The sequence below is a fragment of the Nuphar pumila genome, chromosome 5 (assembly GCF_984573655.1).
Source record: "Nuphar pumila chromosome 5, dmNupPumi1.hap1.1, whole genome shotgun sequence".
Taxonomy (NCBI): Eukaryota; Viridiplantae; Streptophyta; class Magnoliopsida; order Nymphaeales; family Nymphaeaceae; genus Nuphar; species Nuphar pumila.
Window position 1 is genome coordinate 135846904 of NC_143253.1, and position 72089 is coordinate 135918992.

General features: G+C 38.7%; 2 protein-coding genes across 2 annotated transcripts; both read left to right on the forward strand.

Annotated features, from left to right (window-relative positions):
* The first annotated feature begins 2684 nt into the window (after positions 1–2684).
* Positions 2685–31614, forward strand: LOC149838916 (protein SYM1-like). Its single transcript, XM_090008344.1, has 4 exons — positions 2685–3056; positions 16549–16777; positions 30941–31065; positions 31169–31614. Exons 1-4 carry the CDS (start codon positions 2685–2687, stop codon positions 31265–31267), a joined length of 825 nt encoding a protein of 274 aa, XP_089864470.1. The 3' UTR covers positions 31268–31614.
* Positions 31615–52527: 20913 nt separating this feature from the next.
* On the forward strand, positions 52528–56140 carry LOC149838917 (BTB/POZ domain-containing protein SR1IP1-like). Its single transcript, XM_090006874.1, has 5 exons — positions 52528–52948; positions 53107–53176; positions 53497–54108; positions 54195–54725; positions 55376–56140. The coding sequence occupies exons 1-5, from the start codon at positions 52893–52895 to the stop codon at positions 55934–55936; spliced, it is 1830 nt and encodes a 609-aa protein (XP_089863000.1). The 5' UTR covers positions 52528–52892; the 3' UTR covers positions 55937–56140.
* Positions 56141–72089: the final 15949 nt, after the last annotated feature.

The window sequence follows — 72089 nt, forward strand, 5'->3', positions numbered from 1 at the left end:
TTGATAATGCCTAGATCCAACCTGAATCTGACCCATTACAGTAAATGGTTTGCATTTGGATTGGATGTGTCCAATACCATATTCGATTAATTGGATGTTGACTAAACGGATTCAATTTTGGATTCGGATTTGGATGGCGAAAAGCTCATACCATATCAGCTTTTTACATATAAACAGATTTTCCCTCAATTTTGGATATTTGTTGAATTCGTCCGCATAAAAACAAAACCATATCCGCATCCGATTATAATCAGTTATGGTTTTGGCTTGCCAAATGCAACTAAACATAATCAAATTCATTCAGATACTGGATAAAAATCCGATTTATTGACATCCCTAATATAGGGTGAAAACAGATCAAATATTAGTTTTGGATCATGGTTTATCCGGATCTGAATTCAATTTTAAGGAATGGATGATAATCCGATCTTGAATCTGGATCTAAGCAGTGTCCGATGATGCATAGTTAAAAAGGGAGAGAGTTTTAGCTGCCAAATACCAGACCCGGTAGAAAAATGGTTGTCTTGCATTTGACATTTTGTAAAATTATAAACTGGTCAGATATTATCCAGATCCGAATATATATCCGGCTAGACATTGGTTCAGAGGTAATGTGGATCTTTTCTTATGATCCATATCCAGTGAAATATGTAGCATCGTGGTAGGATGCACGACAGGATCCGATCCAATTGCACCACTCTACACATTCAGCAATCTTGGGTTCCACTCACAGACCCTTTCGTGTCGTTTTGCGAGTCTGTGATATATCCTTTTTTCTTTTCCAATCGTTTTTTTTTTTCAATTTGGGCAACTATTTCCATATTTTACAATGAAGAAAGAAGGTTCGGATCTAATCTGGATACCGCCAGGTCCAATTACTAGGTCTCTATTTCGAATCTGGCTGGACTCTGGACAAGAATGGCTAGCAGAGTCGGATTTCGACTGTCATGACATGGACCATACTTATTAGAGGGTGAGGTCAATAACGGATCTGATATGGATCGGGTTATGGTTGACTTAGCGCCATATATTTTTCGAAGGGGTGGGGGGCAAAGTGGTTCCGTAGATGACTTGGATCTTGCGGTGGAGTTTCAGACCTAGTGACCAAATATAACCCGGTTGTACTGGACCCATTGAAAATGGGTAAATATGTATTGATTTTTGTGTGGAAAACATAAACGAGTCAGACTTAGACCCGTTATGATCCAGATTCAAACATAGTGATTTACTCAATGACAACCCGGATCTAATTACAGTTGATCATCAGATGTTTTCAACCTTCTTTTACCATATATAGTACTACCAAACAAAGTTTGGATCTGGATTCAACTACACTTCATCGTGTCCAGACTCAACTACACTTCAAATTTACATGATTGCATTGACGTGTCATAATGTGCCTGACTCTTATCACCCGTATCACGGGTTGTAAATATGCAAACTTTTTATTACTAAACCTGTTGATACTTCACAAATATTTCACTAAAATTCACACATATAGTATGAAGTTTACGTAGAGCTATGCAAATATCTTTTAATTAATTGATTCTCAAGGAGATTCGCAAATATAGAGCAATCTGCGCAAATTTTTTGCATGTTTTTTTTTTTTACATTCGCATGCTTGTTGAATCATATATAGGCATTTTTTGTTTATTTTGTTTCTTATTTTTTTGTTTTTTAAAAGAACATGAACCTTTTTTTTTTACAACCTTCAATATTTTTTATTTTTATTTTTTTACGATAATTATTATGAAATTTAGTAAAATATTTACAAAGTTACAATAAGTTTCAGTTACAGGAAGTTCACAGATTTGTTTACGTGAACTTCATACTATATATGCAAATTTTAGTAGAATATTTGCAAAGTTACAATAAGTTTTAATTATATAAAATTTGTATATATATAATTATACGAACTTCGTACTATATATGCAAGTTTAATAAAATATTTATAATATTTCTACAAACTATATTTTAGTGAGAGTTTACGATACTTGAAGAGGGAAGCAGGTCAGGTTTTTACTTATGCTGACATCGTGGCCATCCAATTTGCATTTTAAAAAGCTCAAAAGTCAATAAAACCACATGGCATTCATCCAAAATGCAAACTGACGGCCACGATGTTCGCACGAGAAAAAACGCTCATGTTAAGCATGACCTGATTTGCGCCCCCCTTGAAGAGAGCATCGATGTATCGTGCCAACTTCATTAGTTTCTTTAGTTGGTGGAAAAGTAAAATAGGTCTAAAAAGTATATTAGTGAAATTGAAATTGAAAAAATGCTTTGGGTATATTTGTGAAATTGAAAATGAGGCAGATTTCAAATTTTATACGGCATTTCTAAAAATGCCATTTTGCCGTACAATATGATTGGTAAAAAAATACCATTTTCAGGTGAAAGTTAGTCATATTCCCACCGAACAAACGCAACCTTTGCAAGCTTTTGGACCGCCGGATGCAAGGCCCTGTAATAAACCCAAAGCATTAAAAGAGAAAAAGCGCAAAGCACTTTTAGAGCGCCACCCGCCTAACCGTTCAAGAAACGGACACGACCCACCACACGCGAGCGACACTCCCTAAAATATAGCGCGCCGTCCCTCGCCCCCATTCGAAAACTCCCTCCAGCATCAGCCCCTCCTTCTTCTCCTGCTGCAACAGAGAGGAAGGATAAGAGGACTCAGAAAGATGAGCGTGCTCCTCTCCCTCCGGCGCACCGGTCGATGTCTTCTCCTTCGCCGACATTCCCTCCGTCTCCTCTTCGATGACTCTTCCGCCTCCTCCTCCTCCTCCTCGACGACAACGACGACGATCTCTTCTGTCTACGGCCGCAACGCCTCCTCTCCGTTCATCGCCAGGCAGTGGTGGTGTAGGGGTTACGGCGGGCATTCGCGCCGCCTGCATCACAAGTCCGACCACTCCTCCGGCTCCGCTTCGGACGCCTCCTCGTCTTCCGTCGGGTGGGTGAGGTGGTACCTCGGGATGATCGAGAGGCACCCTGTTCTCACCAAGAGCGTCACCGCTTCCTTCATCTTCACCGCCGCGGACGTCACCTCGCAGGCGAGAAACAATTCCTTTCTTCTTGAATATTTTTTTCTTTGGTTCCTTTTTTCCTTTTCTCGTTTTGGGCTTTGTGTTCGATTATTGTTGTCTTTCTTTCTTGGGTGTTTCATGCTCTTTTACCGCTTCCCTGTTGAAAGAAGACGATGGTTTTAGCGATGCATCGGTGCCGACCCCGAATTCGTATTGCACTTAATGGTTGTAAACGAGACATCGTTTATTATTGTGCTTCGTGGATTAGTTTTGGTAGTAATTGGTGTTTGTGCTTTCCGTTTGGGTGGATTGATCTCGGTGGCCTGTATTACCACGGACTACGCTGCAAGAATCATTGAGTGGTGCGTTGATCTTGACTGTCGGAACTACCACGGATTGTATTCCAAGAATCATGAAGTGCGTGGCAAGAATGTATAACTGCAATCTTTTGTGTTGTGGGAACCCTTAGTCGACACCGCCAATTGATGTACTGGAAAAACTTCCAAGTGAAAATGCCAACGAATGCATTAAAGGAACATCTAAATATCATATTAGAATTTCAAGATTTCAGTGTTATACCGTATACGTGCTTAGTGTGGATATATCTATACCAGTTCTTGGTGGGTTGCCTTGCCAGAGTGGAAATCTTGTCTTTTGTCAAACATCAGCTGTTTCAAACTTTTAGTGTTATGCGTTTATTCTGAAACAGCCATACAATATCACCTGATTGAATGGCCACCCACCACTTTTTGAATCAAAACTTTCACGTTCAGTAGCCTTCTACTATCTCACAATTGCCACTGTTCTGAAGCATTCTCCTACACTTTGGTCCCTTCTTGATGCATGCGGGGCTATCTTGAAGAGCGTAGTTTTCTTTGTCAACTCCATAAACCTGCTATATCAAAACACTTTCTCCTAACCTATGTACAATTGGCTTACTCTTCATGTCAAATGCTCATCTGTTAAGTATGGTCCAACCAGATTAGAGGTGGGAAGAATGTTGTTTGAAACGATGGTTTTATATGCAAATTTTGCACAATTAATGCATTGATGAATGCTATTTTCCGTCCTATACTCCTATTTGATGCCAATGTGCACAAAAGAGATGTATTATGTGTTGTATACTACCTCTTGATTCATTTTTAAACAAACTGAACCTTGCTTTTGTATTCGGAAGGAAGACGTTTAGAATTATTCAATAGGAGCTAGTGTATTGTTCTTCTTGTGAAACTGTGAGCAAAGCCAAATATTGACATGTCCTCCCAGAAGATTTATACTTCAGAGATGAGTTTTGAATATTGTATATATTGAAGATGAAATCGTTTATTAATCTACGTCAACCTATACTTCTCAAGCCAATGGAAATAAATAGCATACTCATAAAGATGGTGAAAAGCTTTACAGGCAAACAAATTTTAATTATTGCCAGATTTGCTGATTTCAGCCGTTTGACTGAATTTTGCCTATATTTGCATGATATAGTCTTTTGGCACCTGTATTCACTTTTCCACAGCCGCACATGTTTTATATTGGATCTGAATTCAACTATCCATATGGTGGAAAACTTTTTTTCCCCTCATCATATCTGAAAGTATGCATGAATTCCTCTCTCGTGCTGTTATTGCTACTGTTGTTATTTTTGCTGCTGTTTCTATCATTATTATCTTTGTTACTGCTTTATTTGGGTTAGCTAATGTGCATACCCCCCTTTAAGCTTGGAGATTTTTCCTTGTGTAACTTTCAAACAAGGCCTTTCTTGCCATAATGTTTTCAACTTTTTGAGATTTTCTGTATTTCCTAAAATGTACAAAGGTAGAAGTGAGGGCAGTTATGTCAAAAATTTATTCATCAAACAAAATGATATTTGTAGGATTTTAAAATCCGCTAGTTCTTGCTATTGTTTAATGTTTAGCAAAAATTTCTATTCACATTCATAAATGTTGCATAACCAAATGGTATTTAAACAACCATTCATTATCTCCTTTTCTTATTTAAAGGTAACAATTTAATGGTTAACTCATTTTTGAGTTTGGAAATCATTGTTCCCATGTTCCCACAACATCCCTTTCTCCAATAAGAAAAGCTGCAAAATCATACCCTTCATCATTTTCCTTATGTAGTTTCCCTTCCTCTCTACTGGAAAAGAGTCAAAAGATAGGTTCTGACACCAACCCACCATTTTAGACGACTCTTCATGGAAAGACACAGTTGTTCTAAAAAGTTATATTCTACATTTGATTCCCACCCGCTATTCTGTGCATGATGGTATCAAGAGCAAGAAAATCTCGAAGAGAGAAGATGACAATTGAGAGAAATATGGTGAACTTCATTACCAAGAAAGTAAGAGTTACAACAATAAAATGGGTCAACCCTTTACCCTAAAATCGTAACAATAAACTTCCTAAAACGCCCTCACAATTTTGATAAAATACATTAACATGAAAAAGTACATGAATACCCTTACAAAATAAAGATATGTACAATAAGAGATACACATGATAAATGTTCAACACTCCCCCTCAAACTTGAGATGATGCAAGAGGAATCATCCCAAGTTTGGAGAGGAAGGGTTGAAAGTGTAATGGGGCTAAGCTCTTAGTAAAAACATGTGATTTTCTCTTTTGAACCAACATGCTCCAGATCTATGACTCCATCTTCATAGGCTCTTCTGGTGAAGCGACAAACAATCTCAATATGTTTTGTTCTCTCATAAAATTCACGATTCTTGACAATATGAATAGCACTCATATTGTCACAATATAGAGGTGTCTTTTAAAACACCGTCACTCCCAGCTCCTCCAAGAACCATACGATCCATATGACTTCAGCAGTAGCCTGAGCCATAGCCTTATATTCTGCCTCTGCAGTAGACAAGGCAACTCACTGTTCCTTTTCTCTTCCATGAGATTAAAGAGCTCCCAATAAACATGCAAAGGCCAGTAGTAGAGAGGCAATCTTTAGTCGATCCTCCAAAGTCCGAATCACATAAGGCGCTAACATTTGTAGAGGATGAGGAAGAGAAAAATATCCCAAAATGCATAGTGCCCTTCACATATCGGATAATCCTAAGCACAACAACCATATGCACTGACGTGGGTAAACTCATAAACTGATTGACAACATGCACTTCCTAGGTAATGTCTGGTCTAGTGATAGTCAAATATATCAAGATGCACACCAATTGCATGTATACGACAAGATCCTTAAGCTTCTAACCTTTCGATATTTGTTTCCATAGGGTGGAAACCTTTTTGGAATCATCTATCAACCACATTTTAGACATAAGATTTGCTGCATACTTGTGTTGAGATAAAAATAGCCCTTTTATAGAGTAAGCAACCTCAAGATCTAGAAAATACTTCAAACATTATAGGTCTTTATATAAAAGATATTAGCTAGTCTACTCTTGGTATCAATTATTTTCTACACATAATCTCCTGTAATAATCATGTCATCTACATATAGGAGCAATCTACATTTTCCTTAAGCACAAGAAGCAACAAACAAAGCAGGATCATGATGGCTCTGATCAAACCCAAGAGATTTCACAGTAGTGCTAAACTTCTTGTTGCTTGAGCCCATACATAGCTCGCCTCAACCTGCACATCATGCACATCCTGCCTTGAGAATCTGAGTAACCGGTTGATAGTTTTATATACATTTCTTCTTCCGGATCTCTATTCAAGAATGCATTATTGACATCCAGCTGCCAGAGACTCCATTGCCTTATTGCAACCACAATAAGTAATGTTCTTATGGTGGTCATGTGGGCAACTGGAGCAAATGTTTTAGCAAAATCAATCCCGAATTGCTGGCTATATCCCTTGGCTACCAATCCAGCCATTATACCTTTTAATGGACCCATCTGCATTAGGATTGATATTATAAACCCATTTGCGCCCAACAACATTTTTCTCTCATGGAAGTTAGACAAGATCCCAAGCATGCATCCTCTCTAGAGCACTCAACTCCTCAACTATAGCATCTTGCCGCTGCTCTTTAGAAGAAGCCTTTGCATAAGAGTTAGGCTCGACATAATATAAGATTAGAGATAAATATGGATGATGCTGAGGAGAAAAGGAATCATAGGATACAAAACGAGTAGGCATGACAAATACTCTGGAGCTTCTACGTGCTTGAGGAGACAAGGAAGGTGAAGCTGTTAATCGAAACTCGGGTCGGGCTCGGGTTTGGTATAAAATTTCATGAACTATACTCGGATCCATGTATTAATCGGACCTTCGTGTCCAGACCTGGGTCTTAATCGAGTCTTCTTATTTATCACCATACCCGAACCCTATAGGGTTTGGTCCAGGTTAGGTCTGGGTAAACCCAACCCGTTGACACCCCTAGTGCTCATGTCCAACGAATCCAAGTAATATAAATCACATCTTCTATACTCAATCCCAATCCTCTTCTCGAATAGTTGATCTTGCACAACATAGTCAATAAGAAAAAATGTGACATTGCAATTATACTTAGTGATTTGGCCAACAAAAATAAGATTCATGGCTAAAGATGATACATGGTAAACTTGAAAAATGTTCAATTTGCAAACATGATAGAAGTTAGAAGAAATGCAACCTGATTTGAATTTTGACATAGATCAGCTGTCAGTAGTGTGAAAAACACTACTATAAGGTTAACAATTGGTCAAAATAGACCCATTGAGACACCTGAGTTTATTAACCATCTGAAAGTAAAATTTGAGATACCTGCAAAAGCAGTACCAAAGGAAGAGGAAGGAGTGGTAGTAGCTGACTGAGCAAGGAGTTGCATCTGAAGAATCTACTATTGCATCTTCTCTAATAGCTGAAGTTGACCACCATATGACTATTTTGAAGATCTCTCAATTGATGAACCAACAGGCTCAACACCAATATCAATGTGGTCATTTTGGGCTTAGTGCCCTCACCATCAGAAGATACTGCATAAGCTCCACTTTTCTTTTTTCTTGAGAGCTGAACAAGAGTTTTTCATGTGACCGAAGCCCTTACAATAGTGACACTAAATAAAGCTCAAGTCACCTCGTCCTCCATATCTTCCACTACCTTTACCACCAAATCTGCCACTAGACTGCCGAGGGGGCTGCCATAACACTGTCATTGGATGAATAAGTTCCAAGCGACATGATCTTAGTCTCTTATGCAATCAATTCAGTTAGGACATTGATGACCGACGACAAAAGTGAACGATGAAATATGACACTCCTCACCTCGTCAAACTCTAGTTGAAGTGTCATAAGAAACTCAATAACCCTAGTTGTTTTCTTGTGCTGATCACGAAACCCCAGACAAGTTTCACATGAGGTGCACTTCTTACACTTTACAAGCTTCTCACATTTGGTTTGGTCCTCCATGAGTGCAATTGCATCCCAAACTCTTTGCATGTCTGAATAGAATTCCTCACCTGGCTTGTTTGCTTTACGCATACCCTTCAATTTTTAAGTGAGCTGATATTGCTTAGCCCAGTTCTCTTGCTTGTAAATTTGTTTGAGATATGCCCATGGTTCTTTGGCCTCCAGAAATTTTTAGAGGTTCATAGATGTTCTACTGAACCTAATATTTAGGCCTTCACTAGTGCATTATTTACTATCTATTCTTCCAATAGTTTCTCATAATCGGCATATGCAACCCCTTTCCAACAATTACGACCGTCATGAAATCAACCCAATAAGCATAGTTTGTCCCATCCAACTTTATCAAAATCAGCTGAATGCTATTTCCCTTTTCCATTTCAACTCCAAAACCCCCAAACTACAATTTAGGATTCTTGGACACAAAGACAAGAAATCACTTCCAACCCAAGAAGCCAAACAATGTGCAGCTTCTACAACTCCAAATAAACTGCACACACAAACCTCAACAAACCAAGCGAAGAAAACAATCTAACAAGTTATGCAAGATCCAATGCTCTAAACACACTACTTCAAAGCCCCAAACACAAGATTGCCAGCCAAAGCAGATTAGAGGTCTAATCCTCTTGCAAGAGTCATAGTCACGACGAGCTTGTTAAAGTATATATATATAGTTTTGTGTATGTACATATATATACATATATTAATATGTGTATATATATATATATATCTTGATGTAAAAAGTAAAACCCATTAGGGGTATTTTTGTTATTTCACCTTGTATAATTTGTAGTGTTCATTAGGGGCATTTTAGAGTTTTTGTTCTGTATTTAATTCATTCTATCAAGGGCATTATAGACCTTATAATGCCTTTGAAATAGAGTTGTTGGGAGTGCTCCCAACGACTATATTTCTAGTCGTTGGGGGCACTCCCAATGGCTCTTGGTACTCCTTTTTGTGTATAAATAGGGGATGGATCCCCTCTTGTATGTTATGCTTGTTCTCAAGCTCTCTCAATAAATCCTATATATATTTTTATGTTTTCTCTTGCCCATAAGTGACATTGTGTGTGATTGTATCTTGTCTCAAAAGTGGTCTCTATTTGGGTGTGTTGTACTTGTTCATAAGAGGCATTTGTTTTTGTTCTTTGTATCTCATTACATGGTATCAGAGCGAGAGATACATTTGAAGTGAAGGAGAATCCATTTAAGAATACGTGAAGGGGGAATGAGAAGATCATGGACTTCATTGCCTCAGGAAGCATGCCTTCATCTTCGTTGCCCCCCCCCTCTCTCATCTTCTATCCTTTCTTGGTGCGATGGCCGAAAATGAAGTGGTTACGATTGTTCCCGTCAAACTTGATGAGAAAAACTATAACATGTGGGCCACCACTATTAAGCGGATCTTGATTGACAAAGATTTGTGGGAATATGGTGATAATTTCTTATTACAACCTCAACCTATTCTCACTAAATCTATTTGTAGAGAAGATGGTGTTACCAAAGAAGATCTCCTTAAGGGAAATGAGAGTGCGAAAGCTCTCTTGGATTACAAAAAACAAAAAGCCATTAAGGCATGGGAAATGGGACATGCAAAAGTTTTATCCTTATTTATGGGAAGTATGTGTGAAGAACCGTGCAAAAATATATTAGAATATGAGAGTGCCGATGGGACCAAATGGCCAAAATGGAGTCTATTTGGGATACTCTTGAAGATGCTCATCGTAGAAAAAATCAAATCCTTACTGAGTAAAATTTTCAGTTTATGAGAGGGTTTAGACCTAAATTTAAACATGTTTAGGTTTCAATCATCCACCGAAAGCAAGAGGAACTTCCTTCTTTGCGTGAGATTTTAGCCCAAGTATGCATGGAAGAAACAAAGCTAAAATACATGACTAAATCTAAGGAGACCAAGGACAATGTATTGGTGATATCTAGGCCCGATGCCAATACTTATTCTAATAAACCTCCTCCCTTCTACGAGAATAATTCTTGGAGGCCAAAGAGAAATGATAAGAGATATGATGGGGAAAATTATGAAAAAGAAAAATTACTTGTCATAACTGTAGAGAACAAAAACACATCAAACCTTAATGCCCTAAATTAAAAAAGGATGAGAAAAGAGTAGCTACCTTAGAAGCTCCTCAGGAAAGCAAGCCTCCAACTTCGATTATAAAGGCATGTCCTTGTCCCAACTTACGAAAGCTCTATAACCGCTTCTCAAAGGCTCATACTCCTTAAGTGGTGTCGTGGTCTCTTCTTTCTCACCTCCCAGTAAGATTTCTTGGATCCTAGATTTTGGCGCTTCTTTTCATATGGCCCCTAATAACTCTATGCTATCCAATTGTAGTATTAATTCAAGTAGATATAAGGTTTTTATCGCTGGTGGTTCCTCTCTTGATATTAAAGGGATTGAGGATTTTAAAAATTCTTTGAATTTTCTCATTCCAAAAGTCATAATTGTTCCATAACTTAATTTAAATCTTCTTTCACTTTCCCAAATAACCGATCATGGGTGTAGTATCTCCTTCACACCTAACCGTTGTTCCATACAAGATCTCCAATCCGAGTGGTAGATTGGGTAAGGACATAGAGAATGCGATATTACTACATGGATCAGTTGATCATTCTCAAAGATGATTTTTGTCTCAATGTACAAAAATTGAATATTGTTTTGTGACATCAAAGACTAGGACATCCTAGCATTTCTAAGTTACCCAATGTATCTCATTTGAGAAAATTTTGTAATGAAAAATTAGATTGTACTAATTGTATTTTTGGGAAAATGAAAGCCATTCTTTGTCAAGAGAGAACCTTTTTTGCTTCCAAACCACTTTAATTAATACACTCAGATGTTTGGGGTCCTGCTCCTATGTAATCGTCCACAAAAATCACATAATTTCGTAGGTACAAATATGAAGTTTTTGAAACTTTCAAAACCTTTCATAATCTTGTCAGAAATCTCCTTAAAATCAATATTTCTATATTTTTTTTTTATTCAAGAGAAGAATATATGTCAAATGATTTCAAAAGTTATGCATCAAAGATCTTGTGCAAATAAGCTTCAAAAAAATGGTTTGGCTGAAAGGAAACAAAGACATATAGTAGAAACCATTAGAACCTTGCTTATTTCCTATGTCACATGGGTGCGGGTGCGATACGGGTGCAGCGCGATTTTAAAATTTTTAGACACGGGGACTCAACTCTCTCTCTCTCTATATATATATATATTTTAAAAAAAGTGCAAAGACACAGCACAATCCACTGTGCCCCCCCCCCCCCCCCCCAAAGATTTTTTTTTTAATTCTGTAGCCCAGAAAACTTAAAAAAAATCTAAAAAATGGACCAAAATGACCCTCGGTGCGTTGACTGCACCCAGGGTCGGGTTGACCGAGTCCGAGCCGCACCCGTGTCAGTGTGTGTCGACGTGGGTGCATCGACCTTGGAGCCGAATTCGTGTGACATAGCTTATTTCTAAACATGTTCTAAAACATTTTTGGGCTGAAAGTGCACTTACTTCAGTATACCTTATAAACAATCTTCCTTAAACTAAACTTCAAAATATTTCTCCTTATGAGAAACTTTATAAAACTACCCGTGATTATTTCATACTGAAGGACTTTTGGATGTAAATGTTTTGTTCTTACAAATAAAAATGACAAACTTTCACCAATAACCATTCATTTTGTTTTTCTTGATTATGCAGAAAGCGAAAAATGATTTAGATGTTATGATTTTAAACATGTTAAACTCTATATATCAAGAAATGTTACCTTTATAGAGCAAGAAAGTTTCTTTGAGTCAAATGTGTCTATTAAAGAAAATGATGATTACTCTTTTTTTGAATTATTTCTTAAATGCAATGATGATATGTTAAACAACAATGATGTTAATGATGAACCTCAATCCCAACATCCATTGTGGTGAGTCTAATGATATTGATGGTGAACCTCTAGTTATCCAATATAGAAGAAGAACTGGTGATAGACATCCAAATGCCTTAGAACAATATTCTACCATAGAAAATTAAGAATTAAGCACTCTTAGGAAATTTAAAAGAACACATAGGCCTCTAGATAGATTTGTATCATATAAAAATTTTACTCCTCAATATAGAGCTTGTGTAGCCAAGATATTTTCTTATTTTGAACCCTCATCATACAACCATGCCAAGAATTATCCTGAATGGATAAATGTTATGAATGATGAAATACAAGCCTTAGAAAAAGTCTAAAACCTGGGATATAAATAGTTTCTCATGGAAAGAAGACAATAGGTTGTAGATGAGTATTTAAAACTAAAACCAAGAGTGATGGAACTTTAGAGAGGCATAAGGCTAAATTAGTGGCTAAGGGTTATTCTCAAGAGTATTAAATAGATTATGATGAAACTTTTGCTCCAGTTGCTAGGATGACTTCCGTTAGAACTCTTATAGCTATAGTTGCCATTAGATGTTGGCCTATTTATCAAATAGATGCCAAAAATTCCTTCCTCAATGGTGAATTGAAGAAAAAAGTTTATATAGACCCACCACCTTAATATGAGGTTCATGTTGGAAAGGTGCTTCACTTAAGGAAAGCCCTTTATGATTTGAAACAAGTGCCTAAAGCCTGGTATGAGCGTTTTAGTTCTGTTATGGTTAAACTAGGTTTTACTTCCTGTTATACTGACATTACTATGTTTATTAAGAGATCTGATGCATGTATTGTTATCCTTCTTCTCTATGTTGATGACATGTCACTGGATGAGACAAACATAAAGTTAGTTTTATTAAGAATGTTTAAAAAAAAAAGCTTTGAAACAATTGATTTAGGCTTTCTTAGATACTTTTTAACGATTGAGGTTGCATACTCTGCTCGTGGCTATTTTCTAACTCAATTAAAGTTTTATTCTGACCTCATAGACATAACTGAGAAATGAAAAAATGAAGATAAATGATTAGGGATGGCGATGGATCGGGGGAAATAGGGTTCTGCTCCGCCTCACCCTGTTTGGATCGGGGATGGAGGACATGAAACAAGAATAGATGCGAGGACAAAGGTTAAAATCAAAACCCATGCGGGGATGGACTTTCGCTTTTCCCCCGCCCTGTCCCGTCCCATCAGCATTCTGATCCCCGCCTTGCCCCGCCCCACCACACCACACCCCACTCCACCCCATCCCACCCCGTCCTCAATCCTTCTTTAAGGATGACAGCGGATCGAGGGAAAATGGGGGCCCGCCCGCCTCGCCCCGTTTGGACCTGGGATGGAGGTTAAAATCAAAACCCGTACGGGGATAAAGGACAAGATTTTGAGACGGGGTGGGGGTGGAGACCTTGTCCTCGACCCCGCACCAGTCTACTGCCATCCTTATAGATGATGACATACTTCTGAATGATCCTACTCCTTACCGCCAAATGATTGGGTCTCTCACATACTTGACCATTACTAGATCTGATATCTCACATGCAGTCCATACAACAAGTCAATTCCAGCATTTCTCTACCACTGTGCACATGCCTTTATGCGTATCATTAGATATTTATAAAATTTTGTTTCTATGGAGATTGTTTTGTCTTCTTCCTCCTCACTTGAATTAATTGCTTATACTTACTTTGACTGGGAATGAGATCCTAATGATAGACGTTTAAGTACATGTTTCTGTGTATTTGTAGGTGACTCATTAGTGTCTTGGAAATGAGGTGTCGTTGCCGTCAACCGAAGCTCTGTATCGTGCCATGACCATCACAACATATTTGAAATTATGTGGTTAAGATTATTGGAGGACATGAGGGTGCATATGCAATCACCTATGTTACCGCAACACGACACTTAGGGTGCCGTACTCGTGTCGACACAGGTGCTGGTACCTGGACACGACATTTGCCGTGTCCTATAATATATCATATTTTTAATATATAATATATATTTTCAGTATATATTTAGCCGTGTCCCCATGGCCACATTTTTTGGAATTGCCGTATCGTACCCTCCATACCCATACCCGCACCCGTACCCAAGTGACATAGGCAATCACCTTTAAGGTGATGATAAAAGCGCCATCTACATAGCCGACAATCACATGTTTTATGAGCGTTTGTATCTCATTACATAGCTCACACTCCAAAGTATCAAATGACTATGGTCCAACACTGAACCACAACACCCATAGCAAAAGAAGGCCAAATTAGAAGGCCTGATACACAATAAACCAAGGAAACAGGTTACCTCCACTTAGTAGCTACCCCAAAACTTCTCGCAACTTAACAAAAATGCAATAAATCCTACCTAAATCAGTTTTAGCCTATGTCACATGGGTGCGGGTGTGGGTGCGGGGATGCGGCACTTTAAAAAACCTTGGGTGCGGGGGGGGGGGGGGCAAAAATATAAAAAATTATATATATTTGAAGTTTCCCACATGAATCACCAACCATAGAAAAAATCACAAGTTCACAAAAAAAATGAAGAAAAATCTACTTTGCAAAGTCTCTCTCACTCTCACTCGCTCTCCGTCTCTTCTTTCTGTCTCTCTCACTGCCTCAACTACAGATCATCTTCAGATCCGAAAAAAGAAACAACACCAATAAGGTCATGGCAACCAGCATTACTATAATGTAAGAAGAGTCAAACCTATCAACGATCCGAAAAACTCAATCCATATGAAAAAAATCGATAACTCTCAACTACAATCCATCTCAAGAACAAGAAAAAGGAAAACAAAATAGACAAGTCAAGTGAGAGACAGAGGTCAAGTGAGAGAGACAAAGAGAAGAGGCAGTGAGAGAGACATAAAGAAGAGACAGAGAGCGAGTGAGAGTGAGAGACAGAGGTCGAGTGAGAGAGACAAAGAGAAGAGACAGTGAGAGTGAGAGACGGAGAGCGAGTGAAAGTGAGTGAGAGAGAGAGAGAGTGAGTACCTAAGGAAGAGAGGTCAGAAGGAGTCGTCGGAGAGCATCGTCGTCGGCTTCAGGAGGAAAACTCGGGAGGATTAGGGCAAAAAAAATTTGCCCTAATCCTCCTCCCCTCAGCCCTTTTCATCGGGCATTTTTTTTGTCCAAAAATTGACCCTGGGTGCGTTGACCGCACCCAGGGTCCGGTTGACCGCACCGGGTGCCGCACCCGCTTTGCGTCAATGCGGGTGAAGCACCCGGTTGGCCGAATCCCTGTGACTTAGGTTTCAGCATGCTTCACACTCAAAAAATGACCTTAGAGCATCCAATATGAGACCTCAAGATGGAGCCAGATGGATCAGATTTTTCAAATCTGGACACTAACTTAGCCTAAACCAAGAAAATCTTGAAAAAATCACAAAAAATCGAGTATACCTCTGATGATTGTGATTCTTGATTCCAGAATCTTCTAAAATCCTCCTCTGTCAAATCCCCAAGTCGGATCGTCTCAAGCTCAACATTGATTCAGGCCCTGTTGATGTCAACCCCCACTGTGCACGCTTTCTGATGCAGAAACTGAACCAGCAGCAATAAAGTCTTTCTTTTCCCTTGCCTCAGCAACAATCTCCTCTCATGAGATGTTGGCTCTGATACCATATCAAGAGCAAGAAAATCTCGAAGAGAGAAGATAACAATGTAGAGAAATATGGTTAACTTCATTACCAAGAAAGTAAGAGTTACAACAATAAAAAAGGTCGACCCTTCACCCTAACATTATAACAATACAGTTCGTAAAATTCCCTTACAACTTTGATAAAATACATTAACATGAAAAAGTACATGAATACCCTTATAGAATAAAGATATGTACACTAAGTGATACACATAATAAATTTCAGTATTCAACAGATGGCGGCATCCATTCTTGTGTGATTTTAAAGATTTCAATAGGCAAGTTGTTGGCTTGACTACTGGAGGGGTTGGTGTTTTATGGATTATTACGGCCAATTCGTGACCGACGTAGTGCCTGGTCTATTTGAGTTTTCAATATTTCTGTTGATGATTGTGGCCTCACATGCATTTATTATGGCTGTGACTTAGGTCATGTAATCTTGTTGAAATCTTTGAGTGTTGGGAATTCAACAAGTTATTTATGTAGTCTAGTCCATGTCAATCTATGGGCATGAAACCATGCTGCTACAACTCGAACATCCAGCATTGCATATAATAATAATTCTAGGGCTATTTTTGGGAATACTCTGCTAACTTGCTTCTAATGAATTGTTCTATCAGATTCTTACTCATGCATCATTTGATTCCTTTGATCAAACAAGGACCTTGAGGATGGCGGGATATGGATTATTCGTTTCAGGGCCATCACTGCATCTGTGGTTTAATTTTGTGTCCAGGATTCTACCGAAGAGAGACATGCTTAGTACTTTAAAGAAAATGGTTCTTGGGCAAATTACTTATGGGCCTTTCATAACATCTGTTTTCTTTTCTTTGAATGCTGCTGTACAAGGTATTTGGATTTTCTTTTTTAATTTTATTGTTCTTGCTCTTGATGTGTTAGGCTTTTACCTTTTTTTTTTGCTTATATGCATATTCCAATCAATGCTGATAATAATTTTGAACTTATTTTACTGTTTTCCATGTATTTCTTTGTGAACAAAATGGGGTTATGCATGTGTGAAGAATTGGAATTTGGGCACTTTTGAATTAAGTGCTTTGGTTCATCTTGAAAAATGCACTTATATTTTCCCTGCTGTGCAAGCTGGACAGACCCTTAACAGTGTGTTTATCAGCCAAATATATGTAGTGGTGTTCCTTAAAAAATGAACTGCATTAAATAAATGATCTGTTTGCCAACCCCATCCTGACTGGTGGCTTATCCTCTGAAACAAGAAAAGCTACAAATCCTAATAGCTAGACTTCAGGGAAAAAATAAATCCTAAGAGCTAGGTTTGGCATGACAACAGTTGATTTGGATACCAAATCTGATGAGAAACTTTTTAACTTAGCAATTATCCCCTGTTGAGGCTAAACTTATGACGAGAAATTTAGAGCCAAACGTACACCAAATGAAGAGTGAGAAAGACATTTTACTATTCTTTTTAGTTATTGGAATGCATGATCCATTAACAATATGAACATTATCATTTCGTTTTGGGTTATTTTCAAAAGCATACCTGGTATTTTATAATTCAAATTCCTATAAAAGAAATGCTGTACTTCATATTTCAAAACCATACCTAGTTTTTCTCCATGGTTATTCCATTAGTTGTTTCTTTCCTAAATGTCTTGGATCTCTTGATTTTACACATTAAGTTTTTCAGAAATAATGATTTTGCCTTTTGCATTAAGAATTCATTCCTTCCACGACCACCCATCTTTAAAGGACATGGAATTAAGCACTTTGGTACATCTCCAAAAATCACTTAAAAGCTATGTAACCGCAACATGGCTAGTGCGGGTATGCCGCGGGTCGGATCCCACACTACCCCATGGTTCGGGTCCAGTGCAAACCCAAAATTGCAATCCCCCCTCCTCCCTCTCTCACGAAACCCTCATTCAGAGATTACAGAATCCCATCCCTATACAAAATCCCGGAACTCCTCCTTCCCACCCTCATCAACAGGAGAGAGAGAGAGAGTTTTATTCATCTTTTTTTTTAAATTTCTGAACAACCCCGCTTTATTAATGTCGTGTCCCCGTATCCTCATTTTTTGAAATTGCCGTGTCGTACCCGCACCCATACCCAGGTGACATAGCTTAAAAGCAATTTTAGCTCTAACATGTTCATCTTTTATCAATTCCTTTTACCCCCATATGAGAAACATATCAGTCATACTTGTCTGTCAATTTATTCCTTCTATCTTGCCCATAAGATTTCCGCTCATCTGGTAGGGGTGACTTGTGAATGTCACCAAGTTAACGGGACGTCACAAGTTCTAAACCCACAGGTGGCATCCTTTGCCTCTAGGGGACCTCAAGGGTTTTACCAACCGGAGGCCAGCCAATGTGCGGTCGGTGATTTGGGGGGGGGGGGGGTCCCCTTGTATTATCCGAAAAAAGTAATTCCTTCTATCTTTATCACTCAATGCCTTCCATTCATTGTAGTTTTGGAATAAAGGTTCAAAGCACTAAACTCATTTAATGCTTCTTCAATAATATTGGAAACCTCCAAAAAATCACTCATATAAGTGGCAAGCACATTGAATAAAGTTGAACCTCACATTCTATCTTGATTTTTCAAGCGAATTCCATGCTTTGATGTGATATTAGTGTGCATGCATTAGGCACGGTTCTTAAGTAACCCTGTTAGCATATCATGTTTTTTTCCTCTAGGACATGAACAAGTGACATACAAGGAAATTTAAATGTCTTTCTAAACTTATTTTATCACGTGAATTCTTTCTTTACTTCAGCAATAATCACATTATCTACACGTAGCAGCACCATCATATTAGAGTGAGAAGATCTAACAAAATAGGGTGATTTCATAAGTTAACTGGGAGTTTCTCTCCCAAAGCGGCCACTTTGCCTAGGAGCTGGCTAGGTTGGCAATCCAGCTTAGGTTCTATATCTTGTATGCACTTATATAGGTCGCCATGAAAAATGCTACAAGTATATGGACAATGTTCATATTAGCCATAGGTGTAAGTATCTTATGATCTGTGTCACACACCTTGGCATAACGTCTGTAGATATTTCATCTTATCTTTCACATGTTTTGTCCTATGACATGGACTGAGTAGAAATTTTTTCTGAATATCTAGTCTTTTTCATAGACTTGGTATTATAAGAGACATTCTTGGTGGGATTCAACACACCCTCTACTGTATTGGACATGAGGCTGCATCCTTTTCACGTGGAGTCTTAATCTCTCATTGTCGCATGGAAGGCTACTGTTTGGGGGATTCTACTAGCAACTGTAAAATGTGTGGATATTTATAGGATTAAAAATGGGGTATCCATGTGAAGTAGCTTCTTCTGTACACAGGCACTCCTTTAGATGGTGAGAGTAGGATATGTAAAAGTATCTTCAACAAGATACTTTAGCCGATAACGCAACAACCTTAAGAATAAATGTGTGAACATACACACCCAAGAACACTTGTGCACAACAAACACAACACACCGAATCACAAATGTGCACTTGCACCCATAAGTTTCATAAACACTAAAGAGGTTGGGCTATAATCCCAAATCTCTTCTTACAAATACAATGGAGAGAGCCCATATTTATAGGGCTAAAGGAGACCTTGGAAGGGGCTCCACATAGTCGTTGGAGCCCCTCCAACGGTCACAAATGTGACCGTTGGAGGGGTCCAACGACTAGTGTGTTGGGCCCCTCCCAAGGTAGGTACAACTCATTTATTGAAAGAAAAAGGAAAAATAAAAATGGGAAAAGAAATTACAAGACATATTCGAAAAAGAATATGTGTAAAAAAGACTAAACTACCCCTAAGACTAAAGATCTATGTCACACGGACTCGGCTAAAGGGTTGCCTCACCCGCGTCGACACGCACGGACTCGGGTGCGGACTCGGGTGCGGCTTTGGACTCGGCCCGGACTCGGTCAACTCCGAGTCGGACTCGGTCAACGAGTCCGGGCCGAGTCCGACCACATTTTGGACTCGGTCAACTTTGACCGAGTCCAAAATTGTCCAGTTCGAGTTTTCAATTTTATTTTGGATCCGGGTCGGGTCGGGTCCAAACCCGACCCAGATCCAATTTTTTTTGGCAGCCGAACCCTAAAAGGGGTTTATCGACAGGGAGAGGGGCTTACCCTCTCGATTTTGCCTCTCCCCCTCAGCCCCTGCAGCTTTCTCCTGCAACCACGCCGGCGATCCGAACTCCGGCGACCCGAACTCCGGCGACAGGCAGCCACCGGTTCCTCCTCCGTCAGGTATGTCGACCCTGCTCGTAGCCTCCCTCCCTGCACCATCTGCTCGCAGGGGAGGGGCTCGGCCCCCCTCCCTGCAGCCTCTGCTCGCAGGGGAGGGGCTCGGCCCCTCCCTGCAGCCTCTGCTCGCAGGGGAGGGGCTCGGCCCCTCCCTGCAGCCTCTGCTCGCAGGGGAGGGGCTCGGCCCCCCTCCCTGCACCCTCGATTCGCAGGGGAGGGGCTCGGCCCCCCTCCCTGCACCCTCTGCTCGCAGGGGAGGGGCTCGGCCCCTCCCTGCACCCTCTGCTCGCAGGGGAGGGGCTCGGCCCCTCCCTGCAGCCTCTGCTCGCAGGGGAGGGGCTCGGCCCCTCCCTGCAGCCTCTGCTCGCAGGGGAGGGGCTCGGCCCCCCTCCCTGCAGCCTCTGCTCGCAGGGGAGGGGCTCGGCCCCTCCCTGCAGCCTCTGCTCGCAGGGGAGGGGCTCGGCCCCCCTCCCTGCACCCTCGATTCGCAGGGGAGGGGCTCGGCCCCCCTCCCTGCATCCTCTGCTCGTAGGGGAGGGGCTCGGCCCCTCCCTGCACCCTCTGCTCGCAGGGGAGGGGCTCGGCCCCTCCCTGCAGCCTCTGCTCGCAGGGGAGGGGCTCGGCCCCCCTCCCTGCACCCTCGATTCGCATGGGAGGGGATCGGCCCCCCTCCCTGCATCCTCTGCTCGCAGGGGAGGGGCTCGGCCCCTCCCTGCACCCTCTGCTCGCAGGGGAGGGGCTCGGCCCCTCCCTGCACCATCTGCTCGCAGGGGAGGGGCTCGGCCCCCCTCCCTGCACCCTCGATTCGCAGGGGAGGGGCTCGGCCCCCCTCCCTGCATCCTCTGCTCGCAGGGGAGGGGCTCGGCCCCTCCCTGCACCCTCTGCTCGCAGGGGAGGGGCTCGGCCCCTCCCTGCACCATCTGCTCGCAGAGGAGGGGCTCGGCTCCCCTCCCTGCACCATCTGCTCGCAGGGGAGGGGCTCGGCCCCCCTCCCTGCACCCTCGGCTCGCAGGGGAGGGGCTCGGCCCCTCCCTGCACCCTCTGCTCGCAGGGGAGGGGCTCGGCCCCTCCCTGCACCCTCTGCTCGCAGAGGAGGGGCTCGGCCCCTCCCTGCACCCTCTGCTCGCAGAGGAGGGGCTCGGCCCCTCCCTGCACCCTCTGCTCGCAGAGGAGGGGCTCGCCCCCCCTCCCTGCACCCTCTGCTCGCAGAAGAGGGGCTTGGCCCCTCCAATATTCCCTGTTTTATTAACTTTATTTTATTTACTTATTTAATTATTTTCTTTTCAGTTTTCACTTTTCAGATATAATGGCGAGTTCTAGCGGTAGTGTCAATACATTTGGTTCAAGTTCTAACCCTGAATTAGATGTTTCTCAACCACTTTGGAGACTTGTGACAAAAGGGATAAAAGCTAGTAGTGGTGGTGGTGGGAATGTGCAGTTTCATTGTAATCTATGTAAGACTGTTTTCACAGGTTCTTATACGCGTGTGAAAGCACATCTTTTGCATATTCGTGGTCAAGGAATTAGGGCATGTTCTGGGGTTGACAAAGACATGTTAAAGCAATTAAAAAAAGAACAAGAGGAAGCTGAAAAGAAGAAAATTGCAGAGATGAAAAGCGATTCGATTAATTTGTCTTTTCCTACTGCTAGTGATACACAAGAAGAGCTTTTAAAGAAAAGAAAGATGGAAAGCAATAAAACAATACAAGCGTCATTCAAAAACATGGCAAGAGCAGAAATTGATAAAAAGATTGGTTGATTCTTTTACTCAAGCTCAATTCCTTTTAATGTAGCTAGAAGTCCATATTGGAAAGATATGATTACATCTTTGGCTAATTGCAATTTGAGTGGTTACGTGCCTCCTAGTTCAGAAAAACTAAGAACAGTCCTTCTTGCAGAGGAAAAAAATAGAATTGAAGACTTGCTAGAGACCCAAAAATTTGCATGGAAACGACATGGAGTGTCGATTGTTTTTGATGGGTGGACTGATATACAAAGGCGACCACTGATAAACTTCATTGCTTATTCACTAAATGGGCCAATCTTTTTGAAGACTGTTGATGCATCTGGAGAGTATAAAGATGCTGAATATTTAAAGAGATTATTTGTTGAAGTGATAAAAGAAGTGGGTGAAGAAAGTGTGGTGCAAATCATTACTGACAATGCTCCAGTTTGCAGTCGTGCAGGAATGAATTTGGCAAGTGAAGATACATATTCACATATTTTTTGGACTCCTTGTGCAGCACACAGTTTAAATTTGGCACTTAAGAGTATATGCAATCCATCAAAAGATGATGCACATGCACATGCACATGAAATGTGCTTATGGATTGAGGAAATAGAGCATGATGTTCGAAATATTAGAAATTTTGTTGTAAACCATCATCATGCCCTTTCTATATTTAATAGGCATTCTGATCTCAAGTTACTGAAAGTTGCTGAAACTCGTTTTGCTTCTCTAATTGTTATGATAAAAAGAATTAAGCAACTCAAGAATGCATTGATGATGATGGTGGCTGATCAAGATTGGGATTTTTATCGTACTGAAGATGATGTCAAGGCTCAAGCTATCAAAAAATGCATCTGTGATGATTTTTGGTGGGATAAAATTACATATTTTGTTGAATTTACAGAGCCTATTTGGGAAATGCTGAGAGAAGTTGACAGAGATGTACCCATGCTTCATAGAATTTATGAAATGTGGGACAATATGATTGAAAAAGTTCAAAGTATCATTTTTAAACATGAGAAGAAAGATATTGCACTTGATGATTCAGAATTTTACAATCATGTACATTCAGTTTTAGTGAGAAGATGGGATAAAAGCAATACACCCTTGCATTGCATGGCACACTCTCTCAATCCAAAATACTATGCAAAAAAATGGTTGACAGCAGGTGTTGGTCGTGTTTCTCCAAATGAAGATCCTGAGATATCAAGAAATAGAATGATATATTTGGGAAGAGTTTTTAATGATCCTCACATGTTTAAGGTTGTAAATAGTGAGTTTGGCAAGTTTTCTACTGGAAGATTTGATTCTTTAGCAGCACTTGTGGCAAGGGACGAGGAAGATCCCCTTAATTGGTGGGCAACATATGGATCAGAGACACCAAATCTGCAACGTCTTGCAATGAAGTTGTTATCCCAACCTGCTACATCATCTTGTTGTGAAAGAAATTGGAGTACATATGCTCAAATTCACAACATTAAAAGAAACAAACTCACTAGTAAAAGAGCAGAGGATTTGGTATATGTTCACTCAAATCTACGATTAATTTCTCGCCGCACCAAAGAAGAGTATAGGTACTTTTTTTTCTTTGTATTCAAAGTTTGTATTTAAATATTTCATATTTGTATTCAAAGTTTTAAGTTAGATACTAATATAGTGATTTTTTGATGCAGTTGTGGACCATCCAAGAATTGGGATGTAAATCCAGAAGATTTTGACTTGGAGGGAGAACATAATTTACATACTCTCAACATGGACTACCTCGATCCTGTTCTTCCTTCTAATTCAGACGATGAGGCAGATTTATGATAAGTTTTGTTGTTTATCACACTCACAAGCTTCTTTATGTGTTATATTTTGGTAAGTTTGTGTTGTTAAGAATTGCTTTTTTTTTGCTTTAAAATTTACAATCTTTATGTGTTAATTCATTGTTATATATATAATTATAATATTTAAAATATATATATTTATAATATATATTTTTTAATATATATATATATATATATATATAGCCGAGTCCCCGTGTCCAAATTTTTTGGAATTGCGCCGCACCCGTGTCGCACCCGCACCCGCACCCGCACCCGCACCCGCACCCGCACCCATGTGACATAGCTAAAGATAGAATTATATGTATATTTTACATATATAATAGGTAGATACATATACATATATTATATATATGTATATGTATTACCTTATATATGTAAAATATATATACGAAGTTACAAGTTTGGATTACATATTTTAACACCCCCCCTCAAACTTAGGGCAGGATGACCGATAGTTTGCCAAGAAGGAAGTTGAACCGTGGAGCACACAAGGCTTTGGTAAAGAAGTCCGCCAACTGATATTCGGACGTAACATAAGGAAGATCAATGACTCCTCGGAGATATGCTTCGCGAACATAGTGACAGTCCATTTCAATGTGTTTGGTCCGCTCATGGAATGTGTGGTTTTTCGCAATGTAGATTGCGCTCTTGTTGTCGCACACAGCTTGGTAGACCCTTCAATTGTGACTCCCATGTCTTGAAGCAGTTGATGAATCCAAACAATCTCCATGGTAGTAGTTGCCATGGCACAATATTCAGCTTCTGTTGAGGAGAGTGACACCTTTTGTTGCTTCTTGCATCTCCATGAAATCAGCGAGTCACCTAAAAATACACAAAATCCAGTGGTGGAGTGACGGTTATTTGGGTCACCTCCCCAATCAGAATCAGTATAAGCAATTAATTTTAAATCGGAAGAAGAAGATAGAAAAACTCCCTTATTTAGAGTACCCTTTATGTATCTTACGACTCGTAAGATGGCACTCATGTGAACGGATGTAGGCGCATGCTGAAACTGACTTGCAGTGTGGACTGCATGGGATATATCTGGTCTGATAATACTTAGATACATCAGAGATCCTACAAGCTGTCTGTAGGGTGTAGGATCCAAAAGTGGAACCCCATCATCAATTTTCATCTTTGCTCCTACAACCGCAGGAGTTTCGCAAAGCTTCTCATCCGTAATACCTGACCTATCAATGATCTCAGAGGCAAGCTTAGTTTGAGATAAAAAATATTCTCTAAGAGAGTATGCTACTTCAATTCCCAAAAAATAAGTTAGAAAACCCAAGTCAGACATTTCAAATTTATCCTTCAAGATAAATTTTATACTCTTAACCCCGTTAGAGTCACTCCCAGTGATGAGCATGTCATCAACATACAAAAGTAAAATTACAATTCCTGCATTGGATTTTCTAACAAATAGAGCAGTGTCAGTGAAACAAGAGGAAAAGCCATTTTCAATCATAACAGAATTAAATCTATCATACCAAGCCTTGGGGGCTTGTTTTAGACCATAGAGTGCTTTTTGAAGACGAAGCACCTTTCCCTCAGGAGCCTCCATTCCAGGAGGAGCATCCATTTAAACTTCTTCACTTAAATCACCATTTAAAAAGGCATTTTTAACATCCATTTGATAGATGTTCCACTTGTTGATAGAGGCAACGGTTATTAGGCATCGAACAGTGACCATACGGGCTACAGGAGCAAAAGTTTCTTCATAGTCAATACCATATTCTTGACTATATCCTTTTGCAACCAAGCGAGCTTTATACCTTTCAAGGGATCCATCACTTTTAGTTTTTACTTTAAAAACCCATCTGCATCCTATTGTTTTCTTACCTTTAGGAAGATGTTGAAACTCCCAAGTTTTGGCTCTTCTCAGGGCCTCAAGTTCATTGTCCATGGCATTAATCCATTCAGGGCATCTACGTGCTTCTTCAAAATTTCTAGGTTCTATATAAGAGTGGATGGCACTAAGGCAGGCTCTATATCTTGGTGAGAAAGAGTCATAGGAAATGAACCTAGAAGGAGGCCTTCTACTTCTCTCAGTTCTACGAGGGATCACTTCATTCTGAGAGGCACTGGGACTGGCATCATTATATCTGTCAAGAGCACTCCTAAAGTTGTTTTGATCTCTATGAGAGTAGGTGATAGGGTTTCTAGGTAATTCAATAGGTTGATGTGACGAAGGAGATAAGGAGATGTTTTCCTCGGTTTCAAGTTCATTTGGGTTACTTTGATCTGACTCATTATCACTAGTATCATCGTCCTTATTCAATAAATCAAATAAAAAAGAATAATCCATATTTTCATTATGGGGGTCACAACGTTCAAACCCACTAACATTTTCCAAAAAACTCACGTTTCTGGAAACATACAATTTATCACTTTTGATATCATAACAACGAAACCCCTTTTGGGTTTCAGAATAGCCAAGAAAGGTACAAGGAATGGCTTTTGGAGAAAGTTTGTCATTCTTATTAGTAAGAACAAAACACTTACACCCAAAGACCCTTAACCTGCTATAATCAGGTTCCTTATCATACAGTTTTTCAAAGGGAGAAATTTTGTTTAAATTTTTTGATGGAAGTCGGTTTATGAGATAGACAGAGGTAAGGGCTGCCTCAGCCCAAAGATTTTTTGGAATGTTTTGAGAAATGAGCAAAGTCCTAGTGGTTTCAATGATGTGCCTGTGCTTTCGTTCGGCTAACCCATTTTGTTGCGGGGTTTTCGGACATGATTTTTGGTGAAGAATTCCAAAATTTTCAAGATAACTCTTAAATTCATTTGAGAGGTATTCTCCTCCAGAGTCAAACCTAAAGATTTTTAAACATCCATTGAATTGATTTGAAATCATCATGTGAAAGCTTTTAAAGGTTGAAAAAACCTCATGTTTATGTTTAAGGAAATAGATCCAACAAAACCTAGTATAGTCATCCACAAAGATCACATAATATGAAAAACCTCCTTTTGACATTACCGGAGCCGGTCCCCATACATCGGAATGGACAATTTCAAATGGTTTTGTCGTAAACATGGATCTTTGAGGAAAAGGCAAACATTTCATTTTCCCAAGAATGCATTCATTACACAAAAAGTCACTTTTACAAAGATGTTTAACAAAAGGCAAATACGAGATTTTAACAATATTGGGATGACCCAATCTCTTATGCCATACATGAATGTCTTTGTTTTGGACGACGTTGCAAAATTGACTCTTGGGAACTTGAAGAAAATCTACGTAGTAGAGGTCTCCTCTTCTAGAGCCTTCCCCAATCAATCTCCCGGACTGGCGATCCTGTATCCAACATTTATTAGAAGAAAATTTTATATCGCAACCATGGTCCGAGAGTTGGGAAACGGAAAGAAGATTTAGGTTGAGGTTTGGGATAAAACGAATTTTTGGAACAAAGAAGTCTTGTTTTTCAAAATTACCTATTCCTTTAATCTCAAGAGATGTACCGTCCGCGGTTGATACAAAAGATGGAAAAGCAGTTTTAGAAAAGTTTGAAAGAGTGCAATAACTAGGGGTCATGTGAAAGGATGCCCCGGAATCTAAAAGCCAAGATGTCTTACTGGGGGAAGAGGATGACATAGCGGCTCCGGAAGTACCTCCCTTGAGAAGAGGTTGTAGGGCTTCCACGATTTGTTGAAGAGAAAGAGACTCACTTGATAAAGAGGGTCGTTCTTCAACTTGAGATGCCATAGCCGTTGCAATCAATTTCTTTCATTTAGGACACAAGGGTTTGATATGTCCGGGTTCTTTACAATGATAGCAAGTTACTTTGCTATAATCTTTTTTGCCATACCGATCATTTCCTCCTTGACCTTGATTCTTGAAATGAGGAGGTCTATAGGTTCTCATGTTATTTCCCGGTCTTGACACGGCATTAGCCATTTCACCATCTTCTTGAGTAGAGGAAGTAACAAGAATGCTAGGATTATTTTTGCCAATCCCCATACGGGTTTCTTCACCACTTAGCTTGGTGATAACATCTTCGAGTGAGGGGGATGTGAAGGCGGAGAGAAGAGAGGACCGGACTTGTTCAAATTCGGGTCTAAGGCCATTTAAAAAATTGAAGAACCGGTCTTCTTCAAGTTGTTTGTGCCTTAATTCGATTGCCTCACCACTCCATTTAGGTTCAAAAATAGCGAGCTCGTCCCAAATAGAGGATAATTCGGCAAAATACTCCCGAATGGTCATGTCATTTTGTTGGAGAGTCAAAGCCCTCTTTTGGAGAAAGTACTTGTGGGATAGATCTCTTGAGGTGTACATTTTCTCAAGATATATCCAAGCTTCGGAAGCCCTTTTAAATTTGATGATGTTGGCATTTATCTTGGTCTCAACGGATGAGAAAATCCAAGATAAGATCTTGAAGTTTTTCATTTCCCAATCATCATGTTTCTTAGAATACTCTTCAAGGGCCTTTTGTCTTTCATCCCCTTCAAGGATCTTAATATCCCCTCCTTCAACAATGGTAATCTTGGGTTCCGGTTCCGGTATGGATCCATGAACGTAACCCCAAAGCCCCTTTCCTTTAATATGGGCTTCCATATTACCGGCCCAAACGTGATAGTTTGAGCCATTAAGCTTAAACCCAAGAGAGAAATGAGAGTCTTTTTCGCCCATTAGAGAGGAAAGAATGCAAGAGATAGTATGTACCTTAATTACTTTTTGCGTCTTTCTTGACAAAAGAGACTCCTAAAATATTGCTCGAAGAAGATGATCCTCTTTGATTTCAAAAAACTTGAAGGCACGCTTCCCGAGGAATGCAAAAGAAGGCGAATCGCAATTCTTCTTCTTCAACGAGGCTCTGATACCATGTAAAAGTATCTTCAACAAGATACTTTAGCCGATAACGCAACAACCTTAAGAATAAATGTGTGAACATACACACCCAAGAACACTTGTGCACAACGAACACAACACACCGAATCACAAATGTGCACTTGCACCCATAAGTTTCATAAACACTAAAGAGGTTGGGCTATAATCCCAAATCTCTTCTTACAAATACAATGGAGAGAGCCCATATTTATAGGGCTAAAGGAGACCTTGGAAGGGGCTCCACATAGTCGTTGGAGCCCCTCCAACGGTCACAAATGTGACCGTTGGAGGGGTCCAACGACTAGTGTGTTGGGCCCCTCCCAAGGTAGGTACAACTCATTTATTGAAAGAAAAAGGAAAAATAAAAATGGGAAAAGAAATTACAAGACATATTCGAAAAAGAATATGTGTAAAAAAGACTAAACTACCCCTAAGACTAAAGATAGAATTATATGTATATTTTACATATATAATAGGTAGATACATATACATATATTATATATATGTATATGTATTACCTTATATATGTAAAATATATATACGAAGTTACAAGTTTGGATTACATATTTTAACAGGATACACGATCACAACCCCCCAAATTTTCTGGGGTGGATTCACAATGACTCCTTACCCTGAAATTTCTCTTTGAGGACCCCAGCAATTCAGCTGTGGTTTGTAATAACTTGTATCTGTGAAAATGTCTATGATAAGACAATACACATACGAACACAAAAAATATAGAAAAGATGTGCACGAAGGCACTCTCACAACACTTGAACAAAGTACGCAAAAGCGTAAAAATAATAAACATGCACTATGGCATGTATTTCATAGAAATAACCGAATGCTTGAGACTCTCAAGCTTAGGGAAAGCAAGAGGGGAACACCCCTATTTATACAAGAAGAAGGAGGTGCAAGGGGGCTCCCAAAGGAGTCGTTGGGGAGCCCCCAACGGTCACATTTGTGACCGTTGGGGGCCCAACGACTCTATTGGGGGACCCCCAATGCACCTTTTTGAAAAAGGTAAAAAGAATAAAAAATAAAAATAAAAAAGGTACAAAAAATAAAAAGGAAAAAAATACAGCATATTCCAAATGGAATATGCGCAAGAGGTGAAATTACAATTATACCCTTATCGGGTAATAAAAAAGAAAAATATATAAATATATATATTTATATAAATAGAGATACATATAAATATTATATGTATATGTATCTCTATGTATATAAGTATATATATTTATATTTACATCAATGAATTTAGGAGATACATTTTAACAGTATCATCTTCACGTCTGTTTGTTCAAGGCTTCAAACTGTTTAGGAATGGGGAGTTCATGAATTTATGTAAAAGTTAGAAGCCAGAAAATAGATGTGCACTGGGAAGTTATTGAACTAATAATTCTGAGGTCCCATGACCATTTTAAAGTAGATAACGTTCAAAGTATTGAGAAGCTCTTTTACTGCTGTTGCAGTGGGACACCACTGTCTACATTCATACATATGAACGCATTTGCATGCCATTGTGTGTATATTGTTGTATAGTCACAAATATTGGTCTCGGCCTCAGCTATATCTCGGCAAGGCAATTTCTCGCGATAATATAGGTTTAGTTAATAAATCTTGGGGAAAACTCGTTGCTGAAAAAAATATAAAAATAGTAGAAATAAGTAAGGAAAATAACATGATTAGATAATAAAATATACATATAATTAAAGGAATAAGTAAAAAATATAAAAGAAAGAAGAAAAACATAGTTAAGTTACAAAAAAGAAATAAAAAAGTAAAAGGTAACTCATAATATTGTGATATTATCGCGGTTGATATTTTCAAAATGTTGTAATATTTTTCCTTTAATATCGTCTTATGAATTTACAGCTATATTATCGCTATATTTTCAGAATATCACATATATTTGTGACTATGGTTGTACCACACAGAGGCACATGTAACATGCATGTGTCTGTGTACAAGATGCATTTATTTTGTAAGATGAAAGTGCTAGTGAATGGGCATGGTATCGTAGAAATAGAAGATATGCATTCCTAGAAAACAAATGCTTGTCTTCAAAAAAAGGAACAAGAAAACAAGAGCTGGTTAAAAGTTTGTCCAGCACCAGCTCTGGATGTTATCTACCATGTATATTGAGTTTTGTAGCTGAGCCAACATCTTGATTGCATCCATTTAGAATACCAATCAACACATCAATATCTTTCGTATTACTATTTTCTAGTTGCCCTGGTATTTTCCATGCTAATAGATGCTTGAATTGACCATCCAGCATCGTAATGTCTTTTCTCCTAAAAAACATGTTTGTTAGACTTTCACTATTAAATTTATCTACACATGCTTGCATATTATTAATACTTGTTTTTTCTGGGTTAAAAAAGGTGAAAGTGGTGCTGAAATAGTGGAGAGGTTAAAGCGAGATCTAATTCCTACTCTTCTAAATGGACTTGTATACTGGCCAATGTGTGATTTTATCACTTTCAAGTTTATCCCTGTCCGTCTACAGGTGAGTTGTCTGACTCTTTGTTTCTGACTTCTTTTTTTCAATTAATTTCTCTGAATCTGTTTCCATGGTATTATCTGATTTTATTGTTGTCGTGTTGTTGTAGCCCTTGGTAAGCAATTCTTTTGCATTTGTTTGGACGGTTTACCTCACATATATGGCTAATCTCAAGAAAGCAAGTGCAAACAAGAATCTAGCTAATTGATCCAAGGCTCACAAGTCTCATACTTCAAGGATATTCTTCTTATTGTCCTGTTAGGTTTTTGGAAAGGTTACTCTTTTATTCAACCCCTGCTCATCTTCCACTTGGATTATGATTCACTTTCTTTATGAATGGACAAATTGGTCGATGTCCGAAAGATAGGCAGTTGAGAAGAGCTGTTGATTTGAGAGGATTTGTTGAGAAGTGTTACAAGTATTCTGCCATTCTATTCTTGCAAATTGTATAACCTGAACAGTTCCATTACTCTGCCATTATGTTTCTCATTGTATACTTCTGCTAAAACCACACTTCCATTACTCAATCAATTACAAGATTTTATGCCTTTTGGATCTAGCTGTTGATTTGTTGCTTTGGTGATGCTCTTTAATTGTGTGAGAGAGAGAGAGAGACGTTCAGGGCATAGTTTTGGGTGTTTACTTATCAGAACATACAAATGTTTTCACTATAACTTGGCATAAAACATGTATTAGATTAGGCAAATTTCATGTTTACATGTGTTTTCAGAGCAATCAAAATCAACTGTTCTTATTGTCTCGTCAATTTGATTTGATTCAAAGCATGGTTTTAGTGAATAAGCGATGATCAACACATCTGCAGGTTTAGATTACCCAAAATTGAAACTATACTTCTTGTAAGTGTTAGGTTATATATATATATATATATATATATATATATATATATATATATATATATATATAGAGAGAGAGAGAGAGAGAGAGAGAGAGAGAGAGAGAGAGTCTCAAGTAGGCGGATAATGGTTTTAGTACCTGTAGTCGTCCATATAATGCTTTTCAATTTCATAACCTTGAATGCCAGTGGATAAAGTTTGGAGTCTCAACTGAGGCTAAATAGGTCCACAAAGATTCATATGGTTTTAAAGAAAATAAGGTACTTTTCAGTATACAAAATGATTTACTAAAATGACTAGAAGCAACTAGATATTTTGAAAAATCTTAGATAGCTCTTTTTCTTATCATTGGAGTCCCACTCCATAGAGTCATTGGGGCCCCAACAACTCTACGAAAGGGAGCTCCCAATGGTCTCCACCTCTACTGTTTGTATATAAATAGGGGAGTTATCCTTCCTATTTCTCTAATTCCTTTTTCACATCTTTTCAATAATATTTCATTTTTATTAGCTTTTGGCATTGTTCTTTAGTGGACTTTTGTTTATGCACTTGTGTGCTTGTCTATCTTTTTTGTAATTGTCCATTCTTGGACTTATTTGTGCTTTTGCACTTCATTATTTGTAATTTCGCATAATTCATTACATGATATCAAAGCTCATTGGGTTCTCTTGATCTTGGAAGTATTACTTGTGGAGATTGAAGATCGTGACAAATGTGCTATCACTTTTTTCATCATGGAGCATGAATCAAGGGTGGAGCTCTCATTCAAACTCAATTCTCTTGAACCACCATTAAAGCTTACCAAGGTTGAAGAAGGTATTAAGAAATTAGAGATGATCATGTTAACTTTATCAATGAACATCAAATAAAGATAGATGATTGAGAAAGTAACCATGCCAAAAATTTGGCATGATTTATGAACAATGTTAACATAAAAATATGTGCCAACATTTCTATGTTTAGAAGAGTCAATGAAGCTTGGTTCTTTCTTAAGGGTACGTATACTCAAAAGGATCTTGCTGAACAATATTTTTGTCAAGACAAAATTAGATCCATTAAGCAAATGGACATATGTGTTTAGGATTATTTTAACATTCTGTCCTCTCTTTGTGATGAATTAACACTTTTTGAGCCAAAATGGGTGGCTCTCGAAGATGTTGAGATTAGAAGAGAACAAATTGAGAAGGAATATTTTTTTAAATTCCTTTATGATCTACAATTGAAATTTGAACAAGGTCTTCTCTTCTTCATAGAGCTAAAGTTGTGCCTCTTAAAGATACTCTTGTCGAGGTATGTCAAGAAAAACTCATCTTGGCATGACCAATAAAACTGATAATGTTTTGGCCGTTGCTAGGTCAGGTTCCAATATAAAGGTCTATAATCCTCCCCACTTTGTAAAATAAAATAACTATAGTAATGGGTCCAACTATAATAGTGGATATAGGAAGTGTGCTATTTGCCACTATTGTAATGAACCAAGACACATTAGACTGGTATATCCAAAGCTTAAAGGTAAAATTGCTTTTGTTGAAGAAAATCATACCTAAGAAAGAAAAAGCAAGCAAAAAATGAAGGAGATATTAAAGACACACTTAACCGAATATCGAAGGCACTTCAACAACTTATCAAATCATCATCTACTTTGAGTGTTGCCATTGCATCTTCTTCATCTTCTCTTGGTATGTAGATTCTTGATTCGAGTGCTTTCTTTCACATGACACCTCATAAGAATACTCTTTTCGAAGTTTGCACTAATTTTACTTCATCTTATATTTCAACGATGACCGATGAAACTTCTTTAAAAATATATAGTATTGGAACACTTGACTCAAAAAATTTTCAAAAATTTCTTGTTCAAAAAATAAGGGTGATTCTAAAATTTAATTTAATTTTTTTTACGTCTCTCAAATTTCTGATCATGGTTGCAAATTTTTTTCTCATATAAAGATTACACCGTGTAGGATCTCCAGTCAGAGAAGCTGATTAGGCAAGGCCATATGAGAGGCGATCTTTACTTTATGATTTTTTTGTCTCTTCCACCCAAGTCATTTTGTTCATGATAAAAACATTGATACTTGACATAAGAGACTTGGGCATCCTAGTTTTTCAAAGATGCCGTTTTTTTCTTTTTTGAAAATATATGTAATGAAAAAGATATCTTATAAAGATTGCATTTTTGAAAAAATGAAAGTTATTCTCTTCCTCAAAGAACTTTTATTTATACTCGGCCTTTTGAATTAGTGCATTCAGATATATAGGGGATAAACATTTTATAATGAAGATGAAGGGATTCTATTAATTAAGTATGTTGAGGTTAGAACGATTTCAACCATTTTTTTTTGTAATGTCCCTGTAACACCTCGATTCGTGGCCTCAAGAGTCCAAGTCCGCTTGATATTACTTATCAGAGGGAAAACATACAGAGTTGACACAGACAAAACATAACTATTTTTTTTCTTTTTTCAATAAACTTAATTTCTTTAACAAAGTCCATCATTCATGTTTTTTTCTTTCTGCTCACACTCACTCACTCTTTGTGTATCGAGGGGGCAAGAAGGCTTACCGTGAGGGCTATTTACCTCACCCCACCCGGTGATCTTGGGGGGCGAGGTTTATCCTCCCTCACTGCGATGATAATGAGAGAAGGTAGTTCCATAATTGGGGTAACCGTCTTCCCTTGTTGAGTCCTAGTGGCTTCTATTATGTGTATATGCTTTCTTTTCACTAACCCATTTTGTTGTAGAATTCTAGGACAAGATCTTTGATGACAAATTTCATTTTGTTTCAAATAACTTTGAAAATCGTTTGACATGTATTCTCCTCTCGAATCCGATCTAAGAATAAATTGGTTGCTAAGAAATTGATTTTTAACCATTATTTGAAATTCCTTAAAAAAAAAGAACACATCATATTTATGATTTAAAAAATAAATCCATGTATATTTAGTAAAATCATCAATAAAAATAACATAATAAGAGTAACCTCCTTTTGATATGATAGGTGAAGGAACTCATAAGTTATAAATAATAAATTAAGACTCAAAGATAGTGTATTGCTTGAAGATCCTACTCCATATCGTCAATTGATTGGATCTCTCAATTACCTCTCTCCACCACCTAACTTGATATCGTTCATGTTGTTCATGCAATAAGTCAGTTCCAACATGCTTCTACCATCATGCACATGACTATAGTTATGAGGATTATGCGATACATTAAAAATAACATTTCAAAATGAGTTTTTTTATTCTTTTAATGATCTTTAGATTTAACTGTTTATACTGATGCTGACTGGGGTGATAACACAAATGATGAAATCTCAACTACTGGTTTTTGTATTTTTTTAAGAGATTCATTAATTTCTTGGAGGTATAAGAAACAAAAAAAAATATCATTATCCTCAATCGAAGCTGAATATCTTGCAATGACTACGATGACAATGGAGCTTGTATGACTTAAAAGTCTTCTCAGTGATATGAAAATCATCTCAACAACATCAAAGATGTGCTATGACAATAAGAGTGCAATTTACATTGCAAGCAATCACACCTTCTATGAGCACACAAAAATATTGAGATGGATTGTCATTATTCTCGTGATGAATGTCTGAAAGGAACTATTACGTTGTCATACGCCACATTAGAGTACCAATTCACCAAAGCTCTTCTTGCTCCTTGATTTCTCTTTCTCACTACAAGAAAAATATGTATTAGCGACGGACACTATCTGTAGCTAATCCATCAAAAAATCCATCGCTAATGTGTTTAGCGACGGACAATGTCCATCGCATAATCCTAGTCGCTAAATTGCGACAAAATTTATTTGTCGTCAATCCGTTGCTAATTAGCGGCGAATCATGTTTGTCGCTAATTCGTCGCTAAATAGAGACTGATTTAGTTATGCGACAAAATTTAATCTGTCGCTAAGCTGTGACGAGGGATACGTATCTGTCACTAATGTCCATCGCCAATGTGGCGATGGACATTAGCGATGGCTTAAATTTTGTCGCAAACCATCGATTGATTTAAATTGGCGATGAATAATATTTGTTGCTAATTATAAAAAAAATAAATTTTTTTAAAATATGAAACTCGAAAAAAATTTCTCGTTATACAATTCATATAACCTCTTATAAAAAACAAAGTACACATAAAAAATACATATACAGGTGAAACAAATTTAACACAAGTTCTAAGTTAAACAACCAAATATAGTCCTTGCCAAATTATAATTAGTTACAAATACGCCAAACAAATTAGACACATGAATCTAATCTTCGCCAAGATTTAGGGCATTATCCTCTACATTTTCTTGATATGTCCCTCCCTCCATGCCTCCATCAACTCCTCTATGCTGATCATCTCCAGCATCCTACAAGAGAACCAAAATGTTAGTATTTATAAACAAAATATAATGAAATAAATTATATGCAATGCAACTAATTTAATGCAACAAAGTAAATGACTGAATGACACATAGACTAGAAATAAACTAAAGGATATTAACAGAATTCAGATATGTGTTTTAAGACTGGGAAAAAAATTTATAGTGATTCAATCATGCAGATATGTGTTCTAAGGTTGTCAAAGAATGTCACAGTGATTCACGTATGTATATATGGTTTATAAGGATGTCAAATAAATGTGTTATATATCACAATCATGCATATATGTGTTACAAGGCAGTCAAAAAACTTCCATAATGATGAAATCATGCTAATATGTGTTCTCAGGTTGTCAAAAAACTTTCATAGTGATTCAATCATGCTTATATGTGTTCTAAGGCAGTAAAAAAACTTTCATATTGATTCAATCATGCATATATGTGTTCTAAGAAAAATTTTATAGTAATTCAATCATGCATATGTGTGTTCTAAGGTAGTAAAACAATTTCATAGTGATGAAAGCATGCTTGTATATGTTATAAGGTTGTAAAAAAACTTTCATAGTGATTCAATCATGCATATATGCGTTCTAAGGTTGTTAAAAAACTTTTATATTGATTCAATCATGCATATATGTGTTCTAAGGTTGTCGAAAAAATTTCATATTGATTCAATCATGCATATATGTATTACAAAGCAGTAAAAAAACTTTCATATATGCTAATATCATACTCATATGTGTTATAAGGTAGTAAAAAAACTTTTATAGTAACTCAATCATGCTCATATGTGTTCTAAGGCAGTAAAAAAACTTTATATGTGATTCAATCATGCATATCATGTTCTAAGGCAGTCAATTTTTTTTATAGTGATTCAATCATGCATATATGTGTTATAAGGCATTAAAAAACTTTCATATATGCTAATATTAAACTCATATGTGTTCTAAGGTTGTCATAGTGATGAAATCATGCTTGTATGTGTTCTAAGGTTGTCAAAAAACTTTCATAGTGATTCAATCATGCATATATGTGTTATAAGTCACTAAGAACATTTTATAGTGATGAAATCATGCATATATGTGTTGTAAGGTTGTAAAAAAACTTTCATAGTGATTCAATCATGCATATATATGTTATAAGAGTGTCATAAAAATTGTATAGTGAATCAATCATGCATATATGTGTTCTAAATGTGTCAAACAAATTCATAGTGAGGCAATCATGCATATATGTATTCAATCATGCATATACTAGTTTGAAATCTAACGACATGAAACAAATGATATGAATCTTTATACCTGACGGGCACTGAAGCTCATGTTGAATGCATACAAAGTTTTCCTGTCTCGAAAAAAGTTGCACAACTCATTATGGAAAATGTTGGGAATGACTTCATTTAAAAAGTATTGCATTTTGTCCTCAAGACGCTGATAGACACAATCCCAAGACATAGCAGGGTCAATTGAACGTTGAGAGTTGATCTTGGCGGGAGAACTCTAAGAGTCATGGCTGCAGGAGGCAACGACTGTTGTGGTGTTCATGTTACTCCCAAACCCGAACACAAGACCCTTTTTGGGTTCACCGGTTGTAGTCACCCATACTGCATGATTAAAAGGTGAATGGTGAGTGGAGTCATCGCCATATCGCTTTACCATTTGTTGCTCGTATGACTCATATAAAGTAATGATTACAATATGAATTAATAATTAAGAATTACAATGTTTATGATAACGTAATTCATGGTAACTTGTATATTATAATGTTTATTAATACAATAAATATATACCGATGTCGCTCTCGCCTTCTCTGATACAAAATCTTCCGTGCTCTTACGTTTATGTATTTTAACAAACACATCATTGTAAGGCACAATGTTTCATTTTTCTTCTTCCTGCAATGTTAAATGATAAAAAAATCAATTAATAAGTATGCAGAAATACTTAGAATTTTGACAATATATATATATATATATATATATATATATATATATATATATATTGATGAGTTACCATTTTCTTCTAGTGGCTCCCAAAAGTCCTAGATCCACCTGTGTGTAGATGGGCATCGGGCATCTTCGCTTGGTTTTGTGCAACCTTTGCTGAGCGATTTCAAAATTCATTGCTCGTCTACTTGTTGTACATGCCCTCCCAATAATCTTTCCTGATAGTAGAAGGCTCATGGCCCTTCCACTGCAGTAGATCATCTATCCCACCAGCTGTTTTTTTCGCTGCAGTCTTCATATTGTGCAGCATATCGGCAAATCGATTGACAACCACCTTCTGCCATACTACCCTCGCGTCTTTCTCCTCGTTCGCAGTCGTGAAATGATGGGAAGCCTACAAATACTTTCAAAAAGTTAGTACACATGAGTATAACAAAAAAGTAAATATGAAACACATTAGTTATAATAAACGATTGCATACTATGAATGATGACATTAATCTGTCCAACACCTCCGTCGGGTACTCTTTTCATTGCGTGACCGGTCTTGAAAGATGCTACAGTAGTGACTTCCTAATTTTTCGTATTACTTCTTGCTGCTCGAACCTTGCACTGCACATGAATTGATACACATTAACAACCGACTGTCGATATACACTATTTATAAGATAAGTATTAGACAAATGACAATGAAATACTTACGGTCGATTATCAACATATACTATTTGAATGAGTCATCATCTGTCACACTGAGAAGATCCTGCATTCAGCGTTGTCTCGTGATGTGTATGAGTAGCTGGTGTAGGTGAGTCATGTGTAAGCGAAATTTCACATATAGAACAATGAGTTAAAAATTTACACAATGCGCATTTAAAGTAATCAAGTATATAATTATTTAAATGATATGCCTATCGAAGCATTGCGTGAAGATGAAGGTTGAGATTGCCTATCACTGAGCTGAGATCTTATAAAGACGATTAATAAGTAACACTGTTTATATCAACGTATAAGCAAAAACATAACGAATGCTTATATTTAACTATAACACAAAGACATTTACCTAATAATGTCTCACTTGTTCCTCGACCACTGTGACCTCCACGAACCATATTCTAACAAATAAAAATGTTATTTGGATCAGTTACATGATATGCAATTTCATGGATACATATTTAAATCGAAAATAACTTCATGCAAGCATGAATACATTTATATCAAACGTGACAATACGTTCAAATCATTTATAGCATATCAATGTCAAACATGTACCTACAACAAACACACTTCAATATTCTGCCAACTACTGCCTCATAACTATTACCTCATCAAACATGACAATACATTCAAATCATTCATAGCACTAAAACATGTATTTTACTAGATCGAGTATGCTTCATCATCACTTGTTTCACTTTCATATTCTTCTTCTTCCTCCTCCTCTTCGTCTTCTTCTACATTGGGCGCCCATCCACTTGGTATATCATTTGGATCACATTCTTCCATACGTGTGCCATCGGACAATGAAGATGTGACATGCAGACCATGTGTGACATCGTGACCATAAGAGAAGTCATACATATCATCTGATTGATAGTATTCAACCTCTTCAACAATCTTGTTTTCTTGTAATTGATCATACTCGGGGTATAGTTTAGACTTCACCTTGCAAACCGCCCACCATTCATTTCTATCTGACTTTCTTGTATTCAGATATGAAATATAGTAAACTTGTTGAGCTTGCGATGTTAATATGAATTGTTCATATGTTTCAAACCTTGATTTATGATTCACCTCCACAATGCCTGAGACTTTGTCGACTCTTGTTGTTGTGGGATTAAACCAATGACACTTGCATAAAGTTAACCTGTTATTTATGCCTAAGTAAGTGAACTCCATTATTTCTTCTATAACACCGTAGTGGTCAAGTTCATTTTCATCGTAACTGCTACCCTAGACACGCATGCCACTATTCATCGTTGACTTGTTTGCACCGTAGTCTTTTGTATGGAATCGATAGCCATTTACGATGTATCCATTGTAACATTGCACAACTTTGGTCAGACCATTTTGTAAATCACATATTCTTTAGTCATTAACACTATCATGACGGACCTACAAGCATAAACAATGACTGTAAACACGACCAATTAAGTAACATATTGTTGTTCACACGAAAAGAATGCATGTCATCATCCTTACCAACTCTTTCATCCATGCCACAAACTTATTTTCATCAAATCATATTTATACACATCACGAGGATATTTAGAAATATGAAATCACATTCCATAAAATGATACATTCATTTTAAGCATGTTTTCATGATACAATTTCACATGGAAGGCATAATCAAATGAAAAATAACTTCATGCAAGCATGAATATAGACACATCAAACATTGCAATACATTCAAATCATTCATATCAAAACAATGTCAAACATGTACCTGCAACAAACACACTCCAATATCTCGCTAACTACTACTATGCCTAGCATGAAATCTGAACTCCAAAAATAATAACAATTCTATTTTCATACATTAAAACCATGCTTAGCATGATCTCCAAACTCCATCAAAGCAGTCCTAGATATCCACAACTAAGTGAGTGTGTGAACAGAAAAGTGTTGCATCAAAGAAATTAAATAACATGAAATGAAACCAGAGAACCAAACATGCATTTAAATGTGAATTTGTACATGAAAACAAAGTCATGCATCAAAATAGAGATGTCATATTTCAGTTTCCAAGCAGGTAATATAAAAGAACCCAAAGTAATATAAAAATAACTGCACCCGCATTGAAGTAGACTTCAAGTCTCGAAGGCAAGATTATGAATAAAAACAGGAAGGCAGGGGGGCTTCGCCCCCTGTTGAGAAACCAAAGGAGGCAGGGGCTTTGCCCCCTGCCGAGAAAAACAAAAGGAGCAGGGGGCGCTCTGCTCCCTGCCGGAAGACACACGAAGGCAGGGGGCAAAGCCCCCTACCGAAAGACAAAACCGAAGGCAGGGGGCTCGCCCCCTGTCGACAAAAACAAAAGGAGACAGGGGGGCGACAGGGCTTGACCTCTGCCCACATGCCAAGAAAAAGAAGGGGAGGCGGCAAGGGCTTTGTCCTCGCCGACCTACCAACCAGAGGCAGGCAGGGGGGCCCTGCCAACCAAAACACAAGGGCTCCTCGGGAGCCCTTCCCCAAGCTGGACAAAGAAAACGGAGGCAGGGGCCGAGGCCCCTACCAATGGAAAAGAGAGGAGGGCAGTAGGGGCTTGGCCCCTGCTGGCCATTCAACCCAACGCAGGCAGCAACCCTGCCAAAGGAAGATGGTCAAAGAAGACGAAGGCCAAAGAAAAAAGGGGGAAGGGGTTACCTGAGGAGAGGAACAGAATGAGAGGCATGGTGATGCTCGTCGGAGCAACGACAATGATGGTTGGCAGTCAGATGGGGCTCGGGGTTATGTCGACGACAACCAGGAGGGTTTGAGGGAGGTGTCATCGGGGAAAAGAGGTCGTCGGCCGAGGGAGGCTCCTGGAGAGCGAGGTCAGAGAGGGACGACGATGGGGAGATCATCGGTGCAGTCACCGGCGACTGCTGGGGAAACGAGAGGAGACACAAAGAGGGGGGTGGGTTCTCGGGGTGTCTGCCAGACACAGGGAGGAGGAGGTGGCTGGGGCGGTCGCCGGAGAGCAGTAGGTGGTCGGGGCGAGCAACGTGGGTGAGAGAGAGAACATAGTTAATTTTGTGCCATAGATGGACGTTTTACATAAAAAATTAGCGATAGAATAATTTCGTTGCCAACACCGATGCTATTTAGTGACAGATTCGTGATAAAAAGATTCTGTCACAAACACTATCACTAATTAGCGACGAGAAAAAAACGTTGCTAAGTTGCAACATAGTTTGCGATGGATGTAATTTCGTCGCTAATTAGCGACAAGATTGTTTCGTCGCAACTTCCACAACTAAATCAAATTTTAGGGATGACTCATTTTCTCTCGCTAATTTGTCGCAAAATTGCGATGGATTATTTTTGTCACACATTTATGTCGCTAATTGACGTTTTTCTTGTTGTGTCTCCTTGACAAACTTTCGGTGATTTTCTCGTAAAGTTTGAGGGAGAGTGTCTCTCTCTCTCTCTCTCTCTCTATATATATATATATATATATTGTAACTGTTTGCCTAATATAGAGATATTTTTATCTTTTTATATGTAATAATAGTTTGTTTATTAAAAACAATTATTATTTTATTTTATTTTATCTTTTTCTTATCATTGGGCCCCACTCCATAGAGTCGTTGGGTCCCAACGACTCTACGAAGGGGAGCTCTCAATGGACTCCTCCTTATTCAATTTTCATATTTTTTCAATAATATTTGTTTTTTATTAGCTTTTGGCATTGTTCCCTAATGGACTTTTGTGTATGCACTTGTCTTCTTTGTAATCGTCTTAGACTTAATTTGTGCTTTGGTACTATGTTATTTGCAATTCCGCACACTTCGTTACATTATCAACATCCTATAAGCTATGCATCGGAGGTCCATAGGTTTTGAGTTACTGAATTCTTTGGTACTTGTTTGGTTCATGAATTCTATTATTTACTTTCACCCATTCACTTATTGGAACTCTGCTTTACATTGCTAACCTTATGCATTTGTCTCCATTGCTAACTCTTAGCTGCCATGAATACTTGCACAGTTTTCCATCTAATCTTGCTTGCTGCATTTACAACATACTTAATTACTGTACGAAACCAAATCTATGGTGGGCGATCCAGGTTTGTCTACATTATTGGACCCTGAGCGATCTCCAAATTGATTAGACCTGGACTGAATCTACCTACTGTATCTAGTAAGTTTACAGCTTGCAGCTTGCCCACAAAGAAATACACCCAGATTTGGCCTTGTGCCGAAGCTCATCTGTTTATTGATCTGCCATATTCGATCGATGCCATTTGGCACGAGAACAATGTCAGGGTCGTCGTGGGCCCCGCCCAGGGTTTTTGCAAAGGGAGGGGGGGGGGGGGGTCCATTAAGTGACCTGGTTCTCGGTGAGGCCCCTTGTCGTCCAAAAAAAAAGTCAATAGTGTTGTTGAGTGGTGCTGTTCCCTATACAGTACACATCTATGGGTGCAATGTGCTGCATGTGTTATTGGTGTCTTAACCGTTTTTTCTTGTGGTTGACGTGCTCATCAAAGCCTCGTTTTCTTCACCAAGTGAAGTGTACAACACTTTAGGAACTGTTAATTTTCCATCATTTATGGGTCTTATGTCATCAACTGTTGGATGTAGTAGGGTCCTCCATGTGAGTAGGTCCCAAACACTTATTACCAAATACACAGTGTTAGATATCACTCACTTTCAAAGGAGGTCTTCCCACCATCAACATGCTTATATCTGGTACGATCCAGAGACGATATATCTCTACTGAAGTTTGTGAACTTGGTAGTGGCATTGAATGTGATGCCCCAACAAGGCTTACAGCACAAGGTTTTTTGATGGGCTCTATCATATGCTAATGGCCATGGCTTTCGGAGTCGGGCTTAGATGAAGCTAGTGGTCCTCCTTATGGGTTGATCCATCTATACTAATTTGGCAGAGTTTTTCACTATAACATTCTCAACTGGCAGTTGATTGATTCCTTGGCTGGGTTTCTTTGGATGGACAACGCTTGTACCTTTGCATGGCTAATCCCCCAGAATAATATAAAGGAAGAATCGGTGGGAGCCATAGCAATTTCTTAAAAATTCCACCTTATGTTGGGTTTGTTAATTTCTAAATTATTATTGTTTTTGGATGTGGTGGGTGATATAGATGAAGACACTTTGGAAATCATGCTAGATGAGCTTAGAGCTCCAGGGACTGTTCCTCACGATAAATGCACTCTAACTAAAAAGAAGGATAGATCTAGACTGAACTAACAAGAATTGGATCAGTACATCTGGTTTTTTAATGTGATTTTCATCTGAAATTGGGTCCTATGCACAGACACATAACCCATTGTTGCAACCATTTTTCTCAACTAGTGACAGGCCGACTCTCAATAAGGCCCAAAGTCAAGGTTTCATCATGTTATCCTGCCAATTCTACATAATTGAGGTACATCTTGAAGACAAGTTGACAACCTTATAGGTACCAGGCTGCCAAGTGATTATGGGGACTTAAATTTTCAAACTCACGAACTGCATCGAAATAGCAATTTTCAAACTCTTTCTTATATTCACATCATATAGGCAGAGGATGGTGAATCTTCCTTGTTTGGCTTTAGATTGCATTATATATGTGATTTCAGAGAAATATTGTTATTTCTTGTGTAGACTGCAGAGTAGTTTGAAAGAAATAAATAAAGACGAGGGGGTACCATAAAAATGACAAGGAAAGCTCAACGGGGGATTGTCAAAACGCAAACAGTTCAATGACAAGTCTAGTGCTTCTCATACAATAACTGCATGAAAGACCAATGACGCCTATAATCAAGAAAAACACACTTCAATAAGCTAGTTATGGCGATTGACCCACAACCATAGATATCATAATTTTAGAAAATATTTGGTGAATTTTCAAGTTATAGAGAATAAATAGCTGTTATAAAGGAAATACAAAAAAAGTGTCAACATTTTTTTTCCATAACTGAGGAAAAACAACCTAGCTCATTGAGTTCATTGGTGTAAAACCCTAGTTCCTCACACCCAACTTCAGCCTCGCAGCAAGGGGCACATACACCCGTGGGTTTCAAACTTGACATCCTGTCAATTGGGTGATGTTCACACATTGTGTTGAGAAACCATGCATGAGCAAAATGAAATAAAAGCACAGCAATAAATAGGATAGAAAAAAAAACACAGAATATACATGGTTGGGTCTATAACCCATGTTCACAGGCAAAATAGGAGCGAAGATTGACTGTGCTCTTTTGCTCAAAAGAGGTTGGTTGCGGAGGTGTCACAAGCTCTCTCTTAAGAACCCTTGAGAAAAATCAATACACCCAAAACTCTCATAACCCTCTCTAAGAAGAAAACGATTTCCCAATTACACAAGGAAACTCCCACTTGCTAATTGAAAGAAAATGCAAAATTAGAAAGGATCTAACCACCAGATCCCTCAGTTGCCATCACAAACCTCCATTTTTTTTATCCCAAATTATATCGAAATGGGTTATGAAGCCAAGCGGGTCCAAAATTCAAGTCACACACATCAAATTGCACCTACCAAATGAGCCGAGCCCTTGTGGGTTGCTTTCATTATATTTAACACCTTGCATGAAAGAAAATTTCAACCATCAAAGTACCACAATATGGTGCATCTTGGTGATTATATCTGTTTTCACAAAAGAAATGGCCATGGGCAAATAATTTTTATCTTGGTGAAAATGGCACAGTGATTCGATATGTTGTTCAATGTGGGATGGAGTTTAGGAAGAGTTTGTATGAAAAAGACAATGTTATTGCAGGAAAAGTTCAGAATGGGAAAACAGAGAATCAACACCATAACCAGATAAAAGGGGACAAATGAGGTAAATCATGCTGGAGAAATTATAGACCTCAAGCTTGAACTGGCTCATTGAGTAGATAAGAAGAGGCTGAGCCCAATTTGGAGGCTCAATTAATCTAAGTCACAAGGACACACCAATTTGGTGGCATGTCCCTAGTGACACGATCAGACACGGTGACACTGAGCATTAACACGTATGGATAACGTTTTAATAAATTTTAATGATATTTTGTTAAAAATGCATTTTTATGTATTAAAATATTAAAAATAATTTTATTGATTAGAAAATAAAAAAAATCTTTGTCTTCACGTCCTTTAAAACAAAATTTGAATTCGTGCATATTGCATGTGACATAGTATTTATTGAATGACTGAGCTTGAGCTCTCTTTTGATAAGAAAAGTATTTGAGAAATGACGACCATCACTTCTTCTTTGTTCTTTCCCTCTTAAAAAAACAAAAATTTTACCTTTTCACGAGTTTTTCCCTTTGGCGAGAAAATCTCGATACTGAAATTTGTGTCATTGCTCTTCATAATCTCTGGCACACCAAGTCCTAGACGAGAGTTCTAGTGTTTGGAGTCTTTAGTCCCATTAATATTCTAAGCATTTAAAAAAATCGCAGTTGCCAGTTCTTGGATTTGGCAGCTACCACCTCTAGGAGGTTGGTGCCAAATCTAGCTTTAATGCAACTCTTTTTGGAAGCCGGGGTTGGACTCTGGAGATGAGATGAGAGGGGTGATGGGAGTGGAGATGAAAGTGAGAGATGAGGCTGAAGTTATAATCAACAACCTCACAATGAGGATGTAGTTAAAAATGATCCATCTCCACTCCTATCTTCACTCTCAACACCATTCCCATCTCCCAAAACAGAATCCCCAAACACCTCTAAAGATAGGTGGCATTAATTACACCCTCATTAAATACCATCTTCACTCACATCTCCCACAAACTGAGCCTAAACGACTTATCATCTCATCTCATTTCCCAAATGCATAAACTGCTTACTCAAGGCCATTCTCCCAAACAGCCACTTTGGAGAAAGTTTGACTAAGTTTTCACCAGATGCATAAACTCCCGTCCCAGCTACCAGCTCCCAAACAGAGTAGTTGGTGTTCATCCATCATACACATATCCTCATTTTCCCACTATAATAATCATCATCATCAACCCTTATTAGGGGTGTCAACCGGCCTGGTTTATCCGGACCTGACCTGTACAAAACCCTATACTGTCCGGGTATGGTGATAAATAAGAAGACGTAATTAAGACCTGGGTCCGGACCCAAAGGTCCCATTAATACATAGATCCGGGTATAGTTAATTTGTGAAATTTTATATCAGACCTGGGCCCAACCTGAGTTCCGATTAAGACCAGCAAATTTTGAATGTAAAAATGATAAAAAATAGTATTTTACAGGGTATGGCCTGGTCTGGTTTAAGTAGTTCTTATCAGGTATGGTTTCTCTTATGGTGGGTCCAATTAAACCCAGGTCGAACCTGATACCATACTTGAAAATCAGGGCCAAGTCTGGTTCTACATGGGTCTGAACCAAACCCGACCCATTGACACCCCGAACCCTTATCCCATCTGCCATCTGCCATCTGCCATCTGCCATCTGCCATCTGCCATCTGCCATCTACATGCAGTTGCTTTTGCAAGTCCGAATTCCCCATTCATTTCCAGTTGTAAGGTTAAATCATGGGAGCTCAAATTCATTCCTCTCTCCCATACCCAGTGTGGCCATTAGTGCTTAAAACAGTTTAGTTTATTGAATAAAGCTACAAGTGGACAAAGGTAGCCCCCCTCCCCAAAGCGTGAACCTTGTTGATAAACTTTAACCACATGTAGGACCATCAACAACATCAGTAGGTCATTTTGTCAGTTGTTGGGAGGGGACCTCAGCTGGGGACTAAAGGTGGACAAGGACCTTGTGAGATTGAGCCATTATTGCTAGCAATTCTTTCCATCCTCCAAAGGCTTTGAGAAGGGCCCCACCATTCTATTAATAACCACACGCACATGAATACTCATAAGACTCCTACTAGTGTGTGTGAATGATTTTCAATAATGCAATAACCACTGTGGATATGTAAATCATTTAAATTAAATTGGTCGGATTTCTATTTATGATATGTGCTCCATAATGCAACATCACACCTTTGGGTGAGGATAAAGGAGCAGAAATATGACAAAAGAACAACAGTTTTATGAAACACAACAGTATGCTACTCTTTTCTAAGTGAATTTATTAGTATAGATTGCAAAGAATAATGTTGAGAACATGGTCATAAACATAGCAGATGTTTTGAAAATATCGTTAATTTACGATGACACTTTTAAAGACTAATATAATGCCCCAAAAGTGATATTTTCAAAATAGTACCTATTATGAACAGATAAACTTTTTTTGTCGGAATATTAATGTGATAAGTTGAAAACAGTTTTTTCAGGTCGTTTTTGTATCATTTTATATTTAATTCACATTTTACACACTTTATATATTTTATAATATTAAATATACCAGTACATTTCCGAGATTTTCCCGAGAAAAACCAAATAATTTGAAACTCTGCAAGATTTGTGGCTATGATTAAGAACAGTACTTAAGTCTCATCCATCACAACCGTTACGCTTCACATGCCAACTTTTGAACTCCAATCCATTCAATTCCATTAGTTCATTACATTACCTAACATTTGTGCTCAAAAGACTATTCACAACATTTTTCTATCAAAGCCATTAAAAGTATATTTTTTTTCAAGAGAAAAAAAAAAACAAAGAAAACCCCCCACCACCAATATAGTTTCTACATTAATCACAAAGAGAGACAATGAACAAGGAATTCTGAGTTGTTCCACGTGAAACAGATCCCCACCGAGACACATGCACTCTCTACTCACTATGTATAGTCGCAATTTTCCACCAATCTATTGGCCGGGACAATCAATATCATGACCTTCATCTTTATCTAAAGGCCATACATCTGTCACATAAAAGGAATGGTCCTACCCCTTTTTTTGTTAGGTCCCCTCCAAAAATTGTGTTTTCAAGTGTTTTTTGCTTGATCTGAACCGTTAGATGTGTTTATCATTGCTTACTCAATAAAGAGCATGCATTCAATTATGTATATTTTAAAAAGGTAAGAAAATCAACAGTTGATATTATACTAAAATTTGATGATAAAATATTTACATTTTTACATCAAATCAATTTAAAAAAAGAAACATGTTTCTTAATAAATAAGCAATGATAAACACATCTAATGATTCAGATCAAGCAAAGAATACTTGAAAATAAGTTTTTTAAGAAGTTCTAAAAGGACCTAACCAAAAGATGGGTAGGACATCCCCCTTCTCCATATCTCTCAAATCTGAACTTGCTAATCGGGTAATTTACATATAGGCACCTAACATATGACATTCATATTTAGTTGCCGCAGGTTTCAAACATAAAAAATAAACACTTAAAACTTTTTAAGAAATTGCTCACGCTTGCTTTTTATTCACCTGACTTTAATTATCTCTTGAAAATGATGATTCTAACCTTTTCCTTTCAATTAAATTTTTGAATACCACTTTTGTAATTCTGCATTTTTGCAGCTACAGCTAAGATCAAATAAGTAATTTTAGATAAAAAAGTGGAACGGGCAGCCAACCGAGCGATGCATTAAAAAACTAAGGCTTAATTTATCTTAAATGTTTGAAACCTGAGGCAGTTCAACATAAATTTGATACAAGTTAGGTGCCTATATGTAAACTACTCGTTGCGAATCACTGAAGTGAAGGGCTTCACAGACTTGGCTAGGCGGACAGGCTTAAGAAGACATTCAAGCTGAGTGTGTCCCTTGTTGCAAGACCGAAACAGTGGAGAGACACTTTCGGTGGGTAGGGACTAGGGAGATTGGTAAAGTGATGGTTGAGCAAACGCCCTACATGGATAGATTCATTCTTTATTAAATGAAAGTTTCACTCAAGTGAAGAGCCAAACTGTGGTACTGATAAGACTCATTGGCTTGGTGGCTTATGAAGCCACAAAAAAGCAATGATTGTTGGCCATGTAAGGTGGTCGCTTACCATCTGTTTGTTGGTGGAACCAAAGTGGGTTTCAGGCCTTTTGGCAATGTCCATTTGTTGGGGACTCAAAGGACAAATTATTTATTCATTTATTTATTTATTCTTGGTTTCCAATGCGAGTCTGATAATTAATGAGTGGGCCTAACCTTGTTTTGGGGGACTATTGATCCAACTCATCAACTGCTAAAGTCTGCTTAATTAGTTGCAACTTTCAAATCTCAAGTCTTACTCAAGTTGATTTTAACCATTAATACATGTAAACATTTCCTTAATTAATAGATGAGATTTTAAATTGGTATAATTATGAATTGGATCACATCATTAGCATGAGTTGTTTCATTTGCTCCTCGTTCATTAATTATGCGGTTTCTTTGGAAAATAAACAATTTCTTGTTCCTTAGTGAAGAAGGCATTTCCAGTAGTTTCAAACCTGTTTACATGCATATTGTGCATGCTGTAAATTTGTGTGTAGGAGCTATTCAATGTTTTTCACGATGCTTTTTTCCTTTTTGTAGTCACAGGACGCACGATATAATCATTCTTATAATCATGCTATAACAATACTGTGTAAGAAAAACCAAAGCTTCACCATTTACAATTTGACCAAGTTATTGAATCGAGTGTGTTTTACAGTCGATTGCACGTTCTATTAAATAAAAAACACGTTTTCATGCTTTTCATAATTTTTTTTTAATCTAACCCTATAAATGTAGTGTTGCATGGTTTCTTAGTGAACATGTTTTAAATCATGATCAGAGAGATTACGACAAGCAGTTTTTTCAGGGATCTAAAAATCAATAACTCTCAGCGCACCAATTTTTTTTATAACTTTTAGGTTGAAATAGCAAGTCCTAAAGTACAATCCCTAACAAAGTAAATGCATCTGTGATGATTTTCAACTAGACAGTATGGTACAGCCGGCCATAAAAAATATGCCCTTGTACATACACGTAATGATTTTTTTTTGGATAATCCAATGGAAAAACCTCTTATCACCAACTGTCTCACATTGGCAATCCTCCAGTTGGTAAAACCCTTGAGGTCCCCTCGGCCACCGGGGAAATGTAGCCATTTTCAACCCTTGCGTCAAGGTACGTCAACCATGGGTTTCGAACTTGTGACGTCCTGTCAACTTGGTGACATTCACAAGTTTCTCCTACCAGATGAGCAGAGCCCTTGTGGGCCTACATACATGTAACGATGCAACAAGCATGTTTGTGAATTCCAAAAAGTTGAACACTGCAGGTGGACTCACAAGTTCTTGCATCTTTAGTTGGCTAGGCCGTACCCTCGGTGAAACAAACATCTAAATTATTAAGCAAGAGCAATTGCAGTACAAGGTGCACCACACATCATTTTCTTTCAGAGTGAAGTGAATCACTGTAAATGAGATCCATAATGTTGGCACACTCCCTTCAACATTGCCAGCACAAGATGACAGAGGACTCATGGCAGCAGGATGACCACTTTGGGGAAGGAATCTTATCTTGTTCCTCTGCAGAGCCCTGTCAAAGTACTAAGGGACCCTGCCAGCCGTATCCAAGGCTGTGGTTTTTGATCATTGTATAGCAATTGCATCTGTTCAAAATGGAGGTAAAAGAAACAGTAGCAGGATTACTCAATAAGCCAGGCAAAGGACAATCTCAAATCACAATATGACTGATTCGGCTTTATTAGGTTCATATTTCATGTCATCTTCTTTAGTAAACTAGTGTCTTGTCAATAACGGGAATGCCAACGAACAGATGGTGCATTAACATTATAGCTGTGTAACTTCTTTTCTAGTTAAAATGCAACTTATGTTCATCTGGTAAGGTGTGTCACCAAGTTGGCGGGACATCACAAGTTAGAAACCCATGGCTGGCCTTCCTTGCTGCAGGGTTGAAGCTGGGTATACTCTCTGATAGGCAGGAAGGACCTCAAGAGTTTTACCAACAGGAGGCTAGCCAATGTGCGGTCAATGGTTTTTTCTCTTGGATTATCCAAAAAAAAATGCAACTTACAGGCAGATGCTACTATAAACATTAAGTGCTAATGTTGTTTGGCAATTCACTTGGCTAGGAGTGGCTCGATTTGTTTTGAGATGGACATTTCGAAGTCGGGAGGTTCGTTTAATGCACAAGGTGAAGCATAATAAGAAGCTTTTCCAGTGGGTAGGGAGAAATGCGCATAAGAGTTTTATATTGAGAGCCTTGGAAGAGGGCATAGTCAATGTTACACCACTTTTTGGTGATCTAAAAGATAACAGGTTTCTCCCTGACAAAAAAGAAAAGGTTTTTACAACTATAAAATTGTCATAATTGACCGCAATATAACAGCTCGAACCAACTCTTTCCTTTTTGCATATTCATTTTGAGCCCAAAGTTTTCCTACGAATATTTTCGTTATTAGGGAATAAAGATTGTTTTAGATTTCAAACTAAAAAATTACCACCTGGTTGAACTCCTTGCACTCCTATTATATATATATATATATATATATATATATATATATATATATATATATATATATATAGAGAGAGAGAGAGAGAGAGAGAGAGAGAGAGAGAGTTTCGCTGAAAAGTAGGGGCCTAGTGCATGTCCCTTTTTAAAGAGAGAGTGAGAGTGTGTTTTTCGCTGAAAAGTAGGGCCCTAGTTCATGCCCCTTTTTAAAAACAATGGAAACTTCAATAATTTTTCACATTTCACGACTTCATGCACTTCTAAATACTATCAGCAAATGTCAAATGAAGATGATAAGAGCTTGTTTTCTGACCACCGGTTTGAAATCCAGCGCCTCACTCGGAGTGAGACCAAGACTCAACAAAACCACCCACTGAACTGAACCAAAGTGTGTGTGTGTGTGTGTGTGTGTGTGTGAGAGAGAGAGAGAGAGAGAGAGAACAAACCCATCAATTCATACCCCCTCCCCACTAGCTTCACCATGAGAAAGAGGCTCTGTTTTATGCAAGACCGACTCTCAAAACTTGTTCTACTCGTTGATGGAGACGTTAGGATAGAGAAAAGGATAAGCTTCTCCAGAGAGGAGACTTGTAATGGTGGTGGTGATTGCTGCTGATTCTGTAGTTGATTGGTAAAAGAAAACCCACCCTTCAGATTATGTCATCCAAAAAGAAGCAACTGCTCTCTACAGCTATGAAGCGAACTAGCGAATGGTACCCTCTATTTCATTACCATACTTCAATCACTTTCTTGCTAAGAGTTCTTTCGCTGATACAGGGTTCTTTTAGAGCTTTCTTTTGTTGGTTTGAGATGGGCAATGAAACTGACAAATGGGTTCTTTGGAATTTTTCATGGCGATGGTGGAAAACAGGATCTTCTCCCAGACGATCCCAAGTGATGTCACCGTTCATTCTGGAGGAGTCAACTTCTCGCTGCACAAAGTAAGCTCAATTGATCAATCTCTTTCGGAATTTTGACACAGTAGTGGAAAAAATCAGATCACTAGCAGTTGAGTTGTTTCATAGTTCATTAACAAAGGAGCAAGACAAAGCTAAAACTCTTTTTTTCCCTTTCTCTATTCGTTATTATTGATAGTACATACACTGTTATTGTTAGTTTGTTACTATTATTGTTTTTTGTGAGTGTGGTTTTTTTTTCTTTACAAACTGTTGTTACTAATGGGTGGCCTTATACAGTCAGGTTTCTTTGGCATTTTCATGGATTTGATTTTGTTGTTTGGTTTATTGGTGGTGCATTACAGTTCCCTTTGGTCTCAAAGTGTGGTTATATCCGTAAAGTAGTCGCCGAGGCAAACGATTCAGATCTCTCATTCATAGAAATTCCGGATGTTCCAGGTGGAGCAGAAGCATTTGAATTGGCTGCAAAGTTTTGCTATGGCATAAACTTTGAGATAAGCACTGATAACATAGCTATGCTCAGATGCATAGCAGAGTATCTAGAGATGACAGAGGACTATGCGGTCGGCAATCTTGTTAGTAGGACAGAAGCCTACATCAATGAAGTAGCACTGAAGAGCCTCTCTGGAGCAGTATCAGTATTGCATCAATGCGAAAGGTTGAATCCGATGGCCGAGAAGGTTAAATTGATAAGCAGGTGCATAGACACAGTAGCATATGTTGCCTGCCAGGAAAGCCAATTTAGTTCCTCAGGAGTAACTGATAGTCAAGATAGTTTAAGCTCTTCAACATCAAACCACAGAGCAGCAATAGTGGACTGGTGGGCAGAGGATTTAACTCTTCTTAGAATCGATATCTTTCAGCGTGTTCTCATGGCAATGAAGGCCAGAGGCTTTAACCAGTCTGCTCTTGGACCAGTGCTTACGCTATATGCTCAAAAGTCATTGAGAGGATTGGTAAAGTTGACCATGAAAACAGTCTATTCTGTTTCTTTTTGCGTTTTAATGAACAGTGTATGACTGATGCAATTGAGAAAATGCAGGAGATCTTTGGCAGGGGAAGGAAGGTAATCGAGCTGAAACAGGAACATGAGAAACGGGTTATTTTGGAAATCATTGTAAGCCTTTTGCCAAGGGAAAAGAATTCAATGTCAGTCAGCTTCTTTTCGATGCTTCTGCGCGCTGCAATATACCTGGAGACAACAGTTGCCTGTAGGCTTGATTTAGAGAAGAGGATGGGTCTGCAACTTGGTCAGGCAGTATTGGATGATTTGTTGATTCCTTCATATTCTTTTGCTGGCGACACATTGTTCGATGTGGATACAGTCCAGAGGATCTTGACAAACTATTTAGAGAGAGACATGACAGAAGGACCCAATGCTGATTATGATTATGTATATCCTCCATCCGCAGACTTGGAACGGGTCGGTAGGCTTCTTGAGAGCTATGTTGCAGAAATTGCTACAGATCCGAACTTGAGTGTCGCCAGGTTTATCAGCCTTGCTGAATTGATACCGGAACAAGCAAGAATTACTGAAGATGGCATGTATAGAGCAATAGATATCTACTTAAAGGTTAATATCTTTATACATGTCTGTTCTCCTTTCATTATTAAACTTCATTTCTTGGATCACAATAGTATTCTTGGAACCCTACATGTTTGCCAAAGTAAAACTGCATTTTCCTTTCATGAAAAAAGTAGAAGTATTTAGACCCACTATGAAGAGATTTTCCTTTGATTTCCCAATCATAAACCATCATAGGCGTTTTAGATATATTAATAATGTAGGTGATCATCTTAAATAAATAGTTGGTATGGACGCTATTATTCCAACTCATGCATTGCCACTTGTGTGCACACTAGTTGTTCCATATATACCATGGTGTTAGCAATGCCATTCAGGTGGTTAATGAGACATCACTGTTAGGATGTCTTTCCTAAAATGATAACCTAATCTGGTTTTCTGGAAATTCATTTTGTTTTGATATTAAATGAATATCCATCCTAAGTATTACATTATCTTCATTGGATACAATTGCATAGATTAACAAACACTGGTAGTACTCAGAATATGGAAAAGATGCTTCTGGACTTGTAGACTATGGGCCTCTACAGTACTTTTTCTAGTTTCCTGTCAAGAAACTGGCTACATCTGCATGACTATCAGATACCTGTTTATTCAATTTCTACTTTTGTGATCTGTATTGCTGGTTCAAATCATAGGCACATCCTACTTTAAGTGACATGGAAAGAAAGAAGGTGTGCAGCATGATGGATTGCCAAAAACTCTCAAGAGAAGCCTGTGCTCATGCAGCTCAGAATGATAGACTTCCTGTACAGACTGTTGTGCAAGTTCTTTACTATGAACAACAGCATCTCCGGGACACAGCGAATGGAAACATTATGGGAGGAGAATCTCCTGCTATTAGCAAACTGAGCGCATATTCAAGTGATCATCTTGCTCCGGATGAAATCTCATCCTTACGGAGAGAAAATGAGGATTTGAAACTAGATCTTGTACGGATGCGGATGCGGCTTAATGAGCTTGAAAAGCCTGCAGCACATACTATTTCTGAAGAAAACGCACCATTGCCCAGAAAGTCATTTAATAACAGTGTAACTTCTGAAGAAAAGCCACCATTGCCCAGGAAGTCATTTATTAACAGTGTGTCAAAAAAATTGGGTCGCCTTTACCCCTTCGTCCGTGCTGAAGGAGTCAAGCCTTCACCTGATACTAAAGTCCGAGCGAAGCCAAACAAAGATCGGAGGCATTCAATCTCCTGAATAGATTGGTCATTGGTCATTGTATCCTATTTATAATGCATATCCACAACAAAGTATATGTCTTTGCCAAAGATAAATATAGTCCTGGTTGGTTGTGTTTTCTCTTCTCTAGTAATCCTTTCTTTTCTTCTTTTCTTGTATGCAGAAGCTTGCATCTCAAAAAAAACAAAAAATATGAAAATAAGCAATTTGCATTAAGAGAAATGGCATCTCCTTTGACCTATTGGTGTTCATTTGCATATTATACTGGGGCTAGATTAACTCCGAGATTGCATGATCTATGTAAATTGATGTGGTTTTTGTCTTTATAGAAAATGTTGAATCAGAAGCAGCAATATATTTCTGCAACCTGCTAACAGTGAATCAGATCACGATGGTGTGGCCTTGACAAAAACTGTTCACATTCTAATTTGTAAACTTCGGAGATGCGTAACTCCAACATTTCCAGTTGCTTGTCATGAAGAGCATTTCTTTGGGGACATTCCTTCTGGTAGGCCAACCAGTGAGGGACACACATTGGTAATTTATTCCTAAATGGATGTTTGAATCTCTTCAGTTCATTGAATGAAGTCTGATGTCACCTCCTGAATCATCCAACAGTGGAACTAAATCTTGTACTTGTCAATTGAATTATAAGCTTAGGAAAGCAATTATATGAGTGTAAAACATGGTTGCGGAGCGGGAAGCGATACGAGAAGCGGAAGCGGGAAGCGTGGCACTTTCAAAATTTTAGGAAGCGAGAAGCATGGGACGGCTTAAAAGCGAATCAAGAATCGTCTCGGAAGCGACCTAGGAAGTGAGGAGGAAGCGAGGGGAAAGCGAAAAAAATAAAAATAAATTAAAAATAAAAAAATGGAGAAAGCGTAGGGGAAGCATGTTTCCTATAAATGGAAAAACATTTCCCATAAATGGGAAGTGCACTTCCAAAAAAAATCAGCGCCTCCCAATGCATTTTGAAAGCGCAGCGTTTCGCGCTTCCGAAATGCACTTTGGGGAAGCATGCTTCCCCACTAGGCTAGGCGCTTCCGACAACTCTGGTGTAAAACATAGACCTCACACATGTAGATGACAGAAAAATATTCCTAGTAGTCATATGGTTGACAGCCACACCATTTTGTTTCTTACTGTCTGACTCATGTACCCTCATCTGGTGGTGCTGACTTCTTCCATCGTTAATTTTTCTATGTATTGATGCAATTTTTTGTGATGAAGCCTCTGAGGCAAAAACAAAAAACAACAACTACGCCTTCATCCCAAAACAATTGGGGTCGACGATATGAACTAAAAAAGAAAATCATTTTGGGTCTTCCACATGAATCCTTCTCCTCCAATCATTTATATCCAATGCCATGTCCTCGGTGAGGTTCAAAGCATTCATAATCTTTCCTATCATCTCCATTCAAATCTTCCTAGGCCTACCCCGACCTCTTTTAACTAATATATTTTTCCATCCTTCTAACTGGAGCATCATTAGGCCTTCGCGGAATATGTCCAAACCACCGTAAACGATTCTCTCTCATCTTATTTTCAATGGGTGCAACTCCTACCTTCTTACGTATCACCTCGTTCTGAATCTTATCTTTTATTGTATTTCCACACATCCATCTAAGCATACGCATCTCAGCTACACTCATTTTTTTAATATGATGTCTCTTGGCCACCAAACATTCCGTACCATATAGTAAAGCGGGCCTAATAGTCGTCTTATAAAACTTTCCCTTCAACCGTAATGGCATTCTACGATCGCACAACACTCCAGTTGCACTTTTCCATTTCATCCACCCAACCTTTATCTTATGATTTACATCCCCATCAATTTCTCCATACTTTTGAATGATAGATCCCAAATATTTGAAACAATCATCCACCGGTATTTCTTGCTCACCAAGCTTCACTACACTCTCATCACCACTTCGTTGCTTACTAAACCGACATTCCATATATTCTGTCTTATTCTTACTCAACTTAAAATCTCTTGCTTCCAATGTCTGTCTCCATAATTCTAACTTGGCATTAACCCCAACTCTAGACTCATCAATCAAAACAATATCAATAGCAAACAACATACACCATGGCACATTTTCTTGAATTGATTTCGTAAGCTCATCCATCACTATAGCAAATAGGAAAGGGCTTAAAGAAGATCCTTGATGTAACCCAACCGTTATAGGAAAATTTGTTGTTACCCCTCCACAAGTGCGGACATTGGTTACTACTCCTTCATACATATCTTTAATTATACTAATGTACTTGAGAGAAACACCTTTGAGGCATTCTCCTCTATTGGCAATTAACAAGTAGCCATTCCTTAAATGGTTTGATGGTCCCCTTTATTCTTAAATCTTCATGCTTGCTTCATACTGCCAATTTATTTTCATATTGGTAAAACATTTAGGCCTTTTATTGCAATTATTCTGTGTCAAGCCTCTTAGTGGCATTTTGAATGTTCAGTAACCACGCTGGGACATTTTTCTTCTTGAAATATATAATTGAACAAAGAGCCATATTGGAGGCCAATGATTCTTTTATTACCTGTGACCTAAAACCAGAGACTTCAAATGTACTGATGGTAAATTTGTCCAACTTGAACACCATATGGACTTTATAGAATTTGGAGAATTTTCATTCTTCTCAAGGATTTTGATCTGTAATTACCGGATTCTCTACTTTGGCCAGCAAACTGCAACCCATGACCCATCATTCAAAGGGTACCAGAACCTACTTTAGTGCAAATAATCCTGCCCCAAGGTACTGGAGTCTTTGGGCCTTTGCCAACCACAACACGCAAACTGGTGAACCTCATAACAATGGTTTGATCATAATAAGCAGATGTGAATAGGAAAAATCCTTTTCACTATGTTCTTGTCACTTGGTTCACATAGAAAAGGAATGTTTCATGAAAGTGCATAATAATAAAACACTGTCTTTAGATATTTGTAAAAGGACAGAGTAATGCTCATTACATCATGAAAACAAGAGAAACACAAGTACTGAAGATGTTTTGTGTTCAGTGAATAGCTAAAAAAACATATCTGGTATGTAAAAGATGATATCCATTGATTATAAATGCTGTCCATTGTTCTTAAATAACACAGAAAAAGCCAATATATAGACTATAACCTAGAAGAAACTGGGCAGCTACGCAGGACAGGATTGTAGTTAACATCTTGCCAAGAACTAATAAAAAATGATTTTCCTACCCAATTGTGTAAATTGCACACTCAAGCTAAAGTTGTCCCCTCTACAAGTCATGACTATGTCAATTTTCTAGGTTCTTTCCTCCGTTTATGCATGTATTTATGTGTGTGCATGTGTGTGTGCCCACATGCACATGTGTGGTTGCACTCGTATTCATTAAAACTGCTCATTTCCCTGAAAATAGCTGATTGTCAGGTACTCTCAAAACAGTTAGATTGATTGCAAAAAAAAAAAGATCTCTACCATTGATGAATCATGTATGTAAAGGACCTCTACCATTGATGAATCATGTATGCTAAACTTTGCATTCTTGCACAAGTGCTTGCAATCACTAGTTTGTGCTTGTGATTGTACATGTGCCTGCTTAAACTTGTGCTGTTATATGTTTATATTAAGAATGAAAAAATATTAGTTCAGCTCCAGGAAGCAGCCTATTCTCCTGTTGAATTAATTTCCGATTGTCATGTACTCTTAGAGTGGCATTATTCATATGAAAAAAAGTTCCATCCATGAAGCGAGATCATTAATAGACTTCTTTTAAAGCACCAAAATTTCCTTACAGCTGCAACAGCTTAGCCATCAAGAAGATTTTGGCTCAGGGAAAGCTAGAGACAAAACAAACCAAAAGAAAGTCTAAAACAGTGTATTTATCGTTGGATACAATTAGGTTCATCCATTGGAAAAGAGTCATCCATAGATTTTCAAAATGATCAATGGTAAATTTTTTTGCATGAAATTAATTTCAAATTGAATTGAGAATATTATTTTGTTGTAGCCACTTATTAATTGTAATGGAACTTTGTGCAAAGTTCCCCCCTTGTATGAGTTGCCACACTTGATATTACGCCAACCATCTGATTGCATTTTCCAACTGAAATGGAATATTACAATCAAAATCGCATTGTACATCCATAACAGACCCAGGCAGACATGATCCCAAGTGGATACTTGACATTTCCCCCTTTTTCAGGTCCATCATAAGGGCAACGAAAACCAAGATTTGCTTTATTAGGTATTAAACGAGAACATCTGGCAAATAAAACACATTTCAATAGCATTAATACAATCACATGGATCGTAAATGCATGAATATGATGTACCAAAAAATTTGTGGCTCTAATTCTCTAATTTGTTGTCTGCCAAGGATTGATATTGCTTAGAAGCAATACTCTATCTATTATAAATACGATGTGATGCGCTCTATTCTTTCTCTTTGTGATGATAAATGGCCTACTTAACCTAATGGTTATGGTATTGCTTTCATACGACGGGAGTCATTGGTTGAAATCCAATGGTAAGTAGAACTTATCAGGTGAGTCAATGAGTGACATTTAATATGTTTTTCTACTCTTGTTCGTTAAATCGATCAGATTGGTTCTACTTGATTTTACGTAATCCAATATGGTGTATATTGAGAGAAAGCGACGACTTTACACATATAATGATGGCTGAATAATTAAAAGTAGATTCCAAAGAAACTTGTATGCTGCAAAATTAATAGAAGACTACAGAGTGGCCAGACTGACAGATGAGAGTACAAGATAAAAGTGAAATGATAACTAGAAGCTTCTGTATTGGATTTCACTTCTAATATTCTTTATATCCACTAATTAATTTTACAGTTTTAATTCTAAATATTTTGGCTTAAATCAAGAAATAAGCTATGGTGCCTCTTTGTTTTCTTTCAGTAGTTCTGCTAGAAGTTAGTGTGATGAAACAAGCGGAAAGCAAATGCAAAGTGCACAATCATAAACACAAGTCCACTTGAAAGGACAATACATATACCAAAAGACAATACACAAGCACAAAGGTGCATACAAAGGCTTACAAAGAGCCAAAATAGAACACAAGAGCATAAAACAAATAAATCTTATTGATTGAAAATGCTTACGAGAAGCATTAATACAAGAGAAGGGAGAAACCCCTATTTATATACAAAAGAGAGGCCTTGGAGAGCTCCCAGGAGATGTTGGGAGCTCCCAATGGCTCTATGGTCATTTGACCATTGTGCCCTTACACAAAATAAAGAAAATGGAAAATAAATACATGAAAAGACAAAAGTTTCCTTGGTAAGCCAATACAAGAAACATTAATAAATACAGTTATATATATATATATATATGCATACTAATTTCTGGTAGGTGTGTGGCGGCTGTATATGTTTCGTGAATTCAATTGCGATATGAGAAATTTTGACCTAATTTCATTATATCCTAAAGCCATATGAAAATATCAATTTTCAACCTACTTTTGATAGATTAGTCCAGAACGTTCAAACATGGAATTCACCACAAGCGAGAAGCAAAAGAACTTAAATTCAAAAGAAAGAAAGCTGTACATATCATATTTATGTCACATTCAAACTCAAAACTGGAAAAAGCCAAAATGGTTGTCCTTTTTGTCTTGAAATCTCTTCATCATTGTAAGACTTCTGTTCATGCCGGAAGTTTTCCCAGCTGGGCCCTGTTAGTCTTTCCCATGAGTTTAACCTTGGATGGCTTTCCGTAATCGGAATTTGACTGGCATCTGATTTAGTAGATGAAGGAAAGGGTGCACTGTTTTTCCAATATAAATGCTGTTCCTTCTTCTTGTTGCTGCATCCAGTGCTCAAGGTCAGCTCGGTATCAGTCTCTTGTTCGATATCTCTCGCTAGTGCAGCATCTTTGACACCCTCCACAACAAATTCCTCAGCTGGGTGCTCCAGATCATTCATCTTTTGCGTCCTCAGTGGTCCCTCTGCTTGATATCTAGTATCTTGTGAACTTGTCTTTCTCTGTACACTAAAATTTGGTGCATATTTGGAGTGAGCACTGGTTGCTTGTCGCATTATCTCTTTATTTTTCATGTCATTCATTAAAAGTTTCTGAACTTGATATAGACGATGGAGCTCACATATCTGCACCTTTCAGTAAAAAGATGTTGGCACTATTGCATCTATCTTAAGCTTACACAATACCATAAGATATCTCTATAATGCAAGTACTCCAAGGAAAAGTAGAACTTTGGATTAGGAAGAAATTCCAAATCATAATTGCAGAATGAAAGGTGGATAAAGATCATAAAGAAAATTAAGACCAATGTTCACCTGCTCTTTAAATGTTTCTTCATGCTTAAGCATAGTCATCTTCAAGCACTCTTTCTCATACTGCTTCAAATGTCTCTCCATGTTTTGATGAAGTTATTGACAATCAGTACTTGCAATTTATTCCAGTGAAACCTTTCTTTTACAGACCAGTTTATCTTGAATTAGGATGCTCTTGTATCTTAACTATAAGGAGAACAACTAATATTGATACTATTCCTATACCTGCAAAATAATCATATGCTACCAAGGTCTTATTACTAAAACACATAATATGGCTGGACCACAAACACCTGAAGGTACAAAACAAAAAACATTACGATCAAGAGCATCTAATTTACCAAAGCAAAAAATAATGATGTCAGAGCTATTATTATACATCTTAATGCAACCCGAAAATATGGTTAAATAATATGCAGAGAAACTCTTGAAAAATATTTAAATAATTGGTGTTCAGGTGCCTGAAGGCATATAACTGGTGGTTCAGAAACATGATCAAATTTCTCTCATAAACAAAACCAGTAGCATACAATGGAATGCTGAATCCTCAACCGCCATTTGCATGTTAACTCGCACAGTTGTTATCTGATAACTATCATAACTGACAAGTTGAGAGTTCCTTATAGCAGTGCAAGTCATGCACATGAGGTTTTTTTATTATTGCACATTCACAGTGTTACATGAAGAGATTGGCAAAGCATTTTTTGAAATATTTCAGTTCAAAGTATACTCAATGTGCATGTCATAGGACAATGAGAATAGATTAGAAGCTCTGGAGACTAGTGGGTTACAGTTCTAAACATAGCATATGACCTAGGAGTTTGGCTGACCCACCTGTTTGCCTTGGTTCAACCTGACATTATCATAAATAACTGAAGTCAACAACTTTCTTTCCTCTTTCCATTTATTCCTTTTTTTCTTCTAGATAATTTCTTTAGTTAGCTCCTACAATATATGATTTATTCTGGTTATCTAAGTGCAACCAAGATCATTCTCATGCCTGCTAAACAATCATCTAATCTTGATCTCTTGGAGTTGATCAGCAGGAACATGTAAATTTAGTGCACAATTGGTCGTAGCCACTATTACTCCACTGGTGTGAAGAACATGAGAGAGTGGGTGTTCATACCGTCCACAACTGTCGCCACATCAACAATAGTCGTTAACAGTGCATATCTTTTGTTTCCAAGTAAATATCCAGATATTCCCATGGAAGCAACTCCCAGTGTTAATATCTGGCCCTTTTCCTGCAATTATGCAAAATTGAGAAAGCTAAGCATAAGGAGCAGAACCAGCTTGAGAATGAAAGGTTTTAGTACATCCTCTGTCTAAAGCAAAATTCCTTTCATCCGCTGCGATGGGGAAAGTTTGAAATTCTTTCACCAAACAAGATCACGCTCTAAAAATCACTTGGTTCGGCCTGTAAAGATCTGCAGTTTGGGCTTCTAGCTACCAAATACCTATCAACATGTATTTCAGTTGGATGCTTAGCAGATAATCCTTTCAACAGCTTCATTCATGCATTTAATATGTGGATGCATAATTTGCGTAATACATGAAAACAAAAAACAGACCACATTCATTTGCGCATGTTCTACACCTACACAAAATTCATGTTTATCTGCACATACTAACACATGAAACATGAAAATTGCAGTGGACAATATCAAATTAATAAGACCAGGCTGTAGTCATCTAGAACTAGCATTTGAAGAACATTTTAGGATCATAGAATCATTTAGAATAATCACATCTTCGAACAAACATGTCATTCATGGTTTTGAATGCAACTTGAAGCAGAGGAAATGAAAAATGAATAGTAAAACCTGGTTGTCATTCATAACAGCATGAAGTGTATGAGAAAAATGGCCCCACAAATGAATCATAGAAAGGGCAAGGTAATCAAAATCCCTTCAAACTGCACAAAAAAAAAAAGACCATAGAAATGAAAATTTTGTTTCTATAATATGGAGGAGACATAAAAGGATCACTGCAAGAAGCACGAACATTGCCATTCAAGATCACAGGCTTGTTCATGTCAGGTGAATGCAGAGACCACATGTACAGAGGAAACCAATGAAACAGCGACTCTTTTAGATCATCTACATGATGATCCCATATCAGTAGCTATCAAATGGACAAACAAAGATGTTAAGGCTATAAGAAAGGGGTGGCTTGGAAATGGACAGAACCTACAAACCATACCTCATCGAATGCTGCACGCTACTGAAGGTACTTGGAGCAGTTCATGTCAGCAGCAACTCAAACAAACAAATGAAAAACGCTGGTTCAATTTTCAGCTAAAAAGGAAAGAAGGGTACAGGAGATTTGAGGGTATTCTGAGTAGAATGAAAAAAGTGTTCAAGCTGAGCACCCAAGAGCCCACTCCCTCACCACTTGTAACCTGTCTCAGTGCTCAAACCAAACAAGGCAAGGCTTGGCGTTTATCACCACAAAATCACATGTACCACTGAATTTTATGACGCATCAACAGTTGTCCATGAAATCAAAGCCTCATAAACAAAATCGAATCTAGCACGGATCCCCCAGCAGACAAGCCCAACCACCAAAGAGCTTTAAAGAAATCCAACTTTTAACAAAAACCCATGAGAGAACCAAGAGAAAGAAGCAATATTCCCCCCCCCCCCCCCCCCCCGTGTCCTTAGAGTAATGACAAAGTTTCCACAACTAGAGAAATCCAAACTCATGAGGATATGTACAAAGAAACAACCGTATCTACTCGACTTTATCTAGTTATATCACGTGGGCATCATCCTTTTTTTTTCACTCTTTTCCTACAACTTTTCCGAGTGTTTCTCTATTGTTGCAAGGGGGTAAAAAGGAGCACATGAATTTCACAACCGACATGGTGCAGTTCTTTGCACGCGCTGCTGTCCCAAGAAGGGGCAGTGGTACCATGGGGCGGTATAATATCATGAGAAACACCATTCCCCAACTGCTATAGTAAAATTCCACTTTGAATGAAACGAGTGTACAGAAAAACAAACAGTGACTGCAGGCGCACAGATCCACTTTTTCTGAGCTCTCCCCCATTTTTCAATCCTGTTTTTAATGCAAAGAAATTAGTTGGAATAGATGAGTGTCTTCTGACCACGGTTTTCACACAGAAAGAAACATGCTTGCCTCGTTCAAACCCCACCAAACCACTGAAATGATCTCCCCTTCGAGGCATACAATCTTATTTTAGTGTTTTAGCTACTGTATTCAACTACACTGAAATTTCGCCATATTCATATTTTATAATATTAAAGCAAGAGTGAATTAGTGATGGTGGTGTGCCCCACCAGCCAAAGCTTGCGTTGGCCAACGTGATATACCCAAATTTGCTAGTAGCACATCATGTTAATATATATATTGTTTTGGTTTGTCACATGAAAAAACCACGTTCAATGAACAGAGACCTGACTGAGTTGGTCATAGTTCGCCATGCATAGGGTCGCCCATCCCGACGGCATAAAAACTTCAAGGGCGCCTTTGTTCCCAAAAAAGCTTCCTGTTGTGCCTTATGGTAGGGGCCGTGAAAAGATCAGGTGCAATATGATTGCACAAATATATGTGCATTAAGCACCTGATCACCCTCCATCTTAGGGGCAGGTCTGTCAGTTGTGGGGCCCAAGGCCTGATGGAAGGCAATCGGGTGCTTAATGCATAAATTTTGTGCCATGTGATTGCACCCCATCCGGACTCATAGGGGACGCCCCAGGGAAAACTAGATCTCAGGATAAGGAAAAACACCCTTTATCCACAAGCAAAGACCACGTAGGGTCATTATGTAAACATGCTTCCAACAATTCAAAGAGTACCATAAAAGGGTATGAAAATTAGTTGGGGAGTTTAACTAAGGCTCTGTTTGGGAGCCGTTGTTGGGAGGGGCGATGATGAGGGAGATGAAATCGGCGGATTTTGCAACATGCTTGAGAGGACGTTGTTGAAATCCGCCCATTTATAATGCCATCGACCCTACCAACACCACCCTGATCTCCATCCCCCTCGCCGGCGCCCCAATTAACGGAGACAATGGGGATTCCTTGTTGACAGTCCCAACAACGGCTCCCAAACATGGCCATACCATGGAATCAACTAGCGGGAGAGTTCAATCAACTCCTCAAAAAGTAAATTAGGACCACAAAATGAAGTATAAATCAGTTTGGAAGCTTCACTAGTTCCATACCGTTTAATCAATCAGTAGGAGTGTTCAACTAAGCGCCTCAGAAAGTAAACTATGAGGTATGATTACATTTGTTACAGTATCCTTGTAAGATGGAAATAAATTATGGGGTTCTGCTTCAGAGAAAGATCTATACAACCACCCAATTATTTCCCTCTGTTGATGAATAACTGGATTGGACAATAGATGGATTCTGCCTTTCATTTTCGTAAGCATTGTTTATTAGAACAGACTGGACACATGGGTTGGGGGGAGTCTTCGTTGTCTGCTTATTGCTCCGGACAGATCTGAATAAAGAGATAATGTGGCAGTTTTTTAAAGGAGTCGGCCTCGTGCAATTCCAATTTTTTCCCATTCTTTAAAGAACAATCTCAAACATCTGAAATGCTCAACATGTGGATGTAGGCCGAGTAGGATCAGCAAGATCACACTTCACATGCACAAGTCATATACTATCAAATAATATGTAAGGAAACACGAGACAGCCACATGAATGTCTCATATGCAGAAGCTGTTCATTGCAAGTTTATATATAATTGTCCAGAAGGGCTGGCAAACTTGGTTAGGTTGGTTGTATTAAAGGCTTTGAAGTTGGAGGTCAAGAGTTCGATACCCGCGTGCACATCAGAAATTGAGTTTTTTTACTGTAACAGGATGTCCAAACTATATCTGTGGTTTCTCCCCACTGAAAAAAATGGCATGTAACATGCTTTGCTTACCGCATACACCTAGAAACGCATTTAGTAAGAATAGCTCTGCCTGTTTGGAAGGAGCTGTTAATGCACGTCACCTTGTGCTGCAATGCAACAAGTTCAAATCCCAATGGTTTTATTAATAACTGGTGGGATCTGCCTAACCCCAGTGTCATGGGCCTACTTCAATAGGCCAGTACGGCGCGATGGTCCTTTCGATTGCTCGCTTGCCGCTGCGAAAGCTTTAATAACTGAGAGTGCAAAAGAGCGAGAGAATAAATGAGAGAAATCACATCACTCGAAAGCAATCACAATGAAGGTGAACAAAAGAAAACTCAATGAAGGTGAACAAAAGAGAGCTCTTTGCATTTGCATTCATTCATATTTTTGCTCGAGGGCTCGTTACAGTTCAGATCTACCCGCTGACCCTTTAGGGTATTTATCAACCTGAACCAAAGTACATGGGTAGCCCGAAAAAAGTTACAAGTGACTCAATACTTTAGACTAAACCAAAGCAAAACAGACTCTAGACACAATTGAACAAAGTAGGTCGCAGGAGAACAAGCTCCTCCATTCAAGTCATGCGCTGCCCTCAGCCTCATCTACTTCGTGGTAAGCCCTGATAGCGGCTCTTCATCCAGAATGTTGGCTCCCACGTCGGCTTCGTTTTCTCCTCTCACTGCACTAGATACTTCTTCGTTTTGCCCAAGTAATTGACCTTATAGCGAAGGATATTGCTGAGACGCTTCTCGCCCCGTTGTACTACCAGGGCCATCTGCAGGATAGAGGCGCGTTGTGACATGCTACGTTCTGAATCTTTCTCGTCCACATGAAACAATTTTAGGTTGCACACGTGAAACACTGGGTGCACCTTAAAGTTTGGGGGCAGGTCCAGCTTGTACGATAGGTTACCCACTTTCTTGGTGATGGCGAATGGTCCCTCGTACTTCCTGATCAGTCCGTAGTGCCATCCACGGAAGATGCTTGTGTGATTTGGGTAGAGTTTCACCAATACCTGGTCCCCAATATTGAACCTAGCAGGACTACAATGCTTGTCCGCCCACATCTTCATCCTTTTGGCTGCTTTGTGTAGAAACACCTTCGCTAGCTCGGTCTGCTCGTGCCAATCTCGAACAAACTGATAGGCAAAAGATGGCCTTTCCTTCTCCTGTACGGCTAGGGTATGTGGGGTCAGCGGCTACTATCTGATGGCTACCTCGAACGGGCTGTGGCCTGAAGACTTTTTCTTCTGAAGATTGTAGCAGAATTGAGCCACGTCCAAGAGTTTTACCCAATCCTTCTAATTGACGCTAACAAAGTGCCTAAGGTATTGCTCCAATATTCTATTAATGCGCTCCGTCTGCCCATCGATCTGTGGGTAAAAACTTGTTGAAAATAGCAGATCGGAGCTGAGTAGCAGAAACACTTTACTTCAAAATTTACTCATGAAGCGAGCATGATGATCGCTCACAATGCTTTTTGGTACACCCCAATACTTCACCACATGCTTGATGAACAACTCCGTTATTTTTTTTATAGGGCACTCTTTGAAAGCTAGGATGAATGTGACGTATTTAGAGAAACGATCTACCACCACCAGGATGAAGATATATCTATCTACCTTTGGTAGGCTAACAGTGAAGTCCATGAAAATATTTTTCCAAAGACGTTTTGGAATAGGTAAAGGCTTAAGGAGGCTGACAGTCTTCTGGTTGGTCTCCTTTTTTTGTTGGCAGATAAGGCACGTTTGCATAGACCCCTCCACATCGTCTCTCATTTGCGACCAATAGTAACTGCACTAAAAAAGTACTATGGTCCATTCCTGACCTAGATGACCTGACCTTAAAGTATTATGACACTCCTTAAGCAATTCATGGCGAATGCCTTCCCACCATAGCAAGAAGACGTGTCCCCCTTTAATCACAAGTGGTTGTCCCGTAGCCAGAATCACCGAGTCTTTTTTGCTGTGCCAGAGAGACAATGTGTTGCGTTGTTGAGTCCTATTGCATTCCTTCATGAATGCAGTTCAGCAATGCACCCTCTAAGTAAACTTTGGAAGGCTTCGCCTGTACAGCCGCCGGTTCAGCCTTGTGACTCAGGACGTCAGCAACAACGTTGGTATTCCCCACCTTATACTCTAAAGCAAAGTCAAACTTAGCTAGAAACATTTGCCATCAAGCTTGCATGGGTGTCAGCTTTTTCTGCGTCTGAAAATAGCTTGTGACGACGTTGTCTATCTCGATGATGAACTTAGCACCCAAAAGATAGTGCCATCAGGTCCTGAGACAGTGCACGATGGTCGTCATTTCATGCTCGTATACTATGTACCGTATCTGTGCATTCTTTAGCTTCTGGCTTTCATAGGCAATTGGATGACCTTCCTGCATGATAACTCTATCGATGACAAAGTCTAAGGCGTCTATGTGAACTTCAAAGGGTATGAAGTGGTTCATCAACCACAACACTGGTTGCCTCACCAGAGCCTTCTTCAAGCTGTCGAAGGTGTCTTGACAGACTTCTGTCTAGAGCCATACCTGATTCTTCTTTAGCAAATTCGTGAGGGACGCAACAATGGGGGAGTAGCCTTCGATGAATCATGGATAATAGTTGGCCAAACAAAAAAATGATCGCAACTCTGACACTTTGGTTGGTGGATTCCATTCCTGGATGGGTCTTATCTTCTGCCCGTCCATGCGCAACAAACCATACCCCATGACGTGGCCAAAAAAGTTGATATTTTTCTGGTCGAAGAGACACTTCTCTCGCTTGACATATAGGTCATTCTCTTTCAACATTTGAAACATTGTTCGCAAGTGCCTAACATGTTCCTCCATGCTGCTACTGTAAATCACGATGTCGTCGAGATAGACTACCACAAACTTGTCTAAGGGTACAAAATCTTGTTTATCAACATCATAAGCATTAGTCAACCCGAATGACATAACTAGGAATTTATAAGCATCATAGCGAGTGACACAAGTTGTCTTACGCTCATCACCGTCAGCAATCCTCACTTACCAGTAACCCGATCACAGATCTAGCTTTGAAAAGACACAGACACTACCTACCTGGTCGAACAAGTCCACTATTAGTGACAATAAATACTTATTTTTCACCGTGACCTTGTTCAATGCATGGTAATCCACATATATCCATTTGGAGCCATCATGCTTCACCTAGAAAAGTATTAGGACGCCAAAGGATGCTTTAAAAGTATGAATAATGTCTGCCTCCAACATCTTGTCTAGTTGCCTGCGCAACTCCTTCAATTCAACCAGCCCCATGCGATAAGGGACCATGGCAAGAGACTTTTCTCCAGGGGTCAACTTTAACTTATGGTCGACCTCGCGTCTCGACGATAGACGCTTCAGCAGTTTCGGGGGCATTACTTCCTTAAGCTCAACCAATAGTGGGGCAAGGGTCGGCGATACTGTTGTTTTCACCTTTCATTTTTCAGTGTGCACAATGATTAAGAATGTCCGATCTCTATGCTTGACACTCTTCTTCAATTACATAGTAGATAGCATTAAAGACTTACCTCCAAGAGTAAGGTACTGCACCATGTGTAAAAAGTTTGACCCCATGATTGTCAACAAGTTGAACTTCAGCATCATCATCACATTCTTGCTGCAAAGAAACTCCATGCCCAAAATCATTCTGAAGTCATTCAAGGACGCCATTGAGAAGTTGGCTTTGATGTCCCAACTCTCAATTTGGATAGTCACATCCCTTGCTTTACCAAGGATTGATTTGGCTTCAAAGCTTACCTTCTTGATGGTCCTCTGCTTTGGCCCAAACATCGAGCCTAACCGCTCAGCCTCTTCCCACTAGACAAAGTTATGCGTGGCTCCAGAGTTTACCATTGTTGTAGTAGACTTTTCATTCGCAATGACTTCAAGATACATGAGCTTTTTGCTAACCGACATGCTCTCGGCTACGCAATTTTTAACTGTGTTGATCATTTGTATGGCTCTCATCATTGGTTGCATGAACTCAACATTAATACTCTCCGCCTGCACTGCATTGGCTTGCCCGTTATCCTTCACAAGATGCTTTGGATATTGCTTGGCAATATGTCTTTCGCTACAGAACCAACAAGTCACAACTGGCCCTTTGTTGCCGTTATAGTTGTGCTTTCTATTATTCTGCCTCTTGTCATAATGGTGTTGGGTCGACGACTCACCTTTATTATCGCGCTGATCCTCCTTCTTGCCTTCGTGGTCTGGTTTCTTCCCAGCCTTAGTCGATGGAGTGAAAGATTTGCACTATGTATCCACCAGTCGCTCGGTCATTATATACACAAGTTTCAAAGCCTAATGATTGCTCGTTTTCGCTTCAAACTGTGCCCAAGGTTGTAGTCCCACAATAAACCAGTTGAGTTTGTCTTCATCCAGCATATTGGGTACGTCTAGCATAAGCTTGTGGAACGTCATGATGTAGTCTATCAAGGCTCTAGTGTGTTTGAATGATGTCACCATCCGATAAGCTTGGCGTTGTACATTTCTTGACATAAAGTAGTTTCGTAGCTCATTTTTGAAGGCTTTAAAAGTATCAATCACACAGTGGCCCCTTTTCATGTCGCTATGTTTTTATCTCCACCAGGCCATAGCATTTCCATCGAGTAGAGCTACTGACGCCTTCACCCTCAGGTCCTCGACCAATACATTCTGAATGTCCAAGTAGTCTTTCATCTGTACCAAAAAGTTTTCTATGGCCTTACTATCCTTGGAAGCATTAAATTTAACTAGCATCGACATATCTATCTTTGATGGCTTATCGCCACTTTTGCCATTAAGGGTAACTGTCCATTGCAGAGTGTGATTCTTCAACTAAAGCTCCTCAACTTCAGTCTGTAGGGTGGTCATTGTCGTAGTAAGCGAAGTAACTCATCCTATCAGTAAGTTTACCTGCTCTCGCAGGCTTATCACCTCGTCATCTAGTACTTTGAATGACTCAATTGCACGTGAAATCACTTACTCGTACGAAGTCACA

Bases quoted from the DNA above. Each gene is read 5' to 3' on its own strand.
- LOC149838917 (XM_090006874.1), top strand. From the start codon at position 52,893: ATGTCATCCAAAAAGAAGCAACTGCTCTCTACAGCTATGAAGCGAACT. The intron at 52,949-53,106 runs GTACCCTCTATT...GGTGGAAAACAG, and splicing joins ATGAAGCGAACTAGCGAATG to GATCTTCTCCCAGACGATCC. The intron at 54,726-55,375 runs GTTAATATCTTT...TTCAAATCATAG, and splicing joins CAATAGATATCTACTTAAAG to GCACATCCTACTTTAAGTGA.
- LOC149838916 (XM_090008344.1), top strand. From the start codon at position 2,685: ATGAGCGTGCTCCTCTCCCTCCGGCGCACCGGTCGATGTCTTCTCCTT. The intron at 3,057-16,548 runs GCGAGAAACAAT...TTGTTCTATCAG, and splicing joins CCGCGGACGTCACCTCGCAG to ATTCTTACTCATGCATCATT. The intron at 31,066-31,168 runs GTGAGTTGTCTG...GTGTTGTTGTAG, and splicing joins TTATCCCTGTCCGTCTACAG to CCCTTGGTAAGCAATTCTTT.